General features: G+C 55.6%; 2 protein-coding genes across 3 annotated transcripts; one reads left to right on the top strand and one right to left on the bottom strand.

Annotated features, from left to right (window-relative positions):
* The first annotated feature begins 17,823 nt into the window (after positions 1 to 17,823).
* SPDEF (SAM pointed domain containing ETS transcription factor) lies at positions 17,824 to 25,000 on the top strand. 2 transcript variants are annotated; one of them, XM_068961056.1, is made up of 5 exons: positions 17,824 to 18,259; positions 20,504 to 20,701; positions 22,401 to 22,448; positions 22,564 to 22,710; positions 24,822 to 25,000. In XM_068961056.1, exons 1-5 carry the CDS (start codon positions 17,824 to 17,826, stop codon positions 24,998 to 25,000), a joined length of 1,008 nt encoding a protein of 335 aa, XP_068817157.1. The 2 variants fall into 2 exon arrangements, with proteins under 2 accessions (XP_068817157.1, XP_068817158.1); XM_068961057.1 differs by lacking the exon at positions 22,401 to 22,448.
* Positions 25,001 to 31,041: 6,041 nt separating this feature from the next.
* On the bottom strand, positions 31,042 to 37,775 carry PACSIN1 (protein kinase C and casein kinase substrate in neurons 1). The gene is made up of 9 exons (XM_068960605.1): positions 37,713 to 37,775; positions 36,644 to 36,800; positions 35,287 to 35,522; positions 34,726 to 34,881; positions 34,453 to 34,628; positions 33,986 to 34,106; positions 33,755 to 33,882; positions 31,769 to 31,956; positions 31,042 to 31,151 (listed from the first exon to the last, which is right to left on the bottom strand). The coding sequence occupies exons 1-9, from the start codon at positions 37,773 to 37,775 to the stop codon at positions 31,042 to 31,044; spliced, it is 1,335 nt and encodes a 444-aa protein (XP_068816706.1).
* Between the last annotated feature and the right edge of the window lie 31,749 nt (positions 37,776 to 69,524).

The raw sequence follows: 69,524 nt of genomic DNA, 5'->3' as shown, positions 1-69,524 counted from the left end.
TCTGCGTGCAACAGGCGCCCCCGTCTGGGGAGGGGGTGCTGCAGGCGTGGGGTGCGGGGTCAGGGCAGGACGGGAGGGGCACCTTTCGGCCTGGGCGGTGGCGGGGGTCTGAGTCCTTGGTGGGGGGCGGCCCTTCCCAGGACATGCCCCCATCCCCTCCTCTGGGCAGAGCGAGCGGAGGAAGGAAGGCAGCCTCCCGGATCCCCCCTCTGCCCCGCTCGGAAAGCGCGGCCCTGATAAGGTGGGTAAATTTCAAAGGGGCTGATAGCAGGCCCAGGGCGCTGCCAGCGGCCTCCCCGACTTCCCACCCAGCCCCCAGGACGGCCTGCGAGCAAAACAGGTTCGATTGTGCTCTTATCTGGGTCTGCGGTTTGGTCTGCCCGCGGCCCCGCACTAATGGGGGAAAGGCAGCGACTCGCGGGCAAGGGAGTGACGCGGGCCGCCGCCCCCACCCCCCACGACGGCCGGGGCGCCCTCGCGGAGCGGGCCGGGAGGGGCGACCGATGCCCGGAGGGGGGGGGGTCGGCCGCCGTCGGGGGGCTGGGCCTGGCTTGGTCTCTTGGCTTCCGGCCTCCCGCCCTCGGCCTGCCTCAGTTTCCTCCCTGCGGTTTAACGCGGGCCGCGGAGGGGAGACGTGATGCCTCTCAGGGCCGTGGGGACACTGCCGTCGAGTTAAGCGCGCAGAGAGCCAGGGTTAGTGCTGGGCAGGAAGGCCTGGGAAGCGAGGAGCCAAGACTCCCAGTCCCCGCTGCCGCCTAGTCCCCCCTGCCCCGGGCCCCATCCCCCTCCTCTCCCTGTCCTCTGCACCAGCCGCACCAGCCTCCAGCTTTGCCTCCGCCTGGAACACCTACAGGGCTCACGTCTTCGCCTCCTTCACGTTTTTGCTCAGATCTCACCTCTCCAAAGAGGCCTGCCCTGACCGCCCTGTTTCACGTTGCCCCCCTGAGGCCCACCCAGCACGCAGGAGAGCTGTTTTCCATGGCCCTCATCAGTCCCTAGCTGCTGTCTAATTCACGCCTTTGTTACTTTTCCTGTTGACCGTCTGTCTTTCTCCTCTACAGTGTAAACCAACCAGAGTTCGCTGCCGTATCCCGGGGAGCCCTGCCTGGCCCACAGTAGGCCTGCAGCCCACATGTGTGCAGTGAATAGTTTCGGATGGCCCGGGGCCAGGCTGTGTCTGGGGTCATCACCCTGCTCTACCATCGCCGGGGCCTGGCGGGGGAGAAGCGGATGTTTCACGTGTATATATGTGTCTGTGTGTCGCCCGTGTATGTGTAGCCTCTCTGACCCCCAGGGAGGCCTGCAAGTTTCCCCAGGCTTGGAGCCCATCTTTGGCAGGAGCCCTGTGTGACTGGGTTCCCAGGGAAGCTCTTGAGAGCTATGCGGGGTTCTGGGGTGGAGTGAGGCTTCCTCAGCTGCGTCCCAGGTGTGAATCGGTGATGGGGTGGATGGATGAGGCTATAGACAAGAGTGTGTCGGGGGGTGAGCCCCACAGACCTTAGGCCCAGGGAAGACTGGTCCATCTGCTCAGCCTCCATTCGGGGGAGAAGGTCTGGGGAGGAGGAGGGATGGCATTGGTGAGGAAAAGCCTTTGGCGTCTCCTGTCGGTTTTTCCCAGAGTGGAGAGGGTCACGCATACAGTAGGTGATCGTGAAACCAGTGATCATAGATGGCTAGCCTTGGAAGAGACACTGGAGGTCACCTGGGCCCTCCAAGGCCACCAGGCCTTGCACTCCTCCAGGACAGACTGTGCCCGGCCGCCCTGCCCCTCGCACACGTACAGGGCCTGGCACAGAGTAGGTGCTCAGTGAATGCCTGCTGGCCTGCCCGGAGCACCATGTCACGGCGCGGGGGCCTTGCGTGCTCCAGGCGGTGGGAATCCTTGGATGCGTGGGCCTGAGGACACGGCACCCCCGCAGCTGACCCCAGTCTATTTCTAGGCCTCTGGCCCCCCATCCAGCTGCAGTACGTGTCCTGGGAAGAGAATGCCAACAGACGCGGCCCAAATTCTGCCTCTGCCGCTTGCCAGCCTTGACTTTGGAGCTTGTGAGAAGGTCAGGGAAGCCCCCAGGTGCTTCTCGGTGAGATGAAATAGCGCATAAGCACGCTTGGGGTCTGGACTCAGATGCCGCCCTAGTATGTGTCCTTAAACCTGTTCCCTAGCCTCTCTGGTCTCGGGGGCTTCCTCTGGACAGCACAGGCTGGCTGGTCTCCGGGTCCCACAAATCAGGCTTCCTGCCCACCCTGCCCTCACTGGGTGACCCCATTTGGGGTCCCTTCAGTAAGGGAGCCCCTCCCCCAGCCATTTCCCTTCTCATAGCGGGAGCCTGGGTCAAGGCAGGGCCTGGTGTCAGCCAGGCGGGGGAGGGCAAAGACCCACTGGCAACCCTGTCTTTCTGTGGCTGACACGGGTCCTCGCTTTCTCCTCACTGTCACCCCCAGGGTACAGCTCCTAGGAGAGCGGGACCCAAGGGCATGGGAGCAGCAGTCTATTGACCAACAGACCAACAGACAGAGACAGACCGACCGTCCTTTCCAAAGTACATCCACTTCCTTTGTCAACTTTTCATCACTCATCACAAGGCCCCGCCAGCAGGATCATCTGGGCAGGTGTTATTTCCATTTCACAGTGGAGGTGATGGAGGTCCAGAGTGGGCCAGGGGCTGGCGGCACCAAGCCAAGCCCTGGGCCCTGCCTCCCATCCACACTCTTGACTCTCTGATGGGCTTGGATGCAGGCAGAGAATCTCTGAAGCCAGCTGCTCCAGAAATCACGGACTGTGTTGAGTCTGAGGCTGCTCGAGCTGGGCAAAGTCCCTGCCCTCAAGGAGTCAGAGTCTTAGGAAGGAAAGAAACACTGGAAAACGGAGCAAAGAATCGGGGCATGCGGGGTCTGTAGGGGCTGGAGGGGACACGAGAAAACTCTCTGGAGTAGAGAGCTCTTGAGTTTGGACTCAAAAGATGAGGATTCTTTCAAATGAAGTAGAAGAAACTCAACTCCATTTGAACAACAGGGAAAGGACTTTCCTGGTTCATCCGGGTGTTCAGGGGGTGATTGCTCCACCAGGCGCCTTCTCTCGCTGTCAGAGCTCACCGCCCGAGGGGGTGACAGCTCCCAGTGTACATGCTCAAGCCTGAGAAACCCCAGTGGCTGGAGAGAATGTTATCTCAGTAGGTCAGAGAAAAGTTCCAGGATGGAGTGGGTGTGTGTTGGACCCCAGGTCGGCAGCGGGTGGATGTGGGAAAGGCATTGCCCGTAATGGATGGGGGGGCGGGGAACGGGAGGGGGCAGATTTCACCCCCGGAGGGGCTGGCCTGAGGGGGGCTGAAGAGGAGACCAGCCTTGGGGAGCTGTGGGCAGGAGACGGAAACTCTAGTAGACCCGGTGAGCTATCCCAAGGACCTGGGACTTGACCCCAAGGGATTAAGATGGCTAGTAAGAGGGACTATCAGGCATAAGGTGATCGAGGAAACTTCAGATGTGAGCTTATATCTGATTCCCTTCTATGACCTTAGGCAAGGCATTTTAACCTCTGGGCCTCAGTTTCTTCACCTGGAAAATGGGCACAGTAAGTTACCTGAAAGGGCTGCTATGGGGAATAAGATGACATGGCTTTCTGGTTGGTCATCAGCAAGGCCCTGGGACAGGGCGTTGAGGTTTGCAGAACATTTTCACAACCTTATCTCACCCCTCACCACAACTCTAGGCTTCCCTGTTGGCTCAGACAGTAAAGAAACCGCCTGCAGTGCAGAAGACCTCCATTCGATTCCTGCGTTGGGAAGATTCCCTGGAGAAGGAACACTTTAGTTTTCTTGTCCACTCTGGTTTTCTTGCCTGGCGGGCTACAGCCCAAAGGGTCGCAAAGAGCTGGACACGACTGAGTGACTAACACGGACTAACTAATGCCCCAGCTCTGAGAGTTCCTCAGAGACGGGGAAGGGGAGTTCGGTCGGTTCCAGCCAAAGTCGCAAAGGTGGAAGGTGACAGAACTAGGGTGTGTATTTGGGTCAAACCCTGAGCTGGTGTCAGAACTCTGCACTGGATGGATCAAGGTGCGGGTGGGGTGCGTGTTAGCCAGAGCCCCTTATTTGGCCCTCCCCCGCCAGGAGCCCACAGGGAGGTTTGCCCCAGATGAGCACCCAGCCTGCCTTGAACCCACCACTGACAGCCCCTCAAGCAGCCTCTTAGCACTGCAGTCCATGTGAGCCCCAGCTAATGGATGGAGGGGCCTCTCCTTGCTACCTGTTAGGTCTGTCCAGCCTCCAAAGGTAGCTTTGTTTCCTTATTCCAGGCCTGGGTGGGTATAATCACTGTCCATTCTCAGCACAGCTTAGCCTGGTCCATCCACTCAGGCCCACCATTCCTGGGGACACCTATGAAGTGCTCCTTTGGGCCCAAGGCAAAGCTGTATCAGCATTCAAGGAGCAGCCTTCCCAAGGTCAAGGTTTTCTGGGGTATGACCAGTTCCCTTCTCTGTGCCACCCAGCAGTGAAATGCCCTCTCTGGCTGCAAGAGTATTCTGTCTTCATCTATCTACCCATCTTCTCCTCTGTCTCATATAGAATCAGGCTTGGCTTTGAGTAATAAAGTCACCACTTAACAAAAACCGAAGGTCTGTTTCTCTCATAAAAGTCCTGAGGCATGCAATCCTCAGTATGGAGGTTTTACGCAGTCCTCAAAGACCTAAGCTCCTTCCAGCTCACTGCTCCACCATTTTGTTTTCATGGTCCAAAATGGCAGCCGAGAGTCCAGCCATCACAGCTGCATCCCAGGCAGTAACACAGAGGAAGGATAAAGAAGAAGGAGGTAAATCATACATGCTAGTCTTTTTCTTGATAGTTTACTTTTAAGAAAGATTTGTAGCAAATGACGCATGGCACTGCTACTTGGTCACAGTCACATCTAGCTGCAAGGGAGCCTGAGATAGTCTTAATTTCAGGTAGCCAAGTTCCCAGGTAAAGTAAGGGTTTGTGTATTGAGGAAAAGAGAATGGACATTGGGGGTAACTACCTATGACATCCCATCCATTCAATGAGCATTTATTGGATGCTCCCTGTACTTACCCATGTTACAGTACTTATAATGTGATCGATACTGTAGCGTCTTGTGAGCGATAAACCGTGCCTGGCACTTAGTAAGTGCTCAGTGACCATTACTATTAGTGCTGATATAAGCACAAGCTTCTGGGAGAATGGAGAGAAGGTCCTCCTGGGAATGTTGGTGGTCTTTCTTTTTCTCTTGGTTCTGGAAGGCTGGGATGTTTGATGGTAGTCATTTTAGGAACTCGTGTTACCTCGCCAATTTCCATTCCATCCTACCTCCTTCTCAGGGAAATGACTCTGATAATTCCTCCTTACCAAGGCACCTGTGATAGCTAACAGCTAAGCACAGGCTCTCCAGGGTGAAAAGTGCAACCATCTGGAAGAGAATTCTGGCAACAGTTACGGTGAGGGGGCTAGTTCTGAAGACCTTGGAATCTTCCTGAAGCCCTAGAAAAACCATACTGTAGGTTGTCACACAATTGTGTGGCTGCAGTCACACAATTACTTCTGAAATGGGAAAATAACAATAAGTACTCTCTAAAACGCCTCCCTCTGACACCGTGGGGGTTGCAGATGCCAGGTGCCCTTCCAAGGTGATTCGGAGCAAGAGTCCCTGGAGGGCAGGGCAGCCCTCAACCCACCTGGCAGGATGAGGAAGAAGCTGAGAGCTCGGCTACGTGGCCTTGCTTGGTCTCTCGGAGGTGGAGGAGCCCGGGTGGGTGCTGGGGCTGGAGCTTCTGTGCCTCCCCCCACGGGGACTGTGGAGAGCTGCTGCTGGCTGACTGCCACTCCGGGCCTGGGAAAGCGAGCTACCGGTCCTTCCTGAGCACCAGGGTATGACAGGCCTGCGCCAGGCCCTGTGGAGCACACAGAACTTAGGGTGGGTGGGCCTATGAGCCTTGGGTCTCTTGCCCCAAAGCTCTCTCCATCCCTGACCTGGGGAGCCAGACAGCGCCTCCTCCAGGAAGCCCTTGCTGACTTCCTTTGCCAGATGCCCATCGTCACTGTTCTGCATTCCTCCACTGGGCTTTTTCCAACGCTGCCTGCTCATCTGTTCCCTGCCCTCAGCTGACCCCACTCGATATAGCCCCTGTACCTTGCACATAAGATGAACTCGGTAACGATATACCAACTAATGAATGAGTGAGTGAGTGAACGCAGAGTTCCTGGGCTGCCAGGGGGTGGTTCCCCCAGCGAGGAGGGGGAGGCCTGCAAGGGTTAACCAGGAGCCCGTCTGTGGTCTGAGGTAAGCAGGGAGCGTATTTGTTCAGGTAAATACGGAAGGATTACTTATAATGGGAAATCAGGCTCCGGCCAACTCTTCATCTCATGCCGCCTAACTTCCTCCCAGCGCATTCCTGCACTCCGCCCGCGTCCACACTGCCCTGCAGACCCGGTGCCCTGAGCCCACTGCGGCCTCCCTCGTAAGCCCCCCGGCTGGGTCTTGCCGCGGTGCCAGCAAGTGGCCCTGAGCTGGGGGCAGGGGGCCTCCCTACAGGGCACGCAGCCCTGAGACCTCAGAGAGCTGCCCGTCGAGGGTGGCCAGGCCCCCGGCGGCCCACCCGAGTGCCACCTCTGCCCTCGGTCCTGCCGGCCCCTGGTACTGCCGGTGCCCCAGATGCCTGGCTGAGACCCAGCAGTGGTCCCAGCTGCCCGCGCCTCCCCCTGGCCCCCAAAGTTGGCACTGCCGCGGACGACTCCTTGGGCACCAGGCAGCTAACGGGTAAGTCTGGTAGGGGGCAGTGCCTGGCCATGGGGGCTTTCCCCTGCCAGCTCTGAGGAGGTGGGTGGTGGAGGGAGCTTTCAACGCCGGGCTCCCGAGTGTTGATGACTCTGATCTGGGTCCTTCACCCTCAGAAGCCCCCGATCCCTGTGCATGCTGCCTGCCCGGTCTGCCCCCGACCCTGGGCTGACCCTAGAGCCCGGTTGAGTCCCCCGGCCTGGGGAGGGCGGCCTGGGATGCCCCGCCTCTGTGATGACCCCATCTGGGCTCCACACTGAGCCCACCCTGCCCAGTCTGAAGGGAGGCGGCTCTGCAGGTGCGGAGCCTCGGCCCTGAGACCAGGCTGGTTCTGCTTGGCTAGTGAAACACAAGCAGCCTTTCTGTGGCTGCCAGCGCGGCCGCTGTGCCAGGGGCAGGGTCTCTCAGAGCCTGGTCACGAGTGGGCAGGACCCTGCTGGAACCTGGAGGCTCCAGGTCAGGGCTAGAGTCTGGGGTTGGAGCAAGGGCTATGGTCCCAGAGCCCATGGGCTTGGGGGAGAGGGGTGGGCGTTGTGAGCACGGGAACCAGGGGATCTAAGTGTTCGCCTTGGGTCCCTGGGGAGGCACAGGGCCTCTGGGCACGTGGGGAGAACAGTGCAGGTAGGGCAGGGGGGACCTGGAGGCGCCCCTTTCTAGGACTTGCCAGGTGCCTCCTGTGGGGAGGGAAGGACCGGGTGGTGGGCATGACAATGTGGAGGGCTGAAGGGTCTCGGAGGCTGGAGCCTTCCCTGGAGCTGGACACGGTGTGTGTGCATGCGTGCATGTGGGGTGGGGGCAGTGCCCTGAGCTAGCCCAGGGCCCCTCTCCCCTGCGGCTGGGCCCACCCAGCAGCCCGTGGCCAGGCCTCAAGTGGGCTATCCCCTGCCTGACAGCCATGGCCTTTCTGCTCCTCTTTAGCCAGGGCTGGGACTTGGCCTCACTTCCTGCCCCTATCTCCCTGATAAGTAGCTTCATGGCCACCCCCCAGTAAAGCAACCATCTCCCCAGCTGCTCGCCTGAGTAACAGAGCAAACAGGCTCTGGGGCTGCCCCAGGCCCCAGGTGGCAGGCAGGAGATTACCCATCAGACGGAGCGCCCAGGCCAGGGCTCAGCTCAGCCAGCCAATCCGCTCACCCATGATCACTGGGGAGAGGGCTAGAGCCAGGGACTCCCCCCGCCCAGCTGCTCAGAGCTCCCCGCAAATTCAGAGGAGGTTGGGGTGTGGAGGAGGTGGTCTCTCGTGGGGTCAGGGACCACCTGCCACTTTGAGAGCCGAATAGGCACCATGAGGGGCCCAGAGCTGAAAGCTCAGCCCCTGCCAGACTCGGTTATTGTGTTACTGATTATAAAACACTTTGGCAGATGCTGTGTCACTTGGTTGCCATAAGCCTCTGGATTACACAAAACTTCTCTTGTCAACCAAGCCTGAGGAAATAGGACGGAATTCAGTAGGTGCTCAATCAATGCTCAGAAAGTGTGACCCTGGCAGTGAGTAGAAGAACCAGGAGAGCCCACCTCCTGCCGCGGAGGTGGTTGCAGCCATAACGGGAATAACCCTGCAACAAACTAGAGCACAGCTGTGTGCTGACCGATTTGGTGCAGCTTGAATGTAACTGGGGTCAAGGCCCTCTGGCGGAGGGCAAGAAGGGGCAGGTGAGAACCCGCAAGGTGTGACCTCAGGCAAGTCACTCTGACTCCCTGCGCTTGCAGCAGGTTAGACAAGGTGGTCTCCTCTGTGAAAGGAAGCTTCATGGAAGGAGCAACCTGGAGTGGGGTTTTGAAGGCTGTGTAGGAGTTGATGGAGGCAGGCTGGCTGGCGGGATTTGCCGCTTTGCGAAAGTTGAGTGCTTTCCCAGTCTGGTCTCCTAGGTTGAGGTCAGGGGAAGTGGGGGCCTCTGGCTCGGGCTCCACCTAGAGGCCAGGGAGGAGTGAGTGAAGCCAGCAGCTGCCCTGGACCAGGCTAGAGAGCAGGCTGACCTTGGGGCAAGGTCCAGGCCTCTCCCATCACCATTTTCAACTCTCCCCCAGACTCCACCCTTGGGCCCTTCCCCTCCAGCATCACCACCTGCTTCTTCCTTTGTTCCCCTCACTCTTCACCCTATTACCTTTCCCTCACTCTTCTCCAGCCCCATCCCCTCACCTGCCACCTTCTGCATGCTCAGCCCATTGTAATTTATCAGGAATTTCCATCCACTGTCCCCCTCAATCTCCACAACCCCTTTAAGACCTGCTCTTAACAGCCCATTCAACAGACATTTAACTGAGTTTCTTGCCCCACTGCTGGAGCTAGGGTTAGGGCTCAAAACAGTGTGGGACCCTCCCCTGCCCCCACCCCACCTCCACCCTGTTCCATGCCCCACCCGGCACCCCCAGCCAAGAGAGTGGCCTGTCAGGTGGAACAACTCTTCCCAAAGCAAACTTTGCACAAGCTGAGTTGCCCTGGGCCCTTCCTGACATTTAATGCCAGGCTCCGTCCCCGGCCTCGTTTGCATGTTCCCAGTCCAGGAGGTGCCCCTGCCAGATTCTCCTCTCCCACCTCTCAGGGCCTCCAGACTCCTCCAGGTCACTCCTCCTAGGCCAGGGCATGAAGGGGGACTCTGCGGGAGTCAGATGGGCCAGAGCCCTCCCTGGGCTGTAGGAAGGGCCGATGAGGTCCATCCGGGACCGCCAGAATCCAAGGGGCCCTTCCTTTTCGCTCCAGCTCTGGGGTTGAGGAGAGGGGTCTGGGGGTGACTGCCTGGGTTAGGGTCCCAGCACCTGGACCTGGTAACAGGGTGGGGCCCAGGACTCTGCTCTCGGGGCAGCGAGTTGGTCTGAGGGCTGCTGGGACCAGTTCTTCCTGCCTCTGATGTCCAACCCAAGTCAGCCTGGTGGACACGATGGAGGTCATGGGGTCACAGACTCCAGACAGTGTCTGGGGCAGAAGAGCTCTGGGAGCTGACTTACCTCCCGGGAGAACAGAGGAGGAGAATGAGACCATGGCGACCAGGGGCTGCCCCGGGCCTCCGATACGGTGGAAACAGCAGATTATGAATCCCCATCTCCAGATGCTGAGGCCTCGAGTTCTTTCCAGGCCTCCCACCCCTTTGGAGCAAACTTGAATACAGGGGTGAGCTTGGGGCTGAGGGGGGTCCCTGTACCTGCAGGCTTCAGGCATCCGTGCCACCCAGACCCCCCAATGCGACTTTTGTGGGGCTAGCCCCGCAGGTAGCCTGGGCGAGGCAACAGGGGTGACCCTAGAAGTTGAAGGTGCCAAGACTTCAGCAGGAAAGAGGGCGGAGCTCAGCCTTGACTCCCAGTCCCTTCCCGGTCACCATGGACACATGCCCCCAGGCACTCACCGACCCTGCCTGTCAGGTGGGAATGATCCTGGCTGCCCCAGGAGACCGCGGGGGAGCCCAAGCAGTTTATTTATTTGGCCTTCACCTTGTCCCTGGAAGGGCTAGAAGTGGTGTCAGTGAGGCGGGATTCGGGGGGAGGGAACAGGAAGTGGATGCCTGTGATCCCCCCGTGCGGGAGCGAATGGGAGGTGGTGCTGGTACGTACTCACGCCTCGGGCTCCTGGCTGCCTATGGTAACAGTGGGCAACACAGAAAGCGAAGTCGCTCTGTGTGACCCCATGGACTGCAACCCACCAGGCTCCTCTCTGTCCATGGGATTCTCCAGGCAAGAACACTGCAGTGGGTGGCCATCTCCTTCCCCAGGGGAACTTCCCGACCCAGGGATCGAACCCGGGTCTCCTGCATTGCAAGCAGACACTTTCACCATCTGAGCTGACCACAGCTCCTTGATGTCCCCAGACTCTTTTTGTTTCCTGCCCCATCTTCCTGCTGCTTGGCCCTGACCCTACTCCCAAGTCTCCCTAGGCCTGTGGGCTGGCTCCCCAGGTTGACCTTTCGCTCCTGCTAGTTGTTTCCAGCTCATTTCTTTCTTTCTTTTATGTTGGCCGCGTTGTGCAGCATGTGGTATCTTCGTTCCCTGACCAGGGATTGAACCTGTGCCCTCAGTAGTGAAAGCCTGGAACCCTAGCCACCGGAGAAGTCCCTGGATCTAGCTAGTTTGAAGAGCAGTCTCGGAGGGCAGGGGAGCTGCATTTTCCTGGGAGTGTAGCAGCTGTCCCAGGAGCAGTGAGGGGGCTGGACGGGGGCAGTGGGCAGGGCGGGAAGGGCCTGTCCAGGGGAGCAGGAAGGCTGCGGCCAGAGGCAGGGAGGCTTCAGACTGCAGCAGGCGGGCCCTGGGCGCTGGCCTGGGCAGGCCCGGCTTCTCTCCAAGGTGCTGACCGACAGCCTGGGGGTTGAGGGGACAGGCCCACATGGCCCCTGCCCACTCTGCAGGGCTCCCAGGGGCCACACTCCTGAAGCCCCCTGATTCAGATCCATTCATGTGGACCCAGAGGCTGGGATGGAGGGAGGGAAGGGCTGACAGCAGTGGGGAAACCAGAGGCGGTCTGCACCCAGGTGCTGGATCGAGGAGCTTCTGGGAGGAGTGGCAGACCTGTCACACCTTGTCCCAGCCCCTCCCCTCTCCTCCGAGGGCCTGCAGTCCTGGGCCCTGGGCAGACTAAGGCTGTGTCTCAGGATTGAGGTGGGGGCTCGAGGCATATTTCCGCCCCCACCCCCACAAGCCCACTGGGGGTAAGAGCTGAGCAGGATGTGAGAGACAGGCTCCACCCTCATGACCGCCCGGGCCTCAGTAAAGACCTCCTGGTGACTCCCTGGGGCCGTCTGAGCATCTTTCTAATGTCCGGGTGGCCCCGAGGAGCAGTAAACAGCTGCTGTAAATCTCTGACTTTGGGTCCCCCTGCCCCCTCTTCCCTCTCTGTCTTCCTGGGGGACCACGAGGTGTGGAGAGAAGGGGCCGAGGTGGTAATCCCTCTGGCTGTAGCCGCGTGAGTCTGCCCTGTCTCTGGGCCTTGGCCTCCACCAGCTGTTACCAAACTTCTTTGTCTGGAATCAGAGGCAGTGCCTCTTGGGCAGGAGGGAACCAGGACATGCTGAGCCTTAATCCAGAAAAGATCAGCTCGAGGTTTTGGAAGCTGGAGGCATCGCTCAGGAGACGGGCAGCCCCTTGAGCCTGGGCGGTTGGGAGGGACCAGGACCTGGCAGAGCCGGATTTGTCGCAGGACCCTAGGGCTCAGTGATCCAGGCTGTGCTGTGTGACTACGGATACCTCCCGGCCATTCTCTGAGCCTTATTTTCCCAGTGTCCCCACGTGGAGACCATCACCCACAAATGTCCTCATGGCTGAACTGCACAGATGGGGAGAGCTGAGAAGTCAGAGGAAGGAGCGGCTGGGGAGGACTTCGGGCTGAACTGTGATGAGAAGGAAGGGGCATTGTGGGCAGGGGGCAGCAAAAACAAGAGAAAATAGAGAAAACAAGACGTGTCAGGCCCCCGGCTCAGGGTCCGAGGGAGAAACACTGCTCCCATCAGAGCCTGGATATGTGCTTTGCCCCCGACCCTGCCCCTAACCAGTGAATAAATCTGTTTCCCGCTCTGGGCTCTGAGCTCCAATGCTCAGAGGCGGGCACCAGCCCCTGGAATCAGGCAGGGCAGGCGGTGGGGAGCCATGGGAGGGTCTAGAGCCCAGGGCTGCCCGATGAAAGGGTGTTGGCGGGAAACAAGCTTGACCGTGCAGTGGAGTAAGCGGATAGGAGGCGCAAATGAACTCTGGAGGACCAAGCTGGCCCATCAGGAGGTGGGCAGGGCCCTGGGGAGATGGGACCAGCCAGAGCAGGAGCCTCCGAGGGCACGTGGTACAAGAGCAGAGACCGCCCATGACCAGCTGGGGCCGTCAGGCAAGCTGCGTGGCCTCTCTGAGCCCTACTGTCCACACCACATCCAGGGCGCTGGAGTCCCTGTAGGTAGTGAAAGGGTAACGTGTGCACACGCTCTGGTCACAGGAGGCACTTGATGTGCGTTCTCTGTCCTCCTGGGTCCAGCCCTAGAGCCTGGAGAAGATGCCAGCGTTGCAGGCTGGGCACACCAGCCCCCGGCTCATTGACCAGAAAACCCAGGTCCCCTGGGCTGGCCTCAGCCTTCCACACTGCGTCCCACCTGCAGGCCATGGGCTCTTTCCTCCCGCCGAACAGTTAATCATTAACTTCTTTTTCACCAGGGAGGTGTTGGAGCTGGGACCAAGCCTTGGTTGAGAGCAGGTTCCTTGGCATTTAGGGGCAAGGTGACGGGGGGCTGGAATGTGGGGTGTGGAGGAGAAGGCAGGAGGTCTCTGCTGGTGGAGGCTCCCTGTGCCAAGAGCTGGAAGACCTGCCTGAGTCATTCAGTTCTCTGCAGTAGCTTCCCTGCCACAGCGCAGGGATGAGCGCTCAGGCCCTCTCAGGAAGGGGGCGAAGGCGAGGGCTTCCGAAGTCGCTTGACCAATGTGTCAGGGACGTGTCGTCGTGTCCTCGCCTGGCCGATGCTGCCCCCAGCCCTAGCCATTCATCCTCACTGACCCCTCGCGCCACTGTGCCCCCGTCCTACCTGTGACCGAGGCCAAGCAAACAGGAGGGCCACGAGGGAGGCGATTTCTCCTGCCTGTTGGAAAAGATTCCGTCTCCCTGGCACACAGCCCAAGGTGTTGGCAGGGACTGCCCTAACGTGGCAGGTCGGGGAGTTCTGGGGACGTGGATGGGGCGGGAAGCAGGCAGGGGTGATGAAGGAAGGGTGGGGTTAAGGAGGCTCTCCAGCGGTGGGGCTCCCCGGGGGGTAGGGTGTGGGCACAAGCCAGGGTGGGGACCCAGGGCAGAGCGGGCTGTTGGCTCTGCCTGGGTAAATAATATGGGCCCACAGCACACATGTGTGTTTGCACAGAAGGACTTGAAATGATTCCAGGCCTGCCCTCTGTCCCCCGCAATCCTGACCCCCCCATCCTTGCCCACCCCACCCCACCCCAACCTTTCCTTCCTTGTCACTTTTTAAAGGAACTTGAAAGGGAGACTTGAAATGAAAGGGAACACCTTTCTTTCTTGCTGGCTTTCTCTGTGCCACTAGGAAGAGCAGAGCTGCCAAGTCAGGTTGGGCAGGTTGGGTACTGCACAAGGGTAAGGGACAAGGGGGAGCTGAAGTTCCACTTGGGCTCCACTCACCAAGCCGCACTACCCAGAGAGGAAAGGGCGTTATTTTCCGAGTTGCATGCAGTTGCACTAGCTGCAGCCCTAGGTATAGAAGCCAGAACCTTCCAAATGGGGCTCTTTCTCTACCCCACCTGCACTCTGCGGCTGAGCAGGTCTACAGGGCTTCTAGTAAAGCCTCCCCCTCATAATGGCCAGGTGCCTTCAAAGCAGCGGTTCTCAAACTTGAACCCCCATCACAATCAAAGGGCCTGTTGAAACACCTTGCTGGGAATTCCCTGGCAATCCAGTGGTGAGGACTCTCAGCTTCCACTGTAGGGGGTACAGGTTCAATCCCTGGTCAAGGAACTGAGTTTCCACAAGCGTGAGTGTGTGAAAGTCTCTCAGTCGTGTCCGACTCTTTGCAACCCCATGGACGATACAGTCCATGGAATTCTCCAGGCCAGAATACTGGAGTGGGTAGCCTTTCCCTTTTCCAGGGGATCTTCCCAACCCAGGCATTGAACCCAGGTCTCCTGCATTGCAGGCAGATTCTTTACCAGCCGAGCCACAAGGGAAGCCCAAGTTCACACAAGCGTGAGGTGTGGCCAGAAAAAAAAGAAAAGAAACACCTTGCTGGGCCTTCCTCCCTACCCCTGAGCTTCTGATTCAGTAGCTCTGCTGTGGGCCTAAAAAACCGAGTTCCTCATGGGTTCCTAGATGGTGCTGATGCTGCTGATCCAGGCACATTTTGAGAACACTGTTTACAGTATCAGTTCAGCTAGTTCAGTCGCTCAGTTGTGTCCGACTCTCTGTGACCCCATGATCGCAGCACGCCAGGCCTCCCTGTCCAACACCAACTCCCGGAGTTCACTGAGACTCAGGTCCATTGAGTCAGTGATGCCATCCAGCCATCTCATCCTCTGTTGTCCCCTTCTCCTCCTGCCCCCAATCCCTCCCAGCATCAGAGTCTTTTCCAATGAGTCAACTCTTCGCATGAGGTGGCCAAAGTACTGGAGTTTCAGCTTCAGCATCATTCCTTCCAAAGAAATCCCAGGGCTGGTCTTCAGAATGGACTGGTTGGATCTCCTTGCAGTCCAAGGGATTCTCAAGAGTCTTCTCCAACACCACAGTTCAAAAGCATCAGTTCTTCAGTGCTCAGCCTTCTTCATAGTCCAACTCTCACATCCATACATGACCACAGGAAAAACCATAGCCTTGACTAGATGGACCTTAATCGGCAAAGTAATGTCTCTGCTTTTGAATATGCTATCTAGGTTGGTCATAACTTTTCTTCCAAGGAGTAAGCGTCTTTTAATTTCATGGCTACAGTCACCATCTGCAGTGATTTTAGAGCCCCCCAAAATAAGGTCTGACACTGTTTCCACTGTTTCCCCATCTATTTCCCATGAAGTGATGGGACCGGATGCCATGATCTTCGTTTTCTGAATGTTGAGCTTTAAGCCAACTTTTTCTCTCTCCTCTTTCTCTTTCATCAAGAGGCTTTTTAGTTCCTCTTCACTTTCTGCCATAAGGGTGGTGTCATCTGCATATCTGAGGTTATTGATATTTCTCCCGGCAATTTTGATTCCAGCTTGTGTTTCTTCCAGCCCAGCGTTTCTCATGATGTACTCTGCATAGAAGTTAAATAAGCAGGGTGACAATATACAGCCTTGACGTACTCCTTTTCCTATTTGGAACCAGTCTGTTGTTCCATGTCCAGTTCTAACTGTTGCTTCCTGACCTGGATACAGATTTCTCAAGAGGCAGGTGAGGTGGTCTGGTATTCCCATCTCTTTCAGAATTTTCCACAGTTTATTGTGATCCACACAGTCAAAGGCTTTGGCATAGTCAATAAAGCAGAAATAGATGTTTTTCTGGAACTCTCTTACTTTTTCCATGATCCAGCGGATGTTGGCAATTTGATCTCTGGTTCCTCTGCCTTTTCTAAAACCAGCTTGAACATCAGGAAGTTCATGGTTCACGCACTGCTGAAGCCTGGCTTGGAGAATTTTGAGCATTACTTTACTAGCATATGAGATGAGTGCAATTGTGCGGTAGTTTGAGCCTTCTTTGGCATTGCCTTTCTTAGGGACTGGAATGAAAACTGACCTTTTCCAGTCCTGTGGCCACTGCTGTTTTTTCAAATTTGCTGGCATATGGAGTGCAACACTTTCACAGCATCATCTTTCAGGATTTGAAATAGCTCAACTGGAATTCCATCACCTCCACTAGCTTTGTTCGCAGTGATGTTTTCTAAGGACCACTTGACTTCACGTTCCAGGATGTCTGGCTCTAGATGAGTGATCACACCATCGTGAATATAAATACCCCCAAGAAAGGACACTTATGAACTTGCCCCATCAGGTTTTCCTGTTACGGGGAGCGTGTACTTGTTGGTCACCTCCTACATCTGTCCTGACATGTTCTTGACTCTCAAGCCACTGAAGTATCCACCTTGCAAGTCCCCTGCTTTATCCAAACCTCCAATCTGGAGTTCTAGTGCTGGGCTCCAATGTGGGGCTAGAGAAAAGGGTCTGTGGGGAGGGCAGCAGAGCCTGGGGACCGATGGGAGGGAGGCCTCTAGTTCGCGTTGAGGCCGAGCGGTGCCCCCTGGGTGGCCTTGGTGGGGCCAGGGAGAGTGGGGGTGACTTGCTGAGGGCCTCATTTGTCCCCATGGGCCTCGGCCTTCTCTCCAGCCCCTGTAGTTGTGGGGAAAGTGGGCTGTTGTAAACGTGCACGTAGGCACCTCCCACCTGGGAGCTGCGAGTTCCTCCAAGGCGTGAGGGGAGAGGAGAGGGCCCCGGGAGCTGGGAGAGGCCGCGGCAGCACTTTTCAGGGCAGGACGAGGGGGGCGGGTACCAGGAGCCTGGCCCTGAGTCGGAGTGGCGCCATGCACACCCATACCTGTGCTGCTGGGGGGGCCACCTCAGCAGCGTTGGGCTGGGAGTTTATCCATACTCCCCACATGACCCTGTGGGGCTTTCCTGGTGGCCCAGGGGTAAAGGGTCCACCTGCACTGCACAGACCCGGGTTCAATCTCTGGGTTAAAATACTCCAGTATTTCTGCCTAGGGAATCCCATGGACAGAGGAGCCTGGCGGGCTACAGTCCATGGAGTCACAGAGTCAGACATGACTAAACGACAGAACTCACAAAACCGGCCCTGTGCGAGGGGCAGGGGGCAGCCTACCTGATCTGGAAGGGGCTTCTCCCTGCCACACCCTCACTTGCTCCTTGCTGTCTTCACCTGGCCCGTGGAAGATTATGGTGACCTTTTCCCTTCCCTACCCTCTTCAAGGGCAGAACAAAAGGAAACAAGTTTTGCTCCAGCAGAAAAGATTAGGAATCTGCCTGCAGAGCAGGAGATCCAGGTTTGATTCCTGGGTAGGGAAGATCCCCTGGAGAAGGAAATGCCAACCCACTCCAGTATTCTTGCCTGGAGAATCCCATGCACGGAGGAGCCTGGGGAGCTATAGGCCATGGGGTCGCAGGAGGCGGACACGACTTAGCAATCAAACCACCACCAGCACCACAGAAGGAGCTTCCTCAACCGAACAGCAGACTGGGATCTGGGTGGGGGGCCAGTCGCCTTGTCCAGGCCTCAGTTTGCTCATCTGCCAAATGGAACTAATTGTGCCTTCCTATGTGAGGACCGAATGAGATCAAGCACCTCAGGAGATTGTTTTAAACAGGTTACTTGTGTAAAAATACGCTGCTCCCAGCACCGTGGCTTCCCTGGGGAGTGAGGGAGCCGTCTGTTTGCAGCTCTGCACAGCCCCCCTCCCAGCCACAAGGCCCGTCTGCCCAGCCCCGTCTCAGCTGCCCAGTGACCCGGAAGCCCCGGCTCTCTCCCAGGCCCGGCCGCTACCCACTGGGCTCCTCATCTCCATAACCAGCTTAGCGGCCCCCATGGGGACAGGGAAGCAACCGGGGCTTGACTCTCCCTCCTCTTCTGCTTCTGCAGACACAGCCGCCAGCCCGAGGAGCATGGGCAGCGCCAGCCCAGGCCTGAGCCCCGGGCCGCCCGGCCGCCTCCTGCTGCCCCCGGACAGCGCGCTGCGAACAGGCCTGGAGAAGGCGGCCGCGGCGGGGACGGGGCCCGAGCGGCGGGACTGGAGCCCCAGCCCGCCTGCCACCCCTGAGCAGGGCCTGCCCACCTTCTACCTCTCCTACTTTGACATGCTGTACCCTGAGGACAGCAGCTGGGCGGCCAAGGGCCCTGGGGCCAGCACGCGGGTGGAGCCACCCGACGAGCCCGAGCAGTGCCCGGTCATCGACAGCCAAGCCCCGGGGGGCAGCCTGGACCTGGCCCCGGGCGGGCTAACCCTGGAGGAGCACTCGCTGGAGCAGGTGCAGTCCATGGTGGTGGGCGAGGTGCTCAAGGACATCGAGACGGCGTGCAAGCTGCTAAACATCACGGCAGGTGAGCCCCTCCTCTGCCAGCGGAGGCCACCGGGAGGGGTGTGGGCACCGCCTGGCGCACTGTGGTCACCCCCAGAGATGCTGGTGCTTCTCCACTTGCGGCCAGCCCCTAACGCAGCAGCGGCGAGCCTGGGAGCCCAGGTTCTCAGCCTCTCTGCGCGCCGGCCACGCCAGCCTGGGGTCCCCACGTGGCAGGCTCCGGGTGAATGAATAGGAGCTCTGCACCATCTGGCCCACCTCCTCTCACACGTCAGTCCACGGTCCGCCGGCCTGTTCTGCTTCAGACTCTCCTGCCTCTGCCATACGCTCACACCTCAGGACCTTTGCACTCGCTAGTTCCTCAACCCGAGCGCTCGTCCCTCAAATATCTACTTGGCTCACCCCTCACCTCCTTCAGGCCTTGACTCAAATGGCATCATCTCGATGAGGCCTTTCCTGACCCTTCTACTGAAACTGCTGCCCAGACCCCCACCTCTTATTCCTCCGACCTGCTCTATTTCTCTGGAGGTTCCTACCATCCAACATGCTGCATGTTTACCTTGTTCCCCGACTGTCTCCCTCAGGGGAATGTGCATGCCCCGAGGACAGGGGTTTCCACTTGTTTTGTTCACTGGTATGTCACTAGCTCCTGCTACCCCTGTGGCTCATCGGCAAAGAATCTGCCTGCCAACTCAGGAGATGCCAGTTCGATCCCTGAGTCGGGAAGATCCCCCAGAGGAGGGCAAGGCAACCCACTCCAGTATTCTTGCTTGGAGAATCCCATCAGAGGAGCCTGGGAGGTTACAGTCCATGGGGTTACAAAGAGTTAGACACGACTGAAGCAACTGACCACGCACACACACACACCCCCAGTTCCTTGGACTTAACAGATGCTCAACACACAATCACTTAATAAGCCCTTATCCTTTATATGGGGGATTCAGCGTGGACACAGCAGAAAGGCTCCTCTGTTCATTAAGCTGACGTTACAGTGATGAAACAGATCATAGATAAATAGATCAATGTGTCTCTGGTCCGGTGGGGATGCAGGCTTGAGGAGGTGAGGTGTGTGTGTGTGTGTCTGCTGGGGCTGGGAGGGTGTGGTTGCGGAGCTGATGCTGCCGGTTGAGGGGCTGCTGGGTCCCCATCCCCGTCCCGCCGTTGCCTCTCCAGCTTTGGGTGTGTCTGAAGCATCTCCTTGGCCTTCGGGCCCTGGCGTCTGAACCTCCCACATAGGAAAGGTCCTCAGGCCTGACTCCTCCTCCCCAAAGTCATCTGGGCCCAGCCCCTGCCCCACAATAGTCTCAGCTGGGGCTGCCCTTGAGGCAGCCTGTGCTCAGGGCTCCTGCCCCCAGTGGCCCAGCGCTGCAGCCAGCCCCCACCCCTGAGGTTTTCCCACGGCGCCTCCGCTCCCACCCTGGGCTGGGGAGGGCCCTGCCCTGTGAACAATAGGGACAGAAACAAATGGCTTTGACCCTGGGGAGGAAAATGAGTCTATTAGGTGGGGGCAGGTCGGTCTGCAGGTCACCCGCTTAGAGCGTGGCGTTCACTTGGAGGCCCCATTGTGTCCAGGCAGCAGCTGCCCACCACCCCCCAGCGTCCTGCTGGGCTCACCCAAGGGCAGCTCCCCAGGGAGACAGCTGGAGCCCAGCCAGGGACATCCCTCCGGGCCTCGGTCCCACGAGCACCCTGCGTCCTGCCCTTCGCCCACTCGGTGCACGTGCGCTGAGCAGCGCCCTGACAGCCAGCCCTTTGTCAGGTGCTGGACGAGGGGAGGGAGCCCCCTCGGTGTCTTAGCTTCCTCCTCGGGGAAACACGATGGGAGGCGGTGGGTGGGGCCGATCCCTGGTTGGGTTTTTCTCTGGTCCTTTGAGGGTTTCAGGAAGGCAAGAGGAATCTGGGAAAGAAAGAATATGGGGTGTCTCTGGTATAGTATCAATTTCCCCTCCAGGGCTGGGGCTCCCCAAAGGGTCCTTTGGAGGGGCTGGGAGGGTCTGGGAGGAGCTGAGGTTCAGGTGAGATGGAGGTGCAGAAGCTCCAGGCTCCCCTGCCCTGAGCCATGTTTGCTTCTGGGGCCCTGGATCCTTCCCCTCATCCCCTCTCTTCTTGGGTAATCCCCTCCACAGAACCCCTCAAGCCTCTGTCTGGCCTGGAGGCCATTCCAGAAGAGCATAGTTTCCCACGGGGGGCTCCATCAGGGCAGAGGGGCCCCCGGGGGCAATGCCTTCAAGCAGACTCCGGGGCTGAAAGAGTGTCTTTTGCTCAGACCCTGTGGACTGGAGCCCTGGCAATGTGCAGAAGTGGCTGCTGTGGACGGAACACCAGTACCGGCTGCCTCCCGTGGGCAAGGCCTTCCAGGAGCTGGGGGGCAAGGAGCTGTGTGCCATGTCTGAGGAGCAGTTCCGCCAGCGCTCGCCCCTTGGCGGGGACGTGCTGCACGCCCATCTGGACATCTGGAAATCAGGTGGGTGGAGCACTGCCCACCCCACCCCCAGGCTCCAAGCCGGGGACATCAGGGGAGAAGTTAGGCCAGGATGCCTGCCCGCGGGTTACAGGGGAAGCAGCCCCTTGTTCCAACCTGGGTTCCGTTCTGAATCCCGGCCCCAGTGACCGCTGCCTCCCTGGACCCTGGGTGAGTCCTCCAGCCCCGACCTTCTGCCTACCCTGATCAAGGCCACAGAACCCAGGACAGAACATGCAGCAAGTTAAGAATATAACTTAGACGGTGAGGATGTAGGCCACTGGATCCTCGGAAGTCCTCCTTCCTTGTCCTTGTAAAAATTTTGTGCTTGTTTTATGTCGTAGTTCATTAAAGCAGAAATAAGGCAATAAATGTACAGAATTTTTTAAAAAACAAACTGTTGTGAACCACAGTATACCTTGAGGGTACCCCTCCCTCAGCCCTCCCCTGGCCCCCCAACCCCCCTCCCTTGAGGCAACCACTGTGGCCCGTTTCTCGGGTACCTTGCCAAGGGAAGTCTATGCGTATACAAGCAAGAGTAAGTGTGACTTCTACCCGTTCCTAACACAAATACATGAGTATCACGCTGCTCTGTATTGGACAGTGTATATTGGACCTTGTTCCCCTTCTTTGTTTGTACAGCAGACCTATTTTTGATCTTTTTTTTTTTTTTTTTGCGTGACTGCATGGCTTTTGGGATCTCAGTTCCCTAACCAGGGATTGAACCCAGGCCCTTGGCAGCAAAAGCACAGAGCTCTAACCACTGGACAGCCAGGGAATTCCCTTTTTAAAAATTTATCTGTTTTTATTAATTTTTGCTGTTGCCCTGGGCTGTCATTGCTGCCAGTGGGCTTTCTCCAGGCATGGCGAGTGGGGCTACTCTTCGTTGCAGGGCACGGACTTCTCACTGTTGCGGCTTTTCTTGTTGCAGAGCACGGGCTTGAGGGCATGCTGGCTCAGTAGCTGTGATACACGAGCTGAGCTGCCCTGCGGCATGTGGGATCTTCCCAAACCAGGGATCAAACCTGTGTCCCCTGCTCCCTGAGTCACGGCTCTGCCCCTTGGGGCCCAGGATGAATGAAGGGACAGGTCCCACTCTCATGGCCCGATCAGAGACCAGTGTCCAGCCCCCAGCCCAGGCCACTTGCCAGGGGCTGACAAGAGCAGTGGGCAGTGCCAGGCTGAGAGCTGGGTGGTGGCGTGGGCAGAAGGCGACTGCCTCCGCCTCCCGCTGCCTCTTCTGGGGAGGGAGGCAGGTGGGAAGCCGGTGGGGGTGGAAGGGTGCAGGGAGCTGGCAGCCAGAGGGCAGGGAGTGTTTTTGTTATGCTGAGTTCTGAGTGGGACACCGTGCAGACCTCATCACCACGCTTCCGTGCAAGACCTGTGAGGGGTGTCCCAGGCCCGTTTCACAGGTGACCGGCAGGGCTTGACTTGCACTCTCCTCTCTGAACCAGGGGCAGCACGCAGAAGGCCCCTCTCAGCTGCCAAATCCTAAACTTTCTTCCAGGAAGCAGCTCTGTAAGCAGCTGTCTCCCAGATTGGCAGGTGGGAGAGAGCCACTGGGCGGGAGTTGGGGGGGGGGTTGGGGGGAGGGGTGCGGGGGGGTTGGGGCTTCTGTGACCCCACAGTTCTACCCAAACACCCTCCTCCTCCCTTGGGGGGCGTCTCTCTGGGGTCCCAACTTCCCCTCCTTGCCCCGCAGCTGCCTGGATGAAAGAGAGGACGTCCCCGGGGGCGATTCACTTCTGCGGTGAGTCGGGCAGGGCAAGGAGGCGCATGGCCAGGGCTCCGGGTCTGGGGGGTGACAGGGTGGCGGCCACTGAGGACTGGGGCTCCCCGCTCACCATCACCTCTTGACTGCCCAGCCTCCACCAGTGAGGAGAGCTGGACGGACAGCGAGGTGGACTCGTCCTGCTCCGGGCAGCCCATCCACCTCTGGCAGTTTCTCAAGGAGCTTCTGCTGAAGCCGCACAGCTACGGCCGCTTCATCCGGTGGCTCAACAAGGAGAAGGGTGAGTGGTGGTGGGGTCAGGACGAGGAGGCTGTGAGATGCGGGGGGAGCTGTGGTCCTGCCAGGCGCTGGGCAGGGGGCTGCAGCCGCCCGCCCCCACCTTTGCCTTGAATATCACACACGCACTCTCACTGGACCCTGAACCACCCCAGGGTCTGTGCAGTCTGTGTCCACACCTGTCCCCTTCCAGGCTCTGCCTGCTGAGGGTCCCCAGCGGCCACATGCCCGGGACATAGCAGGGCCGTACAATTCCAGAGAATGGGACATAGTCTCTACCCTCAAAACATCAGAGCTGCACTGAGGAAGCTGGTGGTGTCCCATGAGAAATACAGAGCAAACCACACAGGCAGGGTTAGATTTTCAAGTAGCCACAGTTTAAAATGCTTAAAAACAGGTACAGTTAATTTTAATAATATGTCCATCTAATCCAATATTATATGTTCTTCTAATCTCAACATATAATTGGTATAAAATTATTAATGAGATGTTTTATTCTTTCAAATCTGGTGTGTATTTCACGCTTACACTGCATCTCAATTCAGACTGACTACTTTTCAAGGACTCACAGCCACAGGTGGCTAGTGGTAACTGCACTGGCCAGCACAGGGCTGGATGGTGTACGGGTGTGTGTTTTGGGAAAGGCCCAGAGCCGAGAAACCTGGGTTCTAGGTCCCATTCTGCTGTTAGTAGCTATGGGTACCCGGACTCCAATCTTCGTATTTTTGAAACAGATTAGATTCAGTCATCCAACAAACCTTCACTGAGCACTTCCTCTGGTTCCACACTTGCTCAGCCAACATTTATGGAGGATTATAGTGTCCCGGGGAGAAGGCAATGGCACCCCACTCCAGTACTCTTGCCTGGAAAGTCCCATGGACGGAGGAGCCTGGTAGGCTGCAGTCCATGGGGTCGCTAAGAGTCGGACACGACTGAGCAACTTCACTTTCACTTTTCACTTTCATGCATTGGAGAAGGAAATGGCAACCCACTCCAGTGTTCTTGCCTGGAGAATCCCAGGGACGGGGGAGCCTGGTGGGCTGCCGTCTATGGGGTCGCAGAGTCGGACATGACTGAAGTGACTTAGCAGCAGCAGCAGCATAGTGTCCTGGAGCTGTGGGGAGGATTCAGTGACACCCCATCCTCTAGGGACCTACAGTCTTGTAGGAAAACCAGCAGTGGAATGAGCTGGTATGCAGAACGTATCTGGCTGCGAGAGGACCAGCTGTACCTGGGTTGAGGAGGACCTCAGAGAGGAGCGACTCAGGGCTGAGTGCAGAGCTCGGGATGGGAAAGGGCTTAGGAGGGGTGGGGAAGTTCCTACACGAGGTGTGGTGATCTCGTATGTGTATTTGAGACAGAGTGAGCCGGTCCCTCAGGGAGACCATCCCACGATAGAGGACAGGGAGATCAGGGAACACGGGGTGATCTGGGAAGCCTGCCTGGAGAGGGCGTGCTGACCTGGATTTTGCCAGGTGCTTTAGACGGAGCCCTGGGGATATTAGTGAGTAATAGCCCCTTCCTCCTGGCTCTACTCCAAGGACTTTCTGTAACCACTCACCAAGACGGTGGTCACCACAAAGCCCTCTAACTGACCGGAAAAAGGGGGTCTCAGCTTCTAAAGCTGGAAAACGGCTGAGCCAGGATTCCAACCCAGGTGGGCTTGGTTCCCAATCCACTCTTTCAACCGTCTCTTACCAATTCATCCTGCCAGAAATGGCTGCGTAGGCCGAAGTGGCCGAGAATCCCATAGAGGTCTTGCAGGCTGGGAAACCGCACAGGTGACCTTGCGGAGTGAGCCGTGTCCGCAGCCTGGAGCCCCACAGGGCTTCAGTGCGGGCTGTTTAGGAGCCGGCGCTGGCAAGGCCCCGAGTCACCCACCGCAGGCTCACCCTGCACCCAGGCGCTCTGAGTCCACAGTACAATCCCCCACTTCCCAGGCCCCGTGCTACACCTCCCCACACGTTGATTTAACTCTCAGCCCAGCTGTGGCCCCACAGCCTGGCCCAGCCCTGGAGCGACCCCGGCTCCCCTGACTCTGCAAGGCTGATCTGCTGGTCTTGGTCTCTCTCCCTCCTGCTCCGCTGGCTCTCCCTGGGCCCCCCGCTGCCCCAGGCATCTTCAAAATCGAGGACTCCGCGCAGGTGGCCCGGCTGTGGGGCATCCGCAAGAACCGCCCTGCCATGAACTACGACAAGCTGAGCCGCTCCATCCGCCAGTATTACAAGAAGGGCATCATCCGCAAGCCCGACATCTCCCAGCGCCTGGTCTACCAGTTCGTGCACCCCATCTGAGCGCCGGGTCCCGGGCCTGAAACGTGCCCTCACCAGACCTCCCTCCTGCCTGCCCTGCTTTGGCCAGACCCAGAGCTGGGAAAGAGGGCAGTCTGTGGCATCCAGAGTTCAAGGTCAGGGAGGGGATGGCCCACTGTTCCCAGAGATGTCAGTGAGCTCTCTGGGCAGAGAGCCCCAGGGTCGGGCGGTGCTTCCCGCTTGGGCCTGACTGCTCCACGGCCAGTCCACTGGAGGATGGAGGGAGGCAGGGCTGTCCTCGGTGCTCATGGCTCCCCAGGGAAGGGCCCTGCACTCTGTTGCAGCCTCTGACCCGAGACGTTCCAGAGCAGAGCCGACAGAATGGCAGTGACTTGGCCAAGGCCACTTGCCCTCCAGTGCCCTCTGTTGCCCGTCCAGCACTTCGCCTGGTGTGGTGCCAGGAGACATCTGGACCCCCGAGTTGGGAAGCCAGGGGTGCCCTGGGGATGGATAATAAAGATCCTAGGGAACTGATGTGGTCCCAGTGTCTGCAGTGAGTGTGAAGCACAGACCAGAGGCCATCCATACTCAAGTCGTTGTGGTCACAGGAACCTGGGGTGGTCAAAGGAGGCTTCCTGGGGGAGGCGGCATTGAGCTGAGCCTCAACGCTTAGGAAACAGGAAAGGGACAGCTGATGGGCAGAAGCAGTGGGAGAAAGACAGAGAGTCCTCAAGGCCCACGAGGAGCTGGAGGGGCCCTTGTCTCCCCTGGCCTGGTGTGGGCTGGAAGGCGGGGCTGGAAAGGGGAGCTGGAAGGGGGGTGGACTGAGCTGAGGAGGGTCTCCCACAGGACTGGAGAGGTGGTGGGATCCTTCTGTCCTTGTGCTCTGTCAGGGGGGTCAAGACTTCCCCCCAGAAGGGCTGAGGGCTGCCTTTCCTGCGAGGGGACCCACAGCCTGGCCGCTGCTGGGCTAACCTGGGGGCTCTGGGATGGGTAGCCAAGCCGTGGGAGAGGGGGGCCTTCAGCCCTCCTCGTGGGAGGCCGGCCCTGCAGTGAACAGGGGAAGAGAGGCTGGCGTGTGGGCAGTTCCTCTCTCGAGCCCTCAGTGGTACTAAAGCTGTGAGCCCTGTGAGTGGGGTGTCAGGGGCCAGAGCTCATGATGGGAGGGGGCGGGTCTGAGTGTGTGTGAGCCGAGGGAGATGGGACCCTCTCTCTTGGGCAAAGGCACGCAACTTCCTCACACCCCGCCTCACGTTTATTCATCCAGCTCAGGTGTTCTGAGGGCCGACTAGGTGCTCCGACTGCTTTTTTGCCATTTGTTGTCGTTGTTCAGCTGCTCAGTCGTGTCTGACTCTTTGCCACCCCACGGACTGCAGCACGCCAGGCTTCCCTGACCTCCACCATCTCCCAGAATTGGTTCAAAATTGAGTCGGTGATGCTATCCAGCCATCTCATCCTCTGTCGTCCCCTTTGCCTCCTGCCTTCAATCTTTCCCAGCGTCAGGGTCTTTTCCAATGAGTCAGCTCTTTGCATCAGGTGGCCAAAGTACTGGAGCTTCGACTTCAGCATCAGTCCTTTCAATGAATGTTCAGGGCTGATTTCCTTTAGGATAGACTGGTTGGATCTCCTTGCTGTCCAAGGAACTCTCAACAGAAACTGTGAGGTTACCCCCACCTGCAACTTTGCAGCTGAGGAAACTGAGGCTCAGAGCAGTTAAGCACTTGCTCCCAGTCACATGGCTGATCAGCGGCAGAACCCGGACGGAGCCCACAAGGACAGGGCTCTCCCCACCCCCCCTTGTCTCCCGCCCCCCCTTGCTTCCCGCCCCTGCCCTCACCGCCTTAAGGCTTGGCTTCCCGGGAGGGAGTCGGGAGTCGGATGGGGGCCAACCCGCGGCTCCTCGACCACAGAGGGTTAAGCGCTGCCCTGTGCTGCGCCTTGCACCCTCAGCGATTTTATTGTCTCCAGAAGAACGTTTCCTTCTGGCAGTGAGCAAACAGCACCTTGGCATGTCAGCTGGGACTGCACCTGAGGAGGCGGGGGTGGGCGGCCTGCCCCAGGCCGGTGCCTCGCTGGGCCCCTGCTGTCTGCCCACCCCTGGGGAGGGGGCGGGCTGGGACCCCAGCCAGAACCCAGTTCGGCTTTGCTGAACTGGTTTTGTCTCCAGCCTTCCCCCGCCCCCCGCCCCCACCGGAGTCCCTGGAGCCACCTGCTCTCAGGTCCCTAGCAGGGCCTGGAGCGCCTCCGATCGCAGGCTGGGGCCGGAGGGAAGCGGGGAGGGGACCAGGGCGAGGAGTGGGGAGCTGGAGCTGCGCCAGAATGGCACCCGCGCCGCGGGGGGGCGGGGGCCGCTCCCTGCTGGGTGGATCTGCCATGGGGCACAGAGGCACACACGCATCCGGTGACACCCCGTGTGCCGGCAGCAAACACCAGAAGCCTCTTCCTCCTGCACACGCACTGCCCGTCAGAGCCCCATCTAGCCTGGGACCTCCCCCTGACCTTCTTCAGGGCAGCCCGCCTCCAGGGCTCCGCACCGAACAGCCTGTCCAAATACTTCGAGGTTAACTCGTGCCTTTATCCGAAGACTCAAACCAGGGGCGTGTCCCTGGAGGTGGATCTGGGGATGAAGAATATGGGAGAGAAGCAGATAGTGTCCCCAGGTCAAATGAGCATGCCCTGAGGCTGGGGGAAAGCAGTGCGGGGGGGAAGCAGTGGGGGGGGGGCGGCGACGGGACTCTAGAACGATGACACCTTGAAGGCTGGTTTTGTGTCGGGACCCTGCCAGGCTGTTGGGGCCAGAAGGGCCTCAGAGAGACATCTAACCAGACAGGGGTGAGGGCCAGGCTGGTGACTGGGACACCATGAACCGACGGCCAGACTGGGACTAGAGCTGGGACTCCTGCCTGCCCCAGAGGGGGTCTGGCTGGAGTGGGGAAGGCTGGAGCAGAGACCGGGCCTGGAGCTGAAGCTGGGATGGAGTTAGGGGCCCAGAGCCCCAGTCCGGCCCCCGGAGGGGTCCCACACAGAAATGCTGTCCGAGGTCAGGCAAAGGTGCAGCGTGACTGATATTACAGGGAGCCTGGGACTGTGGATGGCCACGAGCCACAGGCCTCCACAGTCACTTTTAGAATTTCACTTTAAAAACTGAACCTACCTGGGAGTCAAATTCACCCTTGAACCCTAGGTCTGGGACCCCAGATGCCCCAGCTCTCTTGGCCAGTGCTCATCACCAGGTGCCTGGGACTCTAAAGGCCACAGTCTTGGCGCCTCAGAGAGCATCTGGGGTGAGCTTCCCTGCATAGACAGGCCCCGGGGGCCCCCCACCTTGGTGGTCCCCCAGAATAGCACCCTGGGGCACCACCTCCCCAATGGACTCCAGCTGTAGAGAACTCACAAGAGCCTGAGAGACACACAAGACTCAAGAGGACACACGTCCAGCCAGGTTGACACAGTTCTGGACTTTATCCACAGTTGTACAATCACAACTTATATATATATATATCTGTATTTATACACCTTTAAATTACACAATCATGTACAAAACAGGTGCGTTGCTGAGACCACAGCACTTCTCGGAGGTTCACAAGTGTTGGACTAATGGAGTCAGGAAGCCTGGGGTGGCGGGCAGCGGGGCAGCCCTGGCTCCTCGCAGAGCCGGACCACAGAAACGGGGCTTCACTGGGGACAGAACACAGTACTCGCCGCCGAGACCCGAGCCCCGCGGGGCGGCCCGCGCGGCATCAAGGGGGTGGGCGGGGTGGGGGTGGGCTACAAGAGGCGGTGGGTGTGGGCACCCACGCTCGGTGTGGAGTGCCCGATGCCAGCACTGGCAGGTGGGGCTCAGGGGGACTTCGGGTGGGAGACCCTCCTTCCCTGGGGTCCTGAGGAGCCTGGGGATGAGAGAGAGGGGTCCCCAGTGGGCCCGTGGAGGTGGCTGCTCAGAAGGAAAGGGGTTTCGAGTCCCTGCCCTGGAGCTGGCAGCTGGAGTGTGGAGGGGGATGGGCCTGGGGTCCAGCCAGGGCCACAGCCCCACCCGGGTGCCAGGAGGCCGCGGGCACGGAGAGGGGAGCCCAGGCCCCAGGGTGCAAACGGGCGGGCCTTCTGCTTTGCAAGGACAGAGGCCCCCTGCCCCAATTCCTGCCTAGGGGAGAAGCTGAAGAGGCTTCACCTGGGGAGTTTGGAGGCCTGAGGGCTTCTGAAATCTTGCTTCAGGCTCTCAGGGGCCTGGGTCCCACCTCAGGCTGCAGCAGGGGCGCAGACAGCAGACAGGGGCAAGAACAGGGGTGCTGGAAGTGGGGGGTCCTCACACCCCCAGAGTCCCCTGGCCCCGAGGGAGGCCTGCCCCAGCGCCTCTGCCAGGGTCCTCTGTGCCCACAGGACTAGGCACAGGGCCTGGAGGCTGGGGTCTGGGACCTCCTGAGTGGGCTCTGGGCAAACGCAGCAGGGAGCAAAAGAAGACCGAGGGTGGCAGAGAGGCTGGGGGTCGTGTTGTTGTTACCTGGAGGCCAGGGCGGCCAAGCGCCACCCCAGCAGAGTGCATGGGGTGTCTGCAGGCCCGAGGCTCGGCGGGAGGCTTGGCAGGAGCATCAGCCCTGAGCAGCGGCCTCCCCTGCCGCTGCAGGAAGTCTCAGGGCCTCAGAGACGCCGCTTCCCATCCTTCCCCCGCCTGGGGATCCTGGCCTGCCCAGGCGGCTTCCCACTCTATGGACCAGGCTGGTTGGGCCCTGGTACAAACACCTGGTAGGCCAGCACGGCCTCCATCCACCCACCTCAGCAGACACTGCTGCTCTCGGGAGGCCCTCGTCCCCTTCCCGCCCACGGAAGTCCTTTCCCTGAGACCCAGGCATGCAGAGATGGGGGCCGCCAGGAGGAGGGGCTGCAAGGGGCCAGGGCTGGAGTTGGGAGGGGGGCAAGAAGAAAGACCCGGTGACGGTACTGCCCCGGCGGCCAGGGTCCCTGCAGACCCAGGCCCTCCCCGCCGGCCGCAGGCTTTCCCCTGCCTGGTCCTCCGCGGAGTCTCCTTGGGCAGACCAGAGCAGGGGCGCGGAGGAGGGAGGCGAGGCCGGTTTAGCCTGGTGGATCTGCAGTTTTCGGTGGACTTGGAGGGAGGGGAGGGAGGGAGAGAGAGAGAGGGAGGGCGGGCAAGATGCCCTCCTCCACAGGAAATGGGAGGAGGCTGCTACTGTTGCTGGCTTTGCCCTGGGCTTTGGGGGCCCCCTCCCCACTGCCTGAGAGCAGGATGGGGCCTCTGCTAGTGACTAGGGGGCGGGGGTCTGGCTCTGGGGAAGAGACTGGGCCCAACTTGCCGACAGCTGGAAAAAAGGGCCCCAGTGGAGTCCCAGCCCCTCCCCGACCCCATCCCTATTCACCCCTCCTCCTATACCAGTGACGCTGTCCGCAACTCCAGCTAACGCCTCTTCATGTCTTGAAGAGGCTAGGGACCCCAGAAACCTCTGTCAGAGAAGATGGGGGTGACCATCCCTCCTCCAGCCCCACCAGTCCTCAGGGACGAGGCTAGGAGAAGGGCACTCCCCCAGGCAGACTGGAAGACTAAAGGGGTGGCCCCCTTCTCGGGGGTCTTCAGAGGAGGCCTCTGAGAGTAGGTGGTAGGAGGGGAGCAGGGCGGGGCAGGAGGCGGAGGGCAAGAAAACCAGGCCCGGAGACTGGGGCCAGGCGCTGGCAGCCTGAGGTGGGGATGGGGGTGGTGGGGGGGAAGGCTGGGGGCACCGAGGATGGAAGGGTCCAGGCGACACCCCTCTGGGCGCAGGAGACTCTTTGGTGGGATCTGAAGAGCAGATGTGATGATGTCGCTGTCGGGCTAAGTCCTAAACCCTCACCTGCCCTGGGGCCATCACCCCAAGTCCCACCACCCTGGCCTCCAGGCAGCCCTGCAAATGCTCCGTCTCTTTATATTTTTTGTTTTGTTCTGTTTTGACTTTTAAAAAAATAAAAGCTTGATCGGAAAATATGTCTGGAACTCTATGGCAGGGGTGGGGGGTGGGGGGCAGGGGTGGGGAGCGGGAGGCGCCACGGAGGGGGGCGGCGGGTGAGGAGCGAGGGCTGGGGGCAGGGGGGCGGGGCCGCTAGACGGCCTCCACATAGTTGGCGGGGTAGAGGCCCAGCTGCCCGCTGTCCAGCCGCCCGCGGCACCAACCCTGCTCGTCCTCCTCGCCCAGTTTGGTGAGCTCGTCTCCTAGGGAGGGAGAGGACACGGAGGAGCTGATTGACCTGAGCCGGAGTGGGACCTCCACCCCCACCTTCCCCGGAAGCCCTCTGATTAGGCTGGGCCCACCCCAACACCCCCCTTCCCGCATTATTGCCGAAGTGCCAACCCGGGGACCAGCCCCACCAACACCTCGACATCCAGGTGCGGCCCAGTCACCAGCTAGTCTGGGTCTCAGCTCCACCCAGGAGGCCTAGGCTGGCAGCGCCTCCAGCTTCATTTCCCTGCTCCAATCCCTCCCCCCAGCCGCCCCTGCCTTCAGGCTCCCCCACAGTCCGCCTTCCGGCCCTCCCCCACCCTATTCTCAGGTCCAGATCCCACCCCTGGCACCCCGCTGCCATCCTTAGAGCCCGCCCCGGCACTCCAGTCCAGGTCTTGCCCCCGGGACACAGGTCACCCCCAGGTCTTGCCCCCGGGGCCACGGGTCACCTCAGATCTTGCCCTGGGGGCACGGGTCTCCGCAGGTCTTGCCCCGGCACGGGCCCGCCCCTGGCCTCGGCCCCGCCCACCGGGCCCGCCCCTGGTCTCGGCCCCGCCCACCGGGCCCGCCCCTGGTCTCGGCCCCGCCCACCGGGCCCGCCCCTCACCGGCCTTGAAGCTGAGCTCGTCCTGCTCTTGGCCGTCGTAGTCGTAGAGCGCCCGCACACGCACTCCCTTGGCGTCCTCATCGAAGGGGTTGGACCCTCCGTTGGCCTCATTGCCCCCAAACGGGTTCCCGCTCTCATCGTCCGACCACTCGGTGGCGTAAGTCTGGCCCCTGTCGTAGCTGCTAACACTGAGGCGCAGGGAGAGGGCCCGGCCTGAGCGGCCCCTCACCTGGTCCCTAGGGCTGCCCCCTCCCAGCCAGGGCGCTGACCCCAAATCCCACGGAAGCCCGAGCAGGCCTTGTAAGAGGGAGCCCTCACTGAGGGCTCTTTAAATGGGAAGCAGGACTGACTATTAGCATCACTCAGCCGTGGAGTGAGGGGGTGCTGAAGGAGACCCCAGAGAACATCTGACCCCGCATCTGAGAGGGGCAGTACAATCCAGTGACCAAGAGTGAGCATTCCAGTAGGAGGAGCAGCGTGTTAATTAATGTGCAACACGATAAATCAACACTGCTGTGTGTTATCTGTGAACATTAGGACAGTAAATCCTGAGCTCTCACCACCAGGAAAACAACTCTTTCCTAATTCCTTAACCTTGAATTCATAGGAGATGATGGATGTTTTACTCAATTTATGGTGGTAATCATTCCTGTCTATATGTCATGATGTCTGTAAGTCGCATCATTATTTTGTACACCTTAAACTTAGTGGTGTATGTCAATCATATAGCATTAAAACTGGAAGAAAAAGAGATGACCCAAGCTCATTTTTAGTCACTAAGTCATGCCCAACTCTTTTGTGGCACCATGAACTATAGCCCGCCAGCTTCCTCTGTCCAGGGGATTTCCCAGGCAAGAATACTGGAGTGGGTTGCCATATCCTTCTCCAAAGGATCTTCCCGACCCAGGGATTGAACCTGAGGCTCCTGCACTGGCAGGTGGATTCTTTACCGTTGAGCTACCAGGGAAGCCATATATATACGTATTTAGTGAGTGAGGACTCTGGAGCCAGACCTCTTGGGCAACATATCTTGGCTCTGAGGCTTACTAAACCAGCTGTGTGACCTTGGGCAAGTCACTTACCCTCCCTAGGTATCGGTTTCTCTATCTGTAAAATGGGAATATTGACATACTCCTCAGCGTGCTGGGAGACTTCAATGAGATAATATATGGAAAACGCTTAGTTAGCACAGCGCCTCGCATCTCACAGGAGCTCTCACAGACTGGCTATCTTTATCACTGAGAGGAGCACGAGGTTGTCCTCATTTAAACCATTTCTTATCTCCTAAGGTAGGTGAATTCTGGGAGTTGGTGATGGACAGGGAGGCCTGGCGTGCTGCAATTCATGGGGTTGCAAAGAGTCGGACATGACTGAGCGACTGAACTGAACTGAACTCCTTGGAAGAAAAGTTATGACCAACATAGATGGCATATTCAAAAGCTGAGACATTACTTTGACAACAAAGGTCCGTCTAGTCAAGGCTATGGTTTTACTTGTGGTCATGTATGGATGTGAGAGTTGGACTGTGAAGAAAGCTGAGCACCAAAGAATTGATGCTTCTGAACTGTGGTATTGGAGAAGACGCCTGAGAGTCCCTTGGACTGCAAGGAGATCCAACCAGTCCATTCTAAAGGAGATCAGCCCTGGGTGTTCTTTGGAAGGAATGATGGTAAAGCTGAAACTTCAGTACTTTGGCCACCTCATGAGACGAGTTGACTCATTGGAAAAGACTGTGATGCTGGGAGGGATTGGGGGCAGGAGGAGAAGGGGACGACAGAGGATGAGATGGCTGGATGGCATCACTGACTCAATGGACGTGAGTTTGAGTGAACTCCAGGAGTTGGTGATGGACAGGGAGGCCTGGTGTGCTGCGATTCATGGGGTCACAAAGAGTCGGACACGACTGAGCAACTGAACTGAACTGAAGGTAAAACTCAGTGGCCCCAGTGTAGGGGCCCCCCAGGCAGCTCCGGAGGAGGCACTCACCTGCCACGGTCCCCAGCCTGAGACGTGGACTCCACCACGCCAGCAGCATTGGCCAGTGCTGCCCCCTCTGCCTTCTTGGGCTGTTTCTCCTTCTTGGCAGCAGTGTGAGGGAGGTCTGGGTTCCACTCCTGGGGGGCACCAGGGAAGGGGAGCAGTCAGGCTGGGGGGCTGCCCCCCAGGGCTCCTTCCAGCAGTTTCGGATCCCTCTACCCCATCCCCACACATCCTCACCTCAAACTGGGGCCAGTTCATGGGCATGCCAGGGCCGCTGGTGCTGCGGAACCATCTGAGGTCATCCTGGGCATCGGCCCCCCGGATGGCCTGCTCCAGCTCCCGGTACACTTGGATGTAGCTGTGCATGGGGGAGACGGGCGGCTCAGGGCAAGATGCACCTCAGCTTCGGCGAGGGCCCGTCCAGAAGAGCAGGGTGCTGGCAGCCAGGAATCAGGTGGTTTTCGAAGCACGATCTCTGAGTGGGCAGCTCCAGGCATGCCCTGTGGGCACCCTTCTCCATCCCCATCTTAGCTGCTTACCCATCCATCCAAGCACCTTTCCTGAGGGCCTGGCGTGCATCAGCGCTCACCCAGGCAGCCACCGGCCCCTGAAGCCCTGCCCTCCCTTCCTGCCACTAGAATGAGGGCCCAGGAAACCCTGCTGCCCCCCCCACCACCCAACCCTATGCCGCCACCCCCAGCTACCTGCTGCTCTCGGCCAGGTTGAGGTGACGTTTGATGTCCAGCAGCACCTCCTTGAGGAAGACCAGCCGCTTTTCCTCGAACTGCTGGCACTGCTCAAACACCTGCTCCATGCCCTCCATGTACTGGGGCGTGGTCTTGCCCACGTCGTCCAGCACCTTCTCATACTTCTCCTGCGTCTATGGGCACCAGGGCAAAGGGGAAGTGAGACCCAGGCCTGCAGCTCTCAGCTGCCACCCACTCCAAGGGGCCCCGAGACCCCGGCCCGGCCACCACCTTCTGCACGTCCTGCTTGCACTTGTCCACTTTGTCCTGCAGCTTCTTCTGCTGCTCGGGTGTGACCGACTGCTCCGTCTTGCTGTTCATCTCCCGGGTCACGGCCAGCTTCTCCTCTTTGCAGGCCAGATGGTAGGCCTTCTTGGCTGCCTCTAGCTGTGAGGAGGGAGGTGAGGGGGCAGGGCGCCTACTCGTATGTAGGAGCCAACGAGATCACTGTCCTCCCATCCCTCCTGTCTGTTCTGCCGGGAGCTGCGAACACACACTCTCAAAAGGCAGAAGTGGTGCAGGCCCCGGCTCCAGGCATTCAGGGGCAGAGCCCACCCACCTGTGCATGTGGCCCTGCACTGCCAGCCCCCACGGACACCCTCCTGTTAGACCCTGCAGGGCTGGCCCCATCTGGGGATGCTTCCTCCTGGCAGGCAGTGCTGCTCCCTAGGGGCACAATCCCAGGGGGCAGCGCACAGCGTCTGTGGACGCCCTCTCATGGCTCAGTCTGCCCCCCTGAGCCCTGCCGCCCGACCTCGCCCCTTCCGTGGCAGCCGCCCGCCCACCAGGCACCTCCTTCATCTTCTTGGCCCAGGGCTTCTGGGCCTTGCGGAAGCCATCCTCAGCCTCCTTGGTCTCCTTGAAGCCGCCCATGATCTGCTTGTGGTAGGCGTCCTTCTGCCAGTTCTTGACCTTCTCCAGGTCCTCGTTCAGCAGGCTGTTCTTCACCTCCTGGTGCAGCTCGCTCACCTTGTCGGCCTCCGTCATTATGGCACCCCAGGCCCGCTCCAAGCTGCCATACTGTGGGCCTGAGGAAACAGCCCGGGGGTTCCCAGGTCCTCGCCACCCCCTGCCCAGAGGCCCCCTTAAAGCCTCCTTTCTCTGAGGCTGTCCCCATACTTCCCATGGCAGCAGAAACGCCCTCCTCTGCTCTCCCTATAGCTTTATCCATCCTCTAGAACAGCCACCGCCTCCAGGAAGCCTTCTCTGAATACTCTGTCCTCACAGAGCTCGGCCAGCAGCCCTCATAATTCTTCTTATATGTAGCATCTGCCTTTGGGCCTGCTGCCTGTCTCCTCCATTAGCTTGTGAGCCCCACGGGGGACAACTTGGACCCCATGAGTTCTCACAGGCCAGCTCCTGGTGCTCCAGGAATGCTGACGGAAATGTAAAAGTGAAGAACCAACTGGTGACATAACAGGAAGCCACTGGAACCAGACAACCCACAGGATCTGGACCAGGGCAAACAATAGCTATCATAAAATTTGCATATGGGTCACATTAAACGCCCTGAATTTGATAGTTGAACTATGATTACATAAACAAATGTCCTTATTCTTCAGCGATTACATAAACAAACGTTCTTATTCTTCAGCAATACAGTGAAGGATTTAGGGTGAAGGGGCATGTCTCCAACTTAAATGGCTCAGAAAAGACCTGCCTATAAATAGAGGGCGTGAGAAAACAAACCCGATAAAATATGAGCTGGTGAGTCTGGGTGAAAGGTAGGTAATTCTCTGTACTATTCTAGAAATTTTTCTCTAAGCTTAAATTATTTCAAAATAAAAAGTTTTGTAAGTTCCCTGGTGACCTCGTGGTTAGGATTCCAGGCTTTCACTGCCCCGTGGACCCGGGGTTCAATCCCTGATCAAGGAACTGAGATCCTGCAAGCCCCGTGGCACAACAACAAAAAGTCTTTTTTCCCCTCTAAATTCAATCCAAAACTGCAGAAAGTGGAGTTGATCAGCGACAGAGAGGCCTGGGTAGTTTGGGAGGGGAAGAGTGCATGTGAGGGGCGGGGCTGGCAAAGACCCAGTGATGGAAGGTTGCAGGAGCATCCAGGGGCAGGGTGCTCCCGGGACTGGGCAGTGGAGGGCCGGTTAGCTCCTGGGTGTGTGCTCGGGCCGGGCACGGAGGGGAGAGGGGGCACCTTTCTCGAGGAGCTGGCGCCAGCGCTTGGCCCAGTCGGTGAGCTGCTGCGCGTAGGCCTTCTCGATCTTGGCGCGCTCCTGTACGCAGCTCATCAGGTCGTTGCACAGCCGGTGCCCGTCATCGATGCGCTTCACCGTCCGCTTGTAGTTCCCCACCTGGTGGCGGAGCAGCAAGCACGACTCCCACGGGGCCCCCAGCGCCCCCCGGCCCGGCCGCCAGCCCTGGCCACCGCGTCCTGCGTGGGGGTAGGGGGGGCGCCCGCCAGGCCTCCCGGGGTGCCCCGCTCTAACGCCCTGGGGGTCCGAGCCCTCACTCCCCACCATCTGGACTCTCTCCTTCCTCCCACTTTAAATAGAATTTCCTCGCTGTCACCAAGTGGGGAAGAATATTTATAATTTGGACTTGGACTCGGATGAATTATTCATTCTGTTCTTGCCGTGCAAAATCTATTATATTTATATAGAGTCATATAAGTGTTGAGTTGAGCTGCAGCTTCTTGACATAATATTATGTTTTGTAGACATCTCATTAAACACTTATTAATTTAGGTTTGGCAGTTTGCTGCGCTTTGGGTTTTGGAAGCCAATGGAAAATGTCTTTCTGGGTCTCAAATACTTTGGGAGGCTCCAGTAATGCTGGCTTGTCTCCGCCTCTTGGCTGTGGGGTCCCCAGAGCTCACAACATGTGGGTACCAGTGCCCTGCCCCCTGCCCACAGCACAGAGAGGGTGGTGGGGAGGGTGGGGGGGTGTGTGTGTGGCTGTGAAACCCCAGGAAGCTGTAAAGTGCGCACTTGACCTTGTGAACTACTAGGAGTCTGAGCCAGGGGCCCCAGGGCAGGGTCAGGAGGGCCCTGCTCCACACTGTGAATTCTACTGGGTCTCTGCAGGGGCAGCAGCGGTCTGTAGGGACCACTTCATGGCAACCACCATCTGCTGAACATGGAGGGCTCCCAAGGGGCCCCAAGGGCTTGAGGGTCAGGGGTTGAGGTTGTGGGTGGCTGGAAGCCTGGGTCTCCACGCAGCCAGGCTGTCGGGTGCCCGGGACCCACGGAGCACCTAAGACTCACCTCCCAGAAGCTGTCAGTGGTCTCTTCCGGAGCTAGCGAGGCCTCGTCATAAGAGCCAGACATGGTGTGGCCGTGGTGCGGTGGACAGGTGGGCGGTGGCGGTCAGCACGTGGGCTGCTCACGCGCTAGGAGGGCAGGAGAGAGTCCACTGGAGACGAGGGAAGCATCCCAGGTGCCCCACTCTAGGCCCAGGGCCCCAACGGGCTACGGGGACTCCACAGGCATGAGCCTTGAGTTGGCTGGGGGCTTCCTGTGTACAGACCGGCTCCTTGTCCCTAGGGTAACCCCAACATCCACCTGGTGGCAACCCCCGTGCCCACCTCCCAGCTGCTCCCCCATGAGCCCCTCACGCCATATCCTTCGCCTCTCCCCTTCCCCCAAGTCCATCCTCCAGCTCCAGTGTGGGCACCTTCTCTCAGAAGACTGCCTCCCCACCAGAACCGTGCTGTCCCAAGGGTTTTGTGCTCCTGGATTCTTATCGATAACACCTCGGGCCACATAATTGCATATTCGCTTGACATAAATCTGCGGTTTGCTTCATAGACACACACAGCCCCTCAAAGCCAGAAAGCACATCTATTTTTGTGCACGTCCTACACCCCCTCCCCAGGACTGGACACCTGTTAGGGCCCCCTGGGACTCAAATGAACCCCAGAAGGCTTCTCAATATGCCCCCTTGGCACTGCCCACCTGGCACAGCTGAATCCTTGCACCGGGCCCAAAAGACCCACCTCAGCTCCCCGTCCCTGCCCTGCCTTGCCATCCCCAATCAATGCAGAACCCCTGGTCTCAGCCCCTAGAATCCCTCTGAACCCCTACCTGGTACCTGGACCCAAGCCCGTCAGGAAGCCTGGTAGCAGGCCACCTCCCTCCTCGTGCCCAGGCTCAGCACCTCCTCAGTCCTCTGAGCTCCAGGGCTCTTGGAAATGCCCTTCTGGCTGCTCTGGTGCCCAGTCTCGAAGCCTCCATTAGCCACTTATGTGTCTCCTAAGAGTCCTGGACATGTGGCTTTGGGCCCACAGTTCAGACCACTGCAGTCTGTGCAAATGCTGGGTGGCTCTGTGTGCCCTGGATCTGCTGGCAGGCATCACGGCTCTCCAATCTAGGCCATGTGTTGCCCCTGGGCCAGGCCAGGCGCTGCCCGACTCCCACCCCCACCCAGCCCTTACTGCCACCTCTAACAAGCACGGCTCAGCAGTCAGGAGACAGGACACAGAGAGCCAGGGGCCTGGTCTCCAAAGGGGCAGCGAGTCCAGGATGGGCCTGACCCTGAAACGGAGCAGGACCCTCTGATCCTTGACCCCCATGTCCCCACCCTGCCTTCTGACTGTGGAAAAACTTCAGTCACCGAATCAGTTTAATCAGAGAAACAAGAAAATGCAGAATATCTACAAGACTAAACAAGTCCAACAGACTAAATAATAATCATTTAGTCTTTAAGCAAAGTCAGAGTCATACAGCCCCTCCTCAAGGGCTATATGTAACACTCAGAGCCATATCCTGTGAGCTGTCTTATAGATGCTTACTGTAGCCATGACCTGCTGCTGCTCCTAAGTCTCTTCAGTCATGCCTGACTCTGTGCGACTCCACAGACGGCAGCCCACCAACTCCTCTGTCCCTGGGATTCTCCAGGCAAGAATACTGGAGTGGGTTGCAATTTCCTTCTCCAATGCATGCACGCATGCTAAGTCGATTCAGTTGTGTCTGACTCTGTGTGACCCTACGGACAGCAGCCTACCAGGCTCCTCTGTCCACAGGATTCTCTAGGCAAGAATACTGGAGTGGGTTGCCATTTCCTTCTCTAAGCTATGACCTAAGCTGCGCAGTTCCAAGAGTTGGACTCAAAGAAATGGGAATAATGTGACCCTGGAACTGAAGATTAGCTGTACTTAAAACAATCAAGATGACACTGGTCAGAACACCACATGACCAACTTCAAGATGACTGTCAGAGCTGACTGTGTTGTTTCTGCAAGCAGCCCCCTCCTTGCACCTGTAAAAGCTTTCCCCCACTGATTGTCAGGGGTGAGGAGTCAGCCTTTGGATAGGAGTCTGCCCTCCCCGCCAGTTTGCCGGCTCAGAAATACAGCAAACTTTCCTTTCCACCAGCCTTGCCTCTTTACTGTCTTTAGAGCAGCAAGCACCCCGACCCCTACATTTGATAACAGTTTTTGGCCCCCAACATGGGGCCGCTGCACTCTCACAGTATCTGGCTCCCTGGGGTTCTCCCATGACCACACACTGGGGTGGCTGTGAGGAGCCTGCTGCTTGTGGCCAGCTAGCCCCAAGAGGTGGGTCTGGGGGAACACTCTTAGCAGCTGCCGAAACCATGTGTTTCGGGGATCTGCCCTATTTCTCCCCTGCTCAGCACTGGCTGCCAACGTACGCTTTTCCTGGGTTGAACAGGCATCTAGACCAGCTGACAGGCTCCAAGACCACCAGTACGCGCCCAGGCAAACTTCTCTTTTCAGCTCGAACTGCTATTTGGACATTTTGCCCATTGGTTCTGACATATGTCTGAAGCTGAGGACAATTTGTGCTGGGAAAGTATTTATTTGGGACTCCACGTCATCCTCTTGGAAGATCTGTGACAGTTCTGTCTTCTGGTGTGTGAGTGTCCATGTGTGTGAACAGAAAAGTTTTAGCAATGAGGTTACTAAAAGAAAAAGATAAAGTTTTTTGTTCATTTTAATTTGTATTTTTAGGAAAAAGATAAATGTTTTGGCCACACCGTGTAGCATATAGGATCCCAGTTCCCCAATGAGGAATCAAACCTGTGCCCCGTGGAGTGGAAGCACAGAGTCTCAACCATTGGACCACCAGTAAAGCCTCAGAATTGTTCAAGAGACGGGAATACCAGACCACCTTACCTGCCTCCTATGAAACTTGTATGCAGGTCAAGAAGCAATAGTTAGAACCGGACATGGAACAACAGACTGGTTCCAATTTGGAAAAGGAGTATGTCAAGGCTGTATATTGTCGCCCTGTTTATTTAACTTATATGCAGAGTACATCATGAGAAGTGCCAGGCCGGATGAAGCACAAGCTGGAATCAAGACTGCCATGAGAAATATTAATAACCTCAGACACACAGATGACACCACCCTTATGGCAGAAAGCGAAGAACTAAAGAGCCTCTTGATGAAAGTGAAAGAGGAGAGTAAAAAAGTTGGCTTAAAACTCAACATTCAGAAATTTTTATGAAGATTATGGCATCTGGTCCCATCACTTCATGGCAAATAGATGGGGAAACAATGGAAACAGTGGCAGACTTTATTTTCTTGGGCTCCAAAATCACTGCAGATGGTGACTGAAGCCATGAAATTAAAAGACACTTACTCCTCGGAAGGAAAGTTATGACCAACCTAGATAGCATATTCAAAAGCAGAGATATTACCTTGCCAACAAAGGTCCGTCTAGTCAAGGCTATGGTTTTTCCAGTGGTCATGTATGGATGTGAGAGTTGGACTGTGAAGAAAGCTGAGCACCGAAGAATTGATGCTTTTGAGCTGTGGTGTTGGAGAAGACTCTTGAGTCCCTTGGACTGCAAGGAGATCAAACCCATCAATCCTAAAGGAAATCAGTCCTGAATATTCATTGGAAGGACCGATGCTGAAGCTGAAACTCCAATACTTTGGCCACCTGATGCGAAGAACTGACTCCTTGGAAAAGACCCTGATGCTGGGAAAGACTGAAGGCAGGAGGAGAAGGGGATAACAGAGGATGAGATGGTTGGATGGCATCATCCACTCAATGGACGAGTTTGAGCAAGCTCTGGGAGTTGGTGATGGACAGGAAAGCCTGGAGTGCTGCAGTCCATGGGGTCGCAAAGTGTGAGACTGAGAGTCAGACTGAGAGACTGAACTGAACTGAAAGTCTCAGTTTTTAACTTTTTAAACAATATATGACAATAGTATTCTTTCCTCTGGAGAAAACTGGTTGAGATGAAACTCTTTTGAAATTCCAAAAGAATTTTGAAATTGTTCTTTTTGCATATGTAGTTAGAGAAAGCTAGCTTGATAAAATACTGTTTTCAGAATTCTGACAAAATTCTGAGAGAACAAAAATACGCCTGAGAGAAAACTTGAAGTTAACTCTCATCATGTCCTTGAAATACAAACAAACCCCACTTTGCCTGAGACCTCAGCCTTGGGTTAATTAGCAGAACTTCAAAAGATGTTGGGTTTATTAAACATGCATCTTGTACCATATTAAAGAGAAATTAGGTTATGAGAAAAATGTAAGTTATTAGAGGTTATGGAATATGTTCTTAAGTTTGCCAATCAGTAAATGCTGGTATAACAGGTTCAATTATTTGTTTATAGGCTTTGTTAAGGTTTTTATGGGTTAAAAATTGAAATATGTAATGAAAGCTACTAAAAATGAAGCAGTTCAGTCTGTAAAGCAAGTAGGATATCTGTTGTCAATGAGAAAAAGCATAAAGAATGCAGACATTTTTGTTGAAGAAAAAATTATGATAATAGCTTTGTCCTAGAGCTAGTTGTTTGCAGATGGAGAAAATAAGGGATGAATCATATGGATACAAAAAGTGATGAAGGATTTGCAGAAAAAACTGGAGGGGGTACTTGGAGAAAAGACTTTTGTATGCTGTCAGGAGTGATTTAAGATTAGATTGGATTTAGATGAATCTTTGTTATTAATAGTAAGCTGGTATAAGACTAGACTTTGGTTTTTGTTCTCCCCAAAATTTTCCTAGAATATCGAGCTCCTTTGAACAGACTTCAGGTTTCTTTCTCTAGCTAACTCTGAGTATTCCAAAGGGCTCCTAGACACTCAGAAGAAATAGTGAAGTAACTAGGGTTTGTCATGCTTAGTTGCTCAGTCATGTTCAGTTCTTTCCAACCCCATAGACTGTAGCCCACTAGGCTCCTCTGTCCATGGGATTTTTTCAGACAAGAACCCAAGAACGTCCATGGGTTGCTATTTCCTCTTCCAGGGGATCTTCCTGACCCAGGGATGGAACCCACGTCTCCTGCGTCTTCTGCACTGCATGAATCTCTTTACCCACTGAGCTGTCAGGGAATCTCTAACTAGGATTATTTGGTAAGTTAAATAATATGGACAACACTTAATAACTTTCAGATCATATTGCTGAACTAGGTAAGAAATTTAAAGAATTCTAATGGAAAGCTGGGATTCCCTGATGGCTCAGTGGTTAAAGAATCTGCCTGCCAATGCAGGAGACACAGGTTCAGTCCCTGGGTCGGGAAGATTCCCTGGAGTAGGAAATGGCAAATCACCCCAGTATTCTTGCTGGGACAGAGGACAGAGGAGCCTGGCAGGCTACAGTCTGTGGGGTTGCAGAGAGTTGGACACTACTGAGCACGCACAATGGAAAGTTATTGTTTTGCTTCAAACCATATTTTTGACCCCAATGTTCAGGATGGAAAAATTTGTCTACTGGAGTTATCACAGAGTACAATTACTTATGATGTGTATCACTGCTGGCTTTAAGTTCAAACTACCACACAATTGCACTCATTTCACATGCCAGCAAAGTAATGCTCAAAATCCTTCAAGCTAGACTTCAACAGTATGTGAACCAAGAACTTCCATATGTTCAAGCTAGATTTAGAAAAGGCAGAAGAACCAGAAATCAAATTGCCAACATCCACTGTATAATAGGAAAAGCTAGAGAATTCCATAAAAACATCTACTTCTACTTCATTGACTAGGCTAAAGCCTTTGACTGTGTAGAATCACAACAAACTGTGGAAAATTCTTAGAGATGGGAATACCAGACCACCTTACCTGCTTCCTGGGAAACCTGTATGCAGGTCAAGAAGCAGCAGTTAGAAATGGACATGGAACAATGGACTGGTTCAAAACTGGGAAAGGAGTACATCAGAGCTATATATTGTCACCCTGCTTATTTAACTTATATGCAGAGTACATGATGAGAAATGCCAGATTGGATGAAGCACAAGCTGGAATCAAGATTGCTGGGAGAAATATCAATAACCTCAGATATGCAGATGACATCACCCTTATGGCAGAAAGTGAAGAAGAACTAAAGAGCCTCTTGATGAAAGTGAAAGAGGAGAATGAAAAAGTTGGCTTAAAATTCAACATTCAAAAAACGAAGATAATGGCATTTGATCCCATCACTTCATGGCAAACAGATGGGGAAACAATGGAAACAGTGAGAGTCTTTATTTTTGGGGGTTTCAAAATCACTGCAGATGGTGACTGCAGCCATTAAATTAAAAGACACTTGTTCCTCGGAAGAAAAGCCCTCACAAACCTAGACAGTGTATTTAAAAGCGGAGATATCACTTTGCCTACGAAGGTCCATCTAATCAAAGCTATGATTTCTTCCAGTAGTCATGTACAGATGTGAGAGCTGGACAATAAAAAAGACTGAAGAATTGATGCCTTCATACAGTGGTGCAGAAGACTCTTGAGAGTCCCTTGGACTGCAAGGAGATCAAACCAGTCAATCCTAAAGGAAATCAATCTTGAATATTTATTGGAAGGGCTGATATTGAAGCTGAAGCTTCAGTACTTTGGCCATCTGATGTGAAGAGCCAACTAACTGGAAAAGACCCTGATGCTGGGAAAGACTGAAGGCAGGAGGAGAAGGAGATGACGGAGAATGAGATGGTTGGGTGGCATTATCGACTCAGTGGACATGAGTTTGCACAAACTCCGGGAGACGGTGAGGGACGGAGGCCTGGCATATTGCAGTTCATGGGGTCGCAAAGAGTCAGAGATGACTGAGAGACTGAACAGCGAAAACCAACTAAAAGCGTATGTTCAGTGCTGTGTTACAGCTGAGTGTTAGTGCTAACATGTGTAGCCTGTCAAATGTTTCCCCGTCAGCACACCTCTGTTCTTGTTTGTTGGATCCGATTAGTTTTCCCCCATCAGGGATAACTAGGCCAATATATAAACAAAAAGTAGGCCTAGCACCAAGGGACCCGAAAGGACCCAGTGCAGGCAACTGAGCCACGTCCAGCAATGCTGGCAAAATATATTGATTATCAATGCTTTCTATGGAAAGATTGGTAATTAAAGGGGGAAACATACATTGTATATCTTGTAAACAAACATTGTATATCTGCTTTAACCATTAAGGGGAAAACAACACATTCAGAGAATAATACAGAGATGCATTTTGATTATCATCCTCATTGTAATACGTCTACTGATTTTCAAATGTTTGTCCAGGTATTATGACAAAGTAATCAAAGAGAGAGGTAATGTTTTCATAATACAAAATGTTGATGCTAAGTTTGGAAGTTGAGATTATTTTCAACTCTGTGTCCATTCCCCAAATTATGGAGGACGATGCCCCACTTTGGGCTTTCCCCTTGGCTCAGATGGTAAAGACTCTGCCTGCAATGCAGGAGACCCTGGGTCAAAAAGATCCTTTGGAGAAGGGAATGGCTACCCACTCCAGTATTCTTGCCTGGAGAACCCTACGGACGGAGGAGCCTGGTGGCTACAGTCCACGGGATCGCGGAGCCAGACATGATGGAGCGACTCATGCTTTCCCTTTCACACCCGCCCCACTTCAGTAGAAAGTCTCCATAGCAGTTGTCAGCCCATTCCTGCAAAGCTTTGGGGAAAACTGGAACAGAAATGGAGCTACAACAGAGTTCCTCTGCCAGGTCTGTGATTAACCTCTTTGTCCAAAACTTTATTCTCTTTCTGCTTCTGTACCTGTCCCTCCTCAAGACTCAGGAGTATCAAGGAGAAGGGGGTGCTGAAAGGCAGCAGAACCCTATGGTTTTTGTCCCGCATGTCCTCAGCCTGCTTTTTGTCTTCCAAAAAAACTTTAACCAATGAGTAAGTTTAATCAGAGAAATGAGAAAATGCAGAAACAAAGGAAAACAGTCAACAAGTTCAACAAGACTAAATAATAGTGGCGAAGTCATTAAACATAGCCAAGGACCATTAGCTCCTCCTCAAGGACTATAGATAATATTCTGAGCCATATCCTGTGAGCTGTCTTATAGACACTTACAGATAAAGCCCCCACCAGGTGGAAGAAGTTAACTACATGATGACCGACTGTAGCCATGTCATAAGCTGCCACAGTTTCAAGAGCTGGCCTCAACGAAAGGGGGACAAACTGACCCTGAAGCTGAAGATGAACTGTACTCAAAACAATCAAGATGCTCTATGTCAAAAAACAAACAACCCAATCGAAAAAATGGGCAGAAGATTAAAATAGATATTTCTCCAAAGAAGACATACAGACGGCCAAAAAGAACACAAGAAGATGCTCTACGTCACTAATTATCTGACAAATGCAACCAAAGCCACAATGAGGGGTCATCTCACGCTGGTCAGAACGGACTCGTCAAAAAGTCTACAAACAGTAAATGCTGGAGAGGGTGCGGAGACAAGGGAACCCTCCTACACTGCTGGTGGGAAGCGGCATATCCACTGTGGAGTATAGGATGGAGGGGCCTTTAAAAAGCTGGAAACGGAACTGCCACATGGCCCAGCAATCTCAATCCTGGGTATATATGCAAAGAAAACCGTACTTCCGACACGTACACGCACCCCAATGTTCACCGCAGCGCTACTTACTCAGGACATGTAAGCAAACTAAAATGTCCATTGACAGGTGAAGGGATAAAGAAGACGTGGTGCAAATACACAACGGAATACTGCTCAACCAGAAAAAGAACGCAATAATGCCATTCGCAGCAATATGGGTAGACCCAGAGACTGTCTCGCTATGTAAGTCAGACAGAGAAAGAAAAACACATAACTCATACGTGGGATCTAATTTTTAAATAATTATACAAATGAACTTATTCATAAAACAAAAGCATACTCACAGAGTTCTAAAATAAACTGAAGGTTACCAAAGGGGAAACGTGAAAGGGAAGGATAAATTGGGAGCTTGGGATTAACACACACACGCTGCTATATGTAAAACAGACAACCAGATTCCGGCAGGCCAGTGGTTAAGAACCCACTTGCCAATGCAGGGGACACGGATGGAACCCTGGCCCGGGAAGACGCCACATGCTGTGTAGCAACTACATCTGTGTGCCACAGCTGTGGAGCCGTGTGCCCTAGAGCCTGAACGCCGCCGGGAGGGCAGTGCCCTCTCGCCACGACTAGAGAAAAGCCCGCCTGCAGCAATGAAGACCCCGCACAGCCAACAAGTAAAACAGAATCAAATTTTAAAAAATAAAAATATATCGTTTATTAAAAAAAAAAATAACAAGGACCTACCATAGGAAACTATACTCAATGTTCTGTAATATGAGTGAAGAATCTGAAAAAGAATAAATATATGTATAACTGGTCACTGTGTCGCACACCTAAAACTGGCACAACAGAACAGTAAGTCAACTATACGCCAACAGCAAATAAAAAAACAAGATGAGCTGATTAGACCACCGAATGACCAGTTTCAAGATGACCGTCAGAGCTGACTGCACTGTTTCTGCATGTAGGCCCCTCCCTCCCTCTATAAAAGCTCTTGGGAGTCAGCCTTTGGAGAAGCGTCTGCCCTCCTACCGAGGTTGCCAGCCTCCAAAATAAAGCAAACTTTCCGCCAACCTTGCCTCTTTAGTGGCTTTAGAGTGGCAAGCAGCCAGACCCCCATTTTCGATAACAACCCTATTAGCAGCTGTGAACCTCGAGCAGGGCACACCTCGGACACTATGAGCCTTGGCCAGTGAGGACTGGGGGACAGGCTAGTCTCTACAGGCTTCAGTGCAGGGTGGCCCTCCCCTTTCGGGGCCTCAGCCTCCCCATCTGTCCAGAGCCTGGTGCTCTTTTCCCAGTAACCACCCAGTATTGCCTCCCTACTCCTCACAGGCACTAAATATATCTTGTTCCTTTCACCTTGGCAAAGCCTCAGACATACTTTCCTACACTCATGCACAGCAGTGGTGGGTGGGCGGGAAGGCAGCTGAATTCATCAAGGGACAAAGAAATGAGTCTGAATTGTTTTCTTCTTAATTTGGCACTTTTCACTTAGAAAGCAGTACTTGTTTTATAAAGAACATTTTGAATTTAGGTTTGGAGCAGTAAAGGGCAGGCATGTTTAATGAAGGACCCTCAACCGGGGTAGGTAAATAAGTATCCTGGGATCAGAGCCCACCTGGAACCCTTGGAGTCACTGAGCTCTGCTCTTTGGGATCCCAGCGCATACAGCTGTCAGCAGCTGGAGGTGGGGTCAGGGATGGGGTCGGGGGTAGGGACATCCCATCATAGGAGCGGTTGGACCCACCCCTGGTGGTGGGGACTTAATACAACCTTGTTGGAGGGAAATGCACCACCCCTAAGCATTTACCTTCCAGCTAGCTAGGTGAACTGAAGCCGCCCAATTTGTTTACTGCAGCACTGCTTGTAGGAACCAAAGGCTGGAAACATCCCAAATGCCTGGCCACAGGGGATCGGTTAAGTAAATTACGATGCAGGCCTGCAACGGAATGCTCTGGTCTTGAATGGAAAGAACCCTCCAAGCAAAATGAGCCAGGTTCGGCACCGTGTGCCTGGATGCTTCCATTTTTATGGGGGGAAATCTAGGAGCAGAGCATATTTTTGGAAAGCTGAGTAACGGTGGCTGCCTTCGGGGAACTGGGTGGCTGAGGGATGGGAGCGGGCATTTTCACCAAGGGTCTTCTTGTGCCTTTTAGGTTTTGCCTTGCACAAACTGCATATTCTTTTTAAAAAGCCTCCAGCCTTGCAAGGGAGGTGCAGACACAGAGAAGAGACTCGTGGACACAGGAGGGGAAGGGGAGGGTGAGATGAACGGAGAGGGCAGCATGGAAACATATACATTACAAATGTAAAATAGATAGCCACTGGGAATGTGCTGTATGACTCAGGGAGCTCTGTGACAACCTAGAGGGGCGGGATGGGGTGGGAGGGAGGTTCAGGAGGGAGGGAACATACATATACACCTATGACTAATTCATGTTGGTGTATGGCAGAAACCAACACGATATTGTAAAGCAATTATCCTACAATTTAAAAAAAAGCCTCCAGGCTCCAGGGGTTAGAGCAGAGCTGAGTAAGCTGGGAGCCAGGACGACATTGTACGTGAAGCGTGGAGGGAGGGGACAGCAGTCAAGACTTGGCAAGCCAGGTTAGGAGGGAATGCACGAGAGCTGAGGCCACTCTCCCCCCGGTCCAGTCCAGGGGGGTGGAGCTGGCTGTGGTCCCACCCTGGGTACAGGCAGGGGCTCCGGGCTCCTGGCTGATGTAGAATGTACAGTGGAAACAGCTCTAGCCTTGGGGTCCCTGCTCTGCCACCAAGTTGCTGTGTGATGTCGGGCAGTTCACATGGCCTTGCTGGGCCTTGCTGGCAAACGGGAGCGATGCAACCAGACTGAAGGATTAGATGAGAGAGGGGAGAGGGTCTAGCCCAGTCTAACCCCGGGACAGACCCGCAGAGCTGGCCCAGGAGGCCAGGCAGGCAGTATCAGGACCGGGAAGTGGGAGGAGGCGTGAGAGCCCCCAGCACCACGTGGCCAGACACACCACCCCAACTCGCTCCTGCTTCCTCCAAATCGGCCTCACACTCCCACCCAGGGTGCAGGCGGGCGGCCTTACTCTGGCAAACGCTGGGGCCTTCCTGAATGGCGGCCAGGGGCTGCCGCCACGGAGCGTGGCATCTCTCAGGTCAGGAAGCCAGTGTGGCTGGAATCCGCTGCTCTGGCGGGTGAGCCCCATCCGCGCTTAGCGCTCCTCAGCCCATCAAACAGACACAGCGCCCATCTGACCTTCCTCACTGAGGCTGTAAAGCTGTGAGGCCCAGAAAGCCCTTTATCCCTAATGACAACAGTTGGCATTTGTGGAGCACAGACCTGGGGCCAAGGCCTGTTTGCACGTCTTGACAGCTTCAACCCCCACTGCAGTCCTGGAAGGCAGGGGCCGTCGTCACCCCTACGGTGCAGACAAGCGCCCAGGGGCTGAGACCTGCTTCAAGGAGCCCGCCAGCTCTCACTACTGATTAGCCACCCCTGTTGCTGGAATGGGGGTGGGGGTCCCTTTCAGGGTGGGCCCTCTCTGTCTGCAATGTAGGAGACCTGGGTTTGATCCCTGGGTCGAGAAGATCCCCTGGAGAAGCGAATGGCAAACCACTCCAGGATCCTTGCCTGGAGAATCCCACATACAGAGGAACCTGAAAGGCCGTGCTCTATGGGGTCACAAAGAGTTGGACACGACTGAGCGGCGTGTCTAACACCAACACTAACCTCTCTGTGGACCAAGGGAAGGTGCCAGGCCTTTTCCGCCCACAAGGATGGTGCAGCCCTTGGCACAGGTGCGGCATCAGGGTGCGGGGCTCTGGCCCCAGCCTGACTGCTGACCAGTGAGATCTCAGCCAGGTTGTGCCATGGGGGTCCCCGTTTTCTAACTCATATGATGAGAAAACAATACTTGAGCCTTCAAAGATCAAATGATAAAAGAGCAGTAAGCTCTTTTTGAAAAGCAGACCCCTGTGAAAATCTGAAGTTTCAGTGCTGCCCTTGACCTCACCTTTAGAGAAAATGGAGCCCCAGGGTGAAAGGTGTCCCCCCTCAGGCCCCAAGCCCACCGCTAGCTGCCTTTAAAAGACCTTGAGGGCAGAGGCTGTGGTCACGTTCCCTGAACCCCTGACTTGGAGAAGGGACAGAAGAGTGAGACATGAGCCTCGGAGGGTGGAGTGGGGAGGGCAGGCCTGGTGTGGACGGCTCGGTGTGGACTCGCACGGCTTTAGCCACTAATAACTACAGGCCTCGGAGTCATCCAGCTCCGCTTTCTCCTCCCACCCTCTACCCAGCCCAGCAGCAGGGCCTGAGCCTTACTCAGCCACCCTGGCCCCAGCGCCTCCACCTCCCTACAGTAGCTTCTTCACTGGTCCTCCTGCCTCTAACCTTGTTTGTCTCTCCCCAACCCTGGTCTGTTCCCCAGGCATCAGACAGAAGGAAACTGGTAAAAGCTAAATCTGATTCTTCCAGCGCACTACTCACGTTCCTCCCAGGGCTCCCCATTTCCGCTGAGGAGTCCAGTTCCTTGCCAGGAGGCCCTGCGTGACCTGCTGGCCCTCCCCTCGCCCCTCTGGCCTCACCTCCTACCGTTCTTTATCTCCTCCAGCTCTACTGACTTCCGTGCTGTTCTAACCCCAGGGACTTTGCACCTGCGAGGAATGGTTCCCCACCCCCACCCCCAGATTTCCAGTTCTGCTCGAATGTCCTGACCTCCCCCTATTTCAACTCTCAACTCTTTCCCCACGCCGGCTCGCCTCCTCGCTCCCTGTCCTCCTCACTTTTGCAGTCTGCATAACACTCGTCCCCACGCGACAGCCTCTCAGCACAGCAGTCATCGTGTTTACTGTCCTCCTCTCCCGCTTAGAACATCAGCTCTGTAAGCCCAGCGGTTTTGTGTGACTCTGCTATATTTTATCAACATCCAGGGCAGTGCCTGGCACACAGCAAGTGCATAATACTTATTTACTGAATGAATGAAAAAAAAAGTCAACCTTTTGGAACATTCGTTCAGTAAATAGCAGAAACACTGAATCCTGTACTTCAGGGTCAAACACAGTCACTTGCACACTGTTGATGTCCGATAAATGATGAAGGCGCAACCGAGGGCCAGCATCCTCCCAGAAGAGTGGAGGTCCCAGATTCCTCCCGTCCTCTGTCTCTGGCCCCCTTTCTCTCCTCCTGGTCAACCCTCAGGGTCCCGTTCCACAGTCTCTCCTCCTCCTTGATTCCCCGTGATGATTCTGCCCTTGGGGTGGTGCCCTCCCTCCTTAGGGACCCGAGGTGCAGACAGAATAGGTGTCAATATTCTCAGGCAGTCACCCCCCCATCATATCAACCACAACCATTTTTGAGTACCTACTGTGTGCCAATCTCTTCATACACTCTATTTCTAATCCTCATAACAATCCATTAAATATATAAATGAATCATAACAACCCCAAAATATATACAATGGAATATTACTCAGTTACAGAAAAGGATGCATTTGAGTCAGTTCTAATGAGGCAGATGAAACTGGAGCCTATTATACAGAGTGAAGTAAGTCAGAAAGAGAAACACCAATACAGTATATTGACACATATATATGGAATTTAGAAAGACGGTAACGACAACCCCATATGCAAGACAGCCAAAGGGACGCTTTTAAAGAACACACTTTTAGAGCATGTGGGAGAAGGCAAAGGTGGGACGGTATGAGAGCATAGCACTGAAGCATGGATATTACCATACATGAAATAGATGACCAGTGCAAGTTCAATGCATGCAGCAGGGCGCTCAGAACCAGGGCTCTGGGTCAACCCAGAGGGGTGGGGTGGGGAGGGAGGCGGGAGGGGGGTTCAGGATGGGGGACACCTGCACACCCATGGCTGATTCATGTCGATGTATGGCAAAGCCACCTCAATATTGTAAAGCAATTAGCCTCCAATTAAAATAAATAAATAATTTAAAAAAAACCACATTGAAATAGGTGGTGACTTCTCTGCCTTCTCTGAGACTCAAAGACTCAAACATGTCCAAGGTCACACAGCAGGGAGGAGGCGGGGTCAGACGCAGACCCAGGGGTGAGTCCCTCCCCTGCCCCTCCCTGCCCTGGTGCCCAGTCCAGAGTCATTCCACGAGTGTCACCCTGGCACTCCTGGCCTAAGGGACCAGCTCAGCTCAAACCTGGGCGGGGCCCCGGGAAGCCAGAGCTGCGTGCCCTCACCCAGGGTGGGCCTCAGCTTCCACAAACGTTCCCACAGCTCCCCAACCCTCAGGTCACCCAGACATGGACGAGTTCACTGTGCCTGGCCTGGGGCCACACAGGACCCTCACCAGCCCCTGCTGGGGTTTCTGAGGCAGCAGGAAGGGTCCAGGTCAGCTGGAACAGGCTGCCTCTGGCCCTCCCTGGGACACCACCCCCAAGCTGACTCCAGGTTCTGTTCACACCTTCCCTGCTGCCTGTGGTGCATGGCGTCCTCCTTCCCACAATCGCCTCTCCCCAAAACTGCCCTGTTTCCCTTCGAGGCCCACCTCATCCCACACCCTGGTGCAGCTCCTTGGTACCCCCGGCCATCAACCACGCCTCGCTGTCTCAGGAGGCAGCCTGCTCTCCCCCAGGGCAGCACTAAGAGCAGGCTGGTTACAGGCCCTGCTGCAGGGCTGGACAGGGTGAGCGGGTTTGAATCCTGGCTTTGCCACTTTACAGGTGGTGTGACTTTGGCAAAACGGCTTAAACGCTCTGTGCCTTAGTTTCCTCATTTGCAAAATGGAGGTGATGCTACCCTCAACCCCATGGAGTTGGTGTGAGTTCACCGTTATTATTACTGTGGGTATTATTACCCGTACTTTCCAGAGCGTCAGAGCTTTCAAAACAGAAGGCTGTCTGGGTGATCTCCCTGGTGTTAGTCCCTCAGTCGTGTCTGACTCTTTGCGACCCCATGGACTGTAGCCCGCCAGGCTCCTCTGTCCATGGGGATTTTCCAGGCCAGAATACTGGAGTGGGTAGCTGTTCCCTTCTCCAGGGGATCTTTGCCACCCAGGGACGGAACCCGAGTCTCCCACATCGCAGGCGGATTCTTTATCCTCTGAGCCACCAGGGAAGCATCTCCCCGGATGCCCTCACATCTCCGTCTCCCCTCTATGGACTAACATCCCCGTAGACGTCTGCTAGGGACTGAACTGTGTCCCCCTCAAATTTATGTAGTGATGCTCTGTCCCTGCGAAGTGACTGCATTTGGAAACAGGCTTTCAGGAGGTGATTAAAGTTAAATGAGTTCACGGGCTAAGGTCCTAATCCAACAGGATCGGCGTCCAAGTTAAGAGGAGGAAGGGCGGGCTGTGCCCTCTGCCCAGGCTCCAGCAGAGCGGCTGGAGAGGGGGCTGGCAGATGAGGACGCAGTGGGAAGGCCGCCATCGACAAGCCCCAACAGGCCCTCGATATCAGACTTCCAGCCTCCAGACTGTGAGAGATCAGTGTCTGCTGTTTAAATCACCCAGTCTGTGGTGGTCTGCTACAGCAGCCCAGCTAAGACCGCTTTCCATGAGACGGCTGGGCTTCATCTAGAACCCCAGGTCTCCAGGTGGGGAAGAGAAGTTCCCAGACCTGGCTTTGTCTGGCCTTCTTCTCTTTGGATCTAAAAATCAGACTACCCAACCTCCGTCTCCTGTGAGGTGGGTGCCCCGGACAGTCCCCAGAGGGCCTGCCTACAGAAACTATAAACCCCAAGGTGGGGAAGCAGGAAAGGGATAGAAGCAAATGGGGAGACTGAGCGGGGCAGACCCCTGAGGGACATGGAGCTGAAGGAAATGGGTGGGCTCACCCCAAGGGGAGAGGGTGGAAGGGACCCACCCCAGCCGCCCGTGGCTGGCCTCCCCTCCCCGCCTCCCAGCTGCTCCTAGGACCCCAGACTTCAGCTCCTCACCCCCCCCCAGCCTTTCCCCTCTTCCTCCAGCCCCACCAGGCCCCAGGCCCCAGGCCCTCCCTCCCGCTCTGTGCTCCCCGGCTCCCAGGCCAGGCGGGTGGGGCGACATCTCATTAGGCCCGCCCATCTCTAGGGAGCCTGGAAGCCGGTTCTGGGTGCTACAGGCTTGGCAGGGAAGGGGACCAGGCTTGACCAAGCAGTGGATAAATACCGCTCATTAGATGATTAAGGAACAACAGTTAAAGAAAAGCAAGCAGGGAAGAGGGAAGTTGGGGCAGCCTCAGGTAACGACCAGCTGACCTGGTGGACACACACCCTGGCTCCCCGCCTTCTTGGGGGCTCATCTGGGGCACGTCCTACACTGCTTCTCTGAGGGGCCCGCTGGATGGGGCCGCCGCTGCCCACAGAGGGAACCTGCTTAATCAAGAACGATTCCTGCCTCACCTCCACACACTCAGTGTTTTCAGGGACCACCTCCCAGTGACCCACTCTAACACAGCCCTGACTCAGGCTCCACAGACGGGGTGGGACCTGGTGGGAAGACAGGGGCCCGTCCTCTCTGCTGTGGGTGCGTCTCCTCGAGACCACTCATCCCACAGGCGGACACTCTGTCCTGACAAGGTGTGTCCTGTCCCGAGCCCTCCGCATCTCCAGTCTGGAGGGGCAGGAACCAGGTCTGCCCGCCCTGGGGTGATCCTCCTGGGGCGTGCACCGCAGGTTTTCCCGAGGGCACGGAACTCTGACCAGGAAGGAGGGGCCCTCCACCCCGAGCAGCACCGGGGGTGGAGGGCACGCAGCTCGCTCTCCGCCCCTTCCTTGCTGAGAAGAGCTCTCCCGGCCACGGCCACAGCTGGGCCAGAGAAAGGCAAGAAGCACACACTCAGTCCTTGAAGGACATCTTGTCCCACTCGATGCCCTGGGGCAACTGCCCAGTCCAGCTGGGGGACAGTGGGCATTGCATCCCTTCCCACGTGAGGCTGAAACCCACCTCCCCGTCACCCTGCAGAGGCACGGGGGCCAGCCACTGAGCCAAAGACTCCTGGCTCTAATCACAGCCCTGAACTTTTCGGTGCAGCTCTGGTGGCTCAGATGGCAAAGCGTCTGCCTACAACGTGGGAAACCTGGGTTCGGAAGCCTGGGTCAGGAAGAATCCCTGGAGAAGGAAATGGCAACCCACTCCAGTACTATTGCCTGGAAAATCCCATGGACAGAGGAGCCTGGTAGGCTGCAGTCCATGGGGTTGCAAAGAGTCGGACACAACTGAGCGACTTCACTCACTCACTTCTGTGCTACACTGTGAGCAAGCCGGAAACCCCCGGGCCTCAAAGAGCTGATACTCTGAAGGGCTGGCAAGACAAGAAACTGGACTAAAAAGTAAACGATCAAGCCTGTTAGAAGGTAACCAAAGCTCTGGGGACGAACAGGGGACAGGGAGGGATGGTGGGGGCTGAGGAGTAGTTATGTTTTACTCAGGTTGGTCGGAGAAGGGTGTTCTCAGAAGGTGGCATTTAAGCAGAGTCCTGAAGGAGGTAATGGAGGGTGCCACACAGATATCTGGAGGAAGAGTGTGCAGGCCACGGAAACAGCTGGTGCAAAGGCCCTGGGGCGAAGCACAGCTGCCAGGGTTGAAGAACAAGAGGGCCGCGTGGCTGGAGCAGGGCAAGAGAGAGGGAAGGCTGAAGTCAGGAGGCTGACTGGGAGGTGATGCAGACATGTGGCGGCTTGTAGGTCAGAGGAGGGCCTGTGACTTCCCCCCATCGAGTGAGACCGGAGCCACTGCAGGGTGTGAGAAGAGGTGGGGTGTGACCTGACTTAGGTTTCAAAAGATCCCTGGCTGCTGGGGGAGGCGAGGGGGAGCGTGTACTACAGGGGGCACCTGCTGGCAGGCAGCTGCAGCCCCCCACCACCCCAGTGATGGAAGATGGGGACTCAGAGCAAGGCAGTAATGCTGGAAGCTGGCGAGAGGTCCTTGGAGTTGGGAGATACTGACTTTGGGGCCAAGAGGATTTGCTGATGGTTTGGATGTGAAAGCGAGGAGTCAAAGTGGTGCTGGGGTTTGGGCCTGAGGGCCTGGCATGGGGGGTGCTGCTTCCTGAGATGGGGAACACAGAGGGAGGGCCAATTTAAGGAAGCCTGGAGCTTAGCTTTGGAGCTCTGAGAGCCACGTGGAGATGTTGCTTCCTCTCCCCAGACCTCCTACGCCAGGGGCACACAGGGAGGGCCAGCCCGGGCCAAACTGTTCTAGTCTCGGGGCCTCTGATGCTCCTGCAGCTGCCCTTCAGCTCCTTCTGCTGCAGGGAAGGCTGAGGGGGGTGGGGCCGGAGTGCCCTGGGCTGTGAGCCCACTGGGTGTGATGGGATGGGACTTCCATTCCTATGCGATGACTGCCCCAGACTCTGGGGGCAACAGTGTAGGAGAGAGACAGAGCGAGCAAACACAGAGCCTAGGACGCGTGGGACAGAGAAAATGGTGGAGAAGGGGATTGTGGCCTAGAGAAGGCCAAACAGGAGCGGGAGTTCTGGGGAAGGGTTGGCTCCTTCCAGCTTCTGCCAAGTCTGCCCTCCAGGCCTCACTGGTTCCTGTCCTGGTGGGGATGGGATGGAAGCTGGTCGGAAGGGAGTGCCAGGACTCAGAGACAAGGGGGTGCACACGAGTTACTGGGTCGCTGGCTTCTGAGCGAATCTGCACCTCCCCACCCAGTTCCTGCCACCCCCAGGCCCACCCTCTCACCTGGGCCTGCAACCCCAGAGTAGGAGACCTCTGCACCTACATTCAGCAAGTGCAGCCATGGTTTGCAGAAATGAATGAATGAATGAATGAATGGAGCTTCTCAGCACGCTTCCCCTGACCCCAGCACCTCAGCCCTGTCCCAGGTCCTCTCGCCCCCGAGGGTCCAGGGAAGGGGGAGCTCCAGTGCGGTGCCGAGACCCAGCCAAGGAGCCAGCCCAGCTCTCAGGGGCTGCTGGGCACAGAGGGCAGGCGGGAGAACGGGGCAGACCCTTCAAGACCTAAGCCCCTGGGCAGGCTGGAGGTTGACACGCCAGCCCCTGCCCCCTTGGGCTGGGATCTCCCCCGACGCTGGCCGAGGCCCTTCAGCTGTGGCCCAGGGCTCCCCCTAATCCCCGGGCCAGTGCTCCGTGCCCACTGCTCTGCCGCAGGCCCTCCTGCCTGCTCTGTGCCCACAGTCAGGCAGTGCCACCCAGCTCCTCCCCAGGCCCGGCCCCACCCCTCCCGGGCAGCAGCAGAGGCTCCTCCACAGTGCCCCGGCTCCCCTAGCAGCATCTGAGTCCAACCCGGGAGCCACGCTGCAGAGGGACAGAGAGAAGGAAGGGCCTCGGGCACCCCACCCCATCGCTGCCGGCTCCTACCCAGCATGGAGACCCTGGGCCTGCTAATGGGGCAGGTGGGACAGGGCCCTTTGGGGGATCTGGGGGAACTGGGTCTACAGGGAGAGCAAGGAGGGGAAGGGCCTGCGCTTGGGGGAGAAGAGAGGTCTCCTCCCTGACCCAGGGTCTAGCCCAGGCCCTGAGACCACGGGGGGCCAGCAGGGGGGCTGCTGGTGTGGGGGTAGAAAGTGGGCCTAGTGGTTCCCTATGGCCAGGGCCTAGGACTGCCCTGAGCTGGGGTGGGGGACATCCTCAACCCCCCACCCCCACCTCCAAGCCTCAGCCTGGGGAGCAGCACCACGGGCTCCTGGAAGCTCTGGTGCCCTGGGCCCACTCTGCGAGGGAAGGGGCACTTCTCTGGTAAGGACCTGTGGCAGGACGGAGCGCAGAGAGAGGGCAGTAACAGGGACAGTCCTCCTGATCGGGAGGACCCAGCTTCTGCAGAGGGCCTCTGGGGACGCAGGCTGCGCCCCACCAGGTCCACTGGCCCCAGGGCTTGCTGCCGGGTCCCGCCGGTGGGAAGGCAGGAGCGGACGCTGGCCCCAGTCTCCGGACAGCCTGTTCCGGCTGTCCCCACCGAGATGCCTACCTGGGCCCGTCTGGGCACCAAGCCCGGGGCACGGAGGCGCGCGCTGCCCCCGCTGGGCCAGGCCGGCGCCGGAGGGGCCGGCTGCCCTCCTCCTGCTCCGTGGCGGCGGGCGGGGAGAGGGCCTGGCGCCTGGGCCGGGGGCTCTGTCCTCCTGCGTTCCCTCCAGCACTCGCTCGCGAACGCGGCGGCTCCAGGGCTGCAGACGCCGGCTCCGCGCCGCCCGCCGCCGCCTCCTCCCTGTCCCTCCTCCCGACCCGCCTCCTTCTCCTGCCGCCCACCTCCGTCTGCTCGTTTCCATGGCAACTGGGCAAAGCTGGCTCAGACTGCCTCCCTCCCGCGGACACCAGAGGACGCCCGCCACCTGCGCGGCGCCCGCACCCCCCGGCGGGCACGCGCACGCTTCACCTTCCCGGGCTCCGGCAGCCACGCCCCACGGCGGGGCGGGGCGACGGGGTCCCCAAGACCCTGCCTCCCAAAATGCCTTCAAGACTGGAAGTTACCTCCTTTCCACATGCTCCCCGCAGGCCCTGAAAATGCTACAAAAACCATTTCTACTTGCTTAATCATTTATTCTCATTCAATCACTTCTCAATTTCAAACTTTTATTTTGAGATTTTTCTGGGTCAGGCCAAGTGTGAGATGCTCCTCTACGATCTCATTCCGAGAGATTCCATACCCATTTTACAGATTGGAAACTGAGGCCCACAGTAGTAAAAACCACCTGTCTGGGCATCCAAGGTTCCTGGGCTCCTTATTGGCAGCCAGGCCTTGTGATTCTAATTCTGGTGCTGCTCCCGCAGGCCAGAGCTGTCCCACACACCCCACAGCAAACATGCACTACACATATATGACCCATCCACACCAGTACTTGTCTATGCACATGTGCATGCCAATGACACACATATACAAACACTCATTACCTGTATTTGCACATGTGCACTTCCACAAGTCTGTACACACATATACGTGTACAGATAACACACATACATATACTGTAACACTAATATCAGTGTACACATATCTTTGGCCTGTGTACACACATCTACACGAATCCAGAACATACAATGCATAAACTCTTCCCCCACAAAATCGCAGCTGTTCACACAAGCCCCCAACCCTGGCCTCATGGGAGGGGATTGGTGACACAAGTGAGTGTCCTGACCAGGGGACTGAACCACGAGCCCCTTCCTAGGAGAGGATCTGTCTGCTCCTCTGGACACTAATCTGCCTGCGGTCTCTCAGTCTGCTACTGGGGGGCCTGGAGGGGACTGTGGAAGGGTGGGGAGACGGGTCCATCTCCCCCACTCCCTCTCTCATTCTGAAAGTCCTCTGCCTGGTCCAGACTAGATCCCACCTACAGCCCCTCAGCCTAAGCAGCTCACAGATATCCCTCCATCCCCCTAGTTGTTGTCCAGTCCTGGTACCTGGAGTTAAGACAGGATTGAACAAAATAGACCCCCTTCCCCAAAAAGAATGCCAGACTTCAGAGAGCCCTGCCACCAACCAGGAGGGATAGATAACATCCAGTGGGGGCCAGGGGAGGGGGTCAAGAAGGGAAAGGGGCCCAGGACACACAGTGTTCCCCATAGGAGCGCTACCCTCAGCTCAGGACAGCCTCAGAAAGACCTCAGGCAGGGTCACTGCAGGCTCTGTGTCCCAGGGCAATACTCAGGAATCCCACACAGCCCAGAGAGGGCACACACAATCAGAAAGAAGTGCAGACCCACCAAAAATTAAGCCAAAAAGTGCCTGTTAATACAATGACAGCCTCTTCCATAGTTCATCCCATCTAAAACCCTCTCGGTCATAAGTCTGCTGCCAATTAAAGCAAGACATGCTATTAATATAGATTGTATGAAGCATCCTAATATCAGTGATGTCAAAATTGGGGGGCAAATCATCTTGGAACAGATGAAATGGGGCACTTCATTCACCGGACATTGACTAGGCACCCACTATTTGCCTGGGGTTCTGCACGCTGGGATGCGGGCCACCAGCAAAGCAAAGTCTGTGCCCTCAGGGGTGACAGGCTAGTGGATGTACTGGACCCTTGTTCTCTTGCAGCATCTCTGTGAAGCTCCAGGACTGACGAGGAAAGAGGCTCTGAGTGGTTGAGCAATTTGCCCGAGAGGACAAAATGCCTGGGCTGAGATCTGAACTCCCTGCCTGCCAGGCTTATACCATGGGTTCCATTAGGAAAGATCTGATTGGGAAACATGGTGCAGCCACCCATTTTCTAAGGGGATGCTTCTCATCCTTAGATCAAGGCAAGACAGGGTCATATGTACTCGAATATGTCAAAGAGTGGGCATGAGTGAGGGTCCCCCCAAACGATCTCAGAGGTGACTTCCAGCCTGGCCTCCTTGGGCCAGAAGCCTGATGCTGGGTGTCCCCAGACCTAGAGGTCCTCAATAGTCACTGAGGTCCACACCTAGGCCAAGAGTGTGGGGATGCCTGGTGCCTGAGAGCAGGGGTTCCCAGGAGAGCTAGGGGGCAGGGAGGGATTGAGCTCCCAGGCCCTGTAAGCAGAGCCCCCGGCCCGCCTGCCAGCCCCCAGCCTCGGATCATCTTTCTCCTAAGCAGCCAGCTCCAACCAGGGATATCAAAGACAGCTGCCCCCCACCCACCTCCATCAGCCTGATCTGGCCCCATCTGCTGTTGGGAGGGTCCCCAAGAGAGGTTCATGAGGGAAGAAGACAACAAGATGGGACAGACTTAGTTTTTCTCAAAGTTGACATTGATAAGAGACCCCCTAAAGCAGCAAAAATACCGGTAACAGGTTACACCTGTCAGCCTATGCCCTTTGAAACTGCCCCATCTTTACCTCCTACCTTCCTTGTCTCCTTCCCACGTGGACCCCCATTCAGGGGAAAATTGTCCTCTGTCAATTTTTTTGTCTTTTGGTGTTTTTTTTTTTTTTTGCCTGTGGCATCTGAACTCCCTGCAGTGGAGTCTTAACCACTGGACTGCTGGGGAAGTCTCCTCGGCCAGTTCTGTGGCAGCTTTGCTCTGCACGTTCCTCGAGCTAGAAAAACATCACGGAGTTGCCATCTGCAGCCTCCACTACTGTACTTGTAGGCCCCAGACAGGCCCAGGGACACTCCCTAATCCACACACACACACCCGTGTACACACACACACACACAGACGCACACCCTGTGCCCGGCCTCCTGGACCTTGACCATGTTCCAGGCCCACAGGTTGGATCAGCCTACAGATAAGGACCCAGGCCACAGGGCAGCTGCTCTCATAGGCCCCGGAGAAGCCAATCCCTTTTGTCACTGCCTCCTTCTCCAACCCAAAGAGCATCATGGTCCCCAACCCCCCAATCCCCATCCGCCCACCCCAGCCCGGCAGTAATCCTCCCTGTTCCCCAGTGCTTCGCAAACACAATCAGGGCTCATTAACTCTGCTTTGCACCTCATTTGCATAATGTCCCCATGACTGTCAAAGTACCAGAATCCTCCCCTAGCCTCTGCCCCTGACAGGTGGGGCTGGCCAGCAACGGATAAATAACTTGGACAAGGCTCTGCTGAGGGTTAGTGGAGGGGACCAAGCAAGAGGGGGTGGGGACGATCAGAGGGAGAAAATCAACAGCCGCTTCAAGTTTCAGACCCTGAAAGCCCCCAGAGAAGGGGTAGTTGAAACTTCCTGAGAGTGTGCTAAGGCCAGGCACCATGCACCTTACACACATTACCACTTGCTTTCCACAATGATCAGGTGTGAAAACCAGTTCAGAGCAGTAACGACCTCACTATTCAAAGCCTGGGTCTCAGAACCCACAGCCTGGGCATCCCCTGGGAGCTGGGAGGACAGCCAGCCTCTCAGGTCCCACCCCAGACCTCCAGATCAGAGTCCACATTGTCTCAAGCTCCCAGGAGGTTAGAGTCTTGGAGACTTGGCCTGTGAAACAGCTTGAAGATGATGCTGTGTCAGAACAGAGGCATCCACCCAGATCCCATGTTAGTGTCTTTAATATGTTTAACAAATGTTTCCTAGCACCTACTATAATGCAGCACAGCTCTAGGCAGTGGGACACAGCACAGAACCATGAGATAACCCCATGGATGTCTCATGCCAAAGCGGGAGACACACAATAAATACAGTAAAAGTTCAAGTGGCTCTGGGTACCATCAAGAAAAATAATGTGGGTAGAGGAATAGAGGATGAGTGGGGGCCATTTTAGAACCCTTTTTTTTAAATACTTGACTTTTTTAACTTAATTTTTTAATTTTTAATTTTTTGGCCATGCCATATGGCATCTGGGATCTTCGTTCCCTGACCAGGGCTCAAACCCATGCCCCCTGCAGAGGAAGAGTGGAGTCTTAACCACTGGACCACCAGGGAAGTCCCTAGAATCTCTCTTTGAAGAGGCAACATCTGAACAAAGACCTGTGTAAAAGGGAAAGGGAGGTGTGTGATGATTTGGGGGAAGAGTATTTCTGGCAGAGAGAACAGCAGGGTCACATTGTCCTCAGTGGGAGCGAGCTAGGCACACTGAAGGCACCCAAAACTGAAAGGATGGGGAGGGGTGGGTGGGTAGGGGTAGGAACAGAGATCAGGCAGGGGCTAGGTCCTGTAGGGCCTTGTGGACCACGGTGAGGATCTGGATTTCATTCTAAGCAAGAAAGGAAGCCATTGGTATTTCTGAGCGAGGGTGGGGAAGAGATCCGGTTAATGTTTTCAAAAGATCACTGTGGCTTTGACGTGGAAAACTGACTAGAAGGAGGCAACAGCTGAAATGAAGAGACCAGTTGAGAGGCTTTTGCAATATTTATTCCCAACAGGAATGAGTGTGTGTGGTCACTGAAACCTATGACCAAGAGCACTTGCAGCAGCTTTGCTCATAATAGCTCCAAACTGGACGCAACCCAAATGCACATCCACAGAGGGACTGATCGATAAATCATGGGGTCACTGCATGCAGTTGAGATCATCTGCTTTTCCACTGCTGTCTAGGACTCCACCGTGCAAATTCTCCTGTGTGGTTGCTTGCAGAGTTGACTACTATACAGCAATGAAAAACATCCAGCTACACACAGCTACATGGAAAACATCTCAAGACATTATGACGAGCAAGAGAAGCCAAACTTTACAGAGCACACTGAACGGATTCTATTTATATGAAGTTCAAGAACAGACAAATTCAGATTTCTGGTTCCTGGGCAAGATAAGAGTAAATGCACTTGTCCCTCCTCCTTCTGCAAAGTCCAGCTAAAAGTCCCAGACATAAATATAGGAAGACTCTAAAAGGGGGGAAAAGAAGACAGGCTGACTAGAGAGCTCAGAACCCAAAGACTGACAGGACAGTGAGTTCTCTGGGTTTTCTTTTCACCCAATAGATCACAGGTGTGCGGCTGGAGAAGTCAGCAACCCAGAAAGACCAATGAGTATGGACAGTAACAGCCCTAAAAAAAAAGCCTCCTCTCTTCAGCCAAAGAATTAGGAGAGGTGCACTTTAGCAAGATAAAAATCTTTAAAACAAGAAATGCCCTACTGTAGCCAAATGCCATGGGAAAAAAACTGCACCCCAGCCCTACCCACCCCCACGAGCAGGGGTCAAGTGGGGAGCCCTGCCTGGAAGTAACCAGCACCCCAGCCCCTGAGACAGGCTGGGATCCGGGACCCTTTGCTGCTGCGCTTCAGTGCTTGCACCTGGACGCACCTCTCCTTGGGCGACAAAATACAATGAAACTGTATGGGACTTGGGGCAAATTCTGGACCCAAAAGGTACAAAGAGACCAAAAAACCCACCTGTGACTTTTGAAGAGCCTGAAGCAAACACGGTGTTGGGAGCAAAAGCAGTTACTATGCATGCTCCCTGCACACACCACCACCTAAGGGTGGGCAAAACACCTAAGTGAGCCCTCTGGCCAGGCCCCTGGACATAGCCCCACCCTCGCCCCATATAAGGGACAAGCTCACGCCCTCAGGGAGCAAACAAGCAAGGGGACCTGTTGTTTGTTCTTGCTGCCCCTCTCTGCTGCAGCAGAGGTCCCCATTAAAGCCCTGTCTGAATGTCTTGTTTGGCCGCTAGTCGATTTCTATTGATTGGGGAAGATCAAGAACCCTGGTCGCTAACACCCCACCACGAGGGTGTGAGTTGGCTGGGTTCCGCTGGGTGGTTCACTTCCATATGCCTCAGCTGGGGCTGGAACGTCCAAAGCAGCTTCTTCATTCACAGGACTGAGATGCCGGGATGGCCGGCAGCTGGCTGAGTACCTGTCTCTCCCCCTCGCCCCCTCCCCTCCCTGCCCTTATCCCCACATAGTCTCTCCAGCTGAGTACCTGGCCCTACTTCTGTGGTAGCTCAGGGTTTCAAGAGCATACAGTCCAAAAGGACAAGTTCCAACGTGTGCGTGTGTCGTGTCCAACTCTTTGTGACCCCATGGACTGCAGCCGGCCAGGCTCCCCTGTCTATGGAACTTTCCAGACAATACTGGAGTGAGTTGCTATTTCCTACTCCAGGGAATATTCCCGATCCAGGGATCGAACCCGAGTCTCTTGCATCTCCTGCACTGGCAGGCGGATTCTTTACCACTGAGCCACCTGGGAAGTCCTCCAAGGTGTGAGCATTTAGCTCTCAAGCCTCTGCTTCCATCATGCTGGCCAACATCTCACTGGCCAAAGCAACTCAATGGCCAAGCCCAAAGTCCATGCAGGGAGGTTGGCGAGGGTTACACCAGGGTGTGAGTAACAAGAGCTGAGGTTTCCAGATGGGGGTAGGGAGCACCAGGGTATCAGGATAGGTCTATGATGGGATCCAAGACTTGGCATCTTTTTATGACCTTTCCGGGTAGCTCCCCACTATGATAGTCAGCCCGGGGAGCACACCTGGAGCACTGCTCCTAGCCTGTAAAGCCTGTTCCATGACACTGTGATCAAAGAGGCTTTTACATTGCCCTAATGTCTGCACAGTGATCAAAGGGAATGCGGCAGTCACAATCGCTGTTCTAGGGGGCGGACAGCCCAGGGCAGACACACACACACACTGGGACACAGGAAGGCTGTTCACATACTGGCCTCTCCCATCAATCTGAAGCTCCAGCTTTTGGTCCTGTCTTGGCCCCATTCCAGCCCAGAGACCTGACGTGGGTCTCCCCTCTCTCCTCAAAGTGAGGGGGTTGGACTACCTAACCTCTGCGCCACTCAAGGACCTTTTACATATTTTTTGACCAAGGAAACCCCCATTTTGAAAGACTTTTATCTATCAAACAGCCTGCACGTGTTTTTCAATTGGAAAACAAATTTACTTTTTACTCAATTATCAGGTCGAGTTTCTGACCAGTGTGGCATAATCAACATTTCCACGCTGAACTGAGAAAATTCTCACCAAAAGCAAAGAGCTCTGAATTACTGGATGGGCTGTGTTGCCTCAACTGGGAAATGCTCAACAAGGTGACAGGTTTTTGCAACATTCAAAACAACCGAGCCTCAGGAATTCCCCGACAGTTTAGTAGTTAGGACTCCGTGCTTTCACTGGCAAGGGCCTGGGTTCGATCCCAGGTTGAGGGAACTAAGATCCCACAAGACGCACAGCAAGGCCAAAAAAACCCCCAAAATAACCAAGCCTCAGGACTTCCCCTGTGGTCCAGCGGTTAAGAATCCGCCTCCTAATGAAAGGGATGTGGGTTCTATCCCTGGTCAGGAAAGTAGGTCCCACGTGCCGCAGGTTAACCAGGCCCACATGTGGCGACTAGAGAAAGCTTGCACACCACCACGAAGACCCAGCACAGCCAAGATAATAATAATTTTTTAAAAAAGAAATATGTTTTAAAAAAATAACCAAGCCTGTCTCTGGAATTTTGGGCTGGGGGGCGGAGTGCCAGCTGAGATCGGCTGGATGGGGAGCCCTCTAAGTAAGAACCCGTCCAACTCCAAGCAAGCTGTGTGCTCAGTACCTCTCGGAGCCGCCACGAGCCAGCACACTGCTGAGCACCATGGGAACAGCTCAGGGCATCTAAGGTAAACGGCTCGTGACAGTGGCCACTGGTGCCATTTGACTATTCAAATTTAAGTTAAATGGAATTAAATACATTTGAAAACACTATTTCTAAAACAACAACAAAAAAATAATTCCTCAGCTGTACTAGCCACATCTCGTGTTCAACAGCCGCATGTGGCTAACAGCTACTGCCTTAGTGTAGAAGCTGATCAGTTGCACCACTGCAGAAAATTCAGACAGAGCTAGAAGGTCTGGTTCATACAAAATGGGGTGTGCCCGGCGTCACACACTTGATTGCTGCTGCTGCTAAGTCACTTCAGTCGTGTCCGACTCTGTGTGACCCCGTAGACGGCAGCCCACCAGGCTCCCCCGTCCCAGGGATTCTCCAGGCAAGAACACTGGAGTGGGTTGCCATTTCCTTCTCCAATGCATGAGAGTGAAAAGTGAAAGTGAAGTCGCTCAGTCACGTCCAACTGTTTGAGACCCCATGGACTGCAGCCTACCAAGCTCCCCCGTCCATGGGATTTTCCAGGCAAGAGTACTGAAGTGGGCTGCCACTGCCTTCTCCAACACACTTGATTGGGGCCCCCCAAAACGAGTTCTCTACACGTTACAGTCTAGTTGCTCTCCTGCTCCTATGACACAATGGGGCTGCATTTCTCCAACAGAAAAAAAAAAAACAAACTGGCTCCAAAGTCCTGCAAAAATCACACTCAGGGATGCAGCCAACCTTTAGAATTATGTGCTACACTCAGGGATGCAGCCAACCTTTAGAATTATGTGCTACGTTTAGAGAGAGATGATTAATCTCCTGACAAAACTGCATTACCAGTAATATTTGGAGTAAACCACCAAGTATGATCCCTGTCAACATCCCCCCAAAAAAAGGAAGGGAAGGAGGGGCTGGGTGTTTGCTCACACTGACATATGGAAACCTTTTTGACTCTGCCAGCCCCACACTTGGCATTCTGTAGCGTCTCTCTATTTCTAAAGAACGGGCTTCTCCACAAGGGGGTAGGGTGGGAAAGCTGGAGGGGATGTCTGATTCACTGTGAAAGTGATTTCCAGGAGCAGACACTGTTGGCTGTCTAACCAACAGCCATTCCTCTTTGGCTCGTGCTGACCAGAATCCTGATTACATAACAAGTGACTCAGAAGAAATGATGGTCGGCCCAAGGCAGGGGCCCTCAACTTCGATGCCACTGACATTTGGGGCCAGATCGTTCTTTGTTGGGGGGCTGTCCTATACATTGTAGATGCTGGGTAACACTCTTGGCCTCTACCCGCTAGACGTCAGTAGCGTCTACACTCCCCCACCCTCCCCACTCCCCTCACCCCCAGCCACTATAACAACGAAAAACTTCTGCAGACATTGCTGAATGCCCTCTGGGAACCAAAATCAACCCAGGCTGAAAACCACTGGTCCAAGATATACACTCTAAGCCAGGGGTTCTCAGACTTGAACACTCATCAGAATCACCTGAAAGACTTCTTAAAACACACATTGCTGGGCCTCAGCCCCAAAGTTTCTTCCTGATTCAATATGTCCGTGGAGGGGCTCAAGAATGTGCCTTTCTATTGAGTGCTCAGGTGAGGCTGATGCTCCTGGTCTGGGGACCCCACTTGAAGAACCACTGTTCTGGGACCTCCCTGGTGGTCCAGCAGTCAAGACTTCGCTTTCCAATGCTGGCAGTGTGGGTTCGATCCCTGGTCAGGGAGCTAAAATCCCACATGCCTCATGGCCGAAAAACTAAAACATAAGACAGAAGTAAGACTGTAACAGATTCCATAAAGACTTTAAAAACGGTCCATACCAAAAAAAAAAACCCTTTAAAGGAAAAGTAACTCCCCACTCCCCGCCTTCCCTCCAGCCCCTGGCAACCACCATTCTACTTTCTATGTCTATCAATTTGCCTAGTGTGAGCACCTCATATTAAGTGGAATCTCCACTACTCGTCCGTCTGTGCCTAGTTTCTTTCACTCAGCATGATTTCAGTGTTCATCCATGATGCAGCATGTATGAGAATTTCATTCCTTTGGTTTGTTTGTTTGGCTGTGCTGGGTCTTTGTTGAAGCTCAGACTCTGTAGCTGCGGAGAGCGGGGACTCCTCTTCGCTGCAGCGCGCAGGCCTCTCATTGCGGTGGCTTCCTCGCTGCAGAGCACGGGCTCGAGGTGCGCGGGCTCAGCAGGTGCAGCATGCGGGCTCAGCAGGTGCAGCATGCGGGCTCAGCAGGTGCAGCGCGCGGGCTCAGCAGCTGCAGCACGCGGGCTTAGTTGCCCCGCGGCATGTGGAATCTTCCCCGATCAGGGATCAAACCCACGTCCCCTTGCACTGGCAGGCAGATTCTCATCCACTACCACCAAGAAAGTCCTTCCTTCCTTTTTAAGGCTGAATAGTTTTTTGTCACGTGGATGTACCACACTTTGTCCATTCATCCACCAATGGGCACTTGGGTTGTTTTCACCTTTAGGCTATAGTTAATAATGCTGCTATGAACACTGGTGTTTCGGTACCTGTTTCAGTCCCTGCTTTCAATTGAGTAGAGACCTAGAAGTGGAAATTTTTTTTATCATATTCTGTATTTAATTTTTGATGAACCATCAAATTGTTTTCCACAGCAGCTGTACCATTTTACATTCCCATCAACAATGCAGAAGTGTTCCAATTTCTCCACATCCTCACCAACACTTGTTATTTTCTGCTTTTTTTTGATAATGGCCATCCTAATGGGTATGAAGTGGTATCTCATTGTAGTTTTGATTTGCATTTCCCTAATGATTAATTGGGGAATTATTGAACATCTTTTCATGTGCTTATTAGCCATCTGTATATCTCCTTTAGAGAAATGTCTATTCAAGCCCTTTGCTTATTTTTTAAAATTGGTTGTTTGGTTCTTTGTTGTTGAGTTGTAGGAGTTCTTCATACATTCTGAACATTACTCCCTGGTCAGATATATCATTTGCAAATATTTTCTCTCATGCTGTCAATTGTCTTTTCACTCTCTTGATAGAGTTTTTTATTTTGAGAAAGTCCAATTTATGTATTATCGCCCTGGTAGCTTAGCTGGTAAAGAATCTGCCTGCAATGCAGGAGACCCGGCTTTGATCCTGGATTGGAAAGAACCTCTGGAGAAGGCAATGGCAACCCACTCCAGTATTCTTGCCTGGAGAATCCCATGGACAGTCCATGGGGTTGCAAAGAGTTGGACTGAGCGACCAACACTTTCACTTTATGTGTTTATTTTTTTTTTGGTTGACTGTGTTTTTGATATCATATCCAAGCAACCACTGCCAAATCTCATGTCATGAAGACTTCCCCCTACATTTTCTTTGAAGACTTTTTTCACTTTAGTTTTTACATTTACGCCTTTGATCCATTTTTGTACACGGTGTAAGGTAAGGGTCCAACTTTATTCTTTTGCACGTGCATGTCTAATTTTCTTACCTAGGACACTTTGAAAACAAGTCCAGCCTCACCCTAGACTCTCTGTGGTGGGGCCCAGGCATCAGCAATCCC

Source organism: Capricornis sumatraensis, chromosome 22 (genome assembly GCF_032405125.1).
Source record: "Capricornis sumatraensis isolate serow.1 chromosome 22, serow.2, whole genome shotgun sequence".
Classification (NCBI taxonomy): Eukaryota; Metazoa; Chordata; class Mammalia; order Artiodactyla; family Bovidae; genus Capricornis; species Capricornis sumatraensis.
Note: the sequence above shows the minus strand (reverse complement) of the source record. Positions and strands in the feature narration are given on the sequence as shown.

Coding starts and splice junctions, on each gene's coding strand:
- SPDEF (XM_068961056.1), top strand. CDS start 17,824: ATGGGCAGCGCCAGCCCAGGCCTGAGCCCCGGGCCGCCCGGCCGCCTC. Junction 20,702..22,400: donor TCTGGACATCTGGAAATCAG/GTGGGTGGAGCA, acceptor CTTGCCCCGCAG/CTGCCTGGATGAAAGAGAGG. Junction 22,449..22,563: donor GGGGGCGATTCACTTCTGCG/GTGAGTCGGGCA, acceptor TTGACTGCCCAG/CCTCCACCAGTGAGGAGAGC.
- PACSIN1 (XM_068960605.1), bottom strand. CDS start 37,775: ATGTCTGGCTCTTATGACGAGGCCTCGCTAGCTCCGGAAGAGACCACT. Junction 34,629..34,725: donor GCAAGCAGGACGTGCAGAAG/GTGGTGGCCGGG, acceptor TGGTGCCCATAG/ACGCAGGAGAAGTATGAGAA. Junction 34,107..34,452: donor AACCTGGCCGAGAGCAGCAG/GTAGCTGGGGGT, acceptor CCCCATGCACAG/CTACATCCAAGTGTACCGGG.